At 37.6% G+C, this 71614-nt stretch overlaps 5 protein-coding genes, 1 long non-coding RNA gene, 1 other non-coding gene and 1 pseudogene across 11 annotated transcripts; 5 read left to right on the top strand and 3 right to left on the bottom strand.

Moving 5' to 3' along the window:
* Positions 1 to 13695: 13695 nt before the first annotated feature.
* LOC112720274 (transcription factor IIIA) lies at positions 13696 to 18467 on the top strand. Its single transcript, XM_025771152.3, has 7 exons — positions 13696 to 14221; positions 16021 to 16206; positions 16473 to 16610; positions 17120 to 17405; positions 17509 to 17744; positions 17855 to 17998; positions 18099 to 18467. Exons 2-7 carry the CDS (start codon positions 16063 to 16065, stop codon positions 18240 to 18242), a joined length of 1092 nt encoding a protein of 363 aa, XP_025626937.1. The 5' UTR covers positions 13696 to 14221; positions 16021 to 16062; the 3' UTR covers positions 18243 to 18467.
* A 5227-nt stretch (positions 18468 to 23694) lies between these two features.
* LOC112720275 (uncharacterized) lies at positions 23695 to 31909 on the bottom strand. 4 transcript variants are annotated; one of them, XM_025771157.3, is made up of 10 exons: positions 31612 to 31909; positions 31184 to 31316; positions 27924 to 27980; positions 27583 to 27635; positions 26236 to 26287; positions 26044 to 26109; positions 25906 to 25965; positions 25547 to 25589; positions 24504 to 24548; positions 23695 to 24253 (listed from the first exon to the last, which is right to left on the bottom strand). In XM_025771157.3, exons 2-10 carry the CDS (start codon positions 31293 to 31295, stop codon positions 24190 to 24192), a joined length of 552 nt encoding a protein of 183 aa, XP_025626942.1. In that variant the 5' UTR covers positions 31296 to 31316; positions 31612 to 31909; the 3' UTR covers positions 23695 to 24189. The 4 variants fall into 4 exon arrangements, with proteins under 4 accessions (XP_025626942.1, XP_025626939.1, XP_025626940.1 ...); XM_025771154.3 differs by having other exon boundaries at positions 31184 to 31407; positions 31612 to 31888; XM_025771155.3 differs by having other exon boundaries at positions 27924 to 28022; positions 31612 to 31888.
* A 521-nt stretch (positions 31910 to 32430) lies between these two features.
* On the top strand, positions 32431 to 33846 carry LOC112720273 (ATP synthase subunit gamma, chloroplastic). The gene has a single exon (XM_025771151.2). It carries the CDS (start codon positions 32519 to 32521, stop codon positions 33635 to 33637), a length of 1119 nt encoding a protein of 372 aa, XP_025626936.1. The 5' UTR covers positions 32431 to 32518; the 3' UTR covers positions 33638 to 33846.
* A 7612-nt stretch (positions 33847 to 41458) lies between these two features.
* On the top strand, positions 41459 to 43563 carry LOC140176029 (serine/threonine-protein phosphatase 7 long form homolog). The gene is made up of 5 exons (XM_072205874.1): positions 41459 to 41530; positions 41928 to 41992; positions 42082 to 42669; positions 42787 to 42874; positions 42964 to 43563. Exons 1-5 carry the CDS (start codon positions 41459 to 41461, stop codon positions 43561 to 43563), a joined length of 1413 nt encoding a protein of 470 aa, XP_072061975.1.
* Positions 43564 to 49048: 5485 nt separating this feature from the next.
* On the bottom strand, positions 49049 to 49156 carry LOC112726078 (small nucleolar RNA R71). Its single transcript, XR_003165146.1, has one exon. It is a non-coding gene; the product is annotated as a small nucleolar RNA R71 (small nucleolar RNA).
* Positions 49157 to 54637: 5481 nt separating this feature from the next.
* Positions 54638 to 55663, bottom strand: LOC140176028 (uncharacterized). Its single transcript, XM_072205873.1, has 2 exons — positions 55657 to 55663; positions 54638 to 55431 (listed from the first exon to the last, which is right to left on the bottom strand). The coding sequence occupies exons 1-2, from the start codon at positions 55661 to 55663 to the stop codon at positions 54638 to 54640; spliced, it is 801 nt and encodes a 266-aa protein (XP_072061974.1).
* A 2701-nt stretch (positions 55664 to 58364) lies between these two features.
* Positions 58365 to 58950, top strand: LOC114924649 (2-hydroxyisoflavanone synthase-like; annotated as a pseudogene).
* A 7714-nt stretch (positions 58951 to 66664) lies between these two features.
* On the top strand, positions 66665 to 70871 carry LOC112720272 (uncharacterized). 2 transcript variants are annotated; one of them, XR_003162100.3, is made up of 12 exons: positions 66665 to 66982; positions 67378 to 67460; positions 68103 to 68175; positions 68242 to 68325; positions 68730 to 68763; positions 69029 to 69147; positions 69238 to 69311; positions 69380 to 69436; positions 69664 to 69757; positions 70030 to 70158; positions 70277 to 70386; positions 70566 to 70871. It is a non-coding gene; the product is annotated as an uncharacterized lncRNA (long non-coding RNA). The 2 variants fall into 2 exon arrangements; XR_011867274.1 differs by having other exon boundaries at positions 66674 to 66982; positions 68103 to 68172.
* Positions 70872 to 71614: the final 743 nt, after the last annotated feature.

The raw sequence follows: 71614 nt of genomic DNA, 5'->3' as shown, positions 1-71614 counted from the left end.
CTGACGCGACCGCGTGGAAGAGCAGAACTCCAGATGACGCGGCCGCGTGACAGACGCCACGTGCAGAATCCGCAGAAAACGCTCCCAGCGATTTCTGGACCCTTTTTTGGCCCAATTCTGAATCCAGAAACACAGAATATAAGCCAGAGAATGGAGGAATCAAAGGGACAACGAATATATCATACATTCATAATTTTAGGATTAGATGTAGTTTTTAGAGAGAGATGTTCTCTCCTCTCTCTTAGGTTTTAGGATTAGGATTCCTCTTAAAGGATTTAGGATTTCAACTTCCTCTCAGGTTCAATATTCCTTTTATATTTTTATTTATTCTAATGCTTTTATTCGTATCTGACTCATGATTACCAATTTGGCTTATGAATTCTTCGTATTTAGATTTGAATGTTTTATTTAATATAATTTGAGGTATTTCAGATTTGACTTTGCTTTGCTTTATCTATATGAATGCTTTTAATTTAATTTAGATTTTTCCCTTTTGGCTTTGGTTGATTAATTGGTAACTCTTGAGTTATCAAACTCATCGTGATTGATAATTGTTATTTTTGCTAATTAAATTGAATTCCACTAACTCTAGTCCTTTCTTAGGAATTGACTAGGACTTGAGGATCAAACTAATTAGTCCACTTGACTTTCCTTTGCTTTAGTAAGGGTTAACTAAGTGGGATTAAAACTCAATTCTCATCACCATCGATAAGGATAACTAGGATAGGACTTCCAAATTTTCATACCTTGCCAAGAGTGTTATTAGATATTAATTTATTAATTTATGCAATTTATTTTCCTTGTTCAAACCCTTCAAAACCCAAAATTCTACCTTTTCCATAGCTAATAATAAGTCATACCTCCATGCAATTCCTTGAGAAGATGACCCGAGGTTTGAATACTTCGGTTTATAAATTTTATTGGGTTTGTTACTTGTGACAACCAAAACGTTTGTAAGAAAGGAATTCTTGTCGGTCTAGAAGCTATACTTACAACGCGAATTTATTTGCGAAAATTCTAGATCGCACGAGAGTTTCGCTCTTTTCAAAATGGCGCCGTTGCCGGAGAATTGCAAACGTGTGCCTTATTATTGGTTATTGTAAATATTTTTCTTTTGCTTGTTTATTTGTTTCTGTTTTCATTTTTAATTCTTATTAGCTACCATGAATTCTCACCCCTCTCGCTTTGAGTTTGGTTCTAATATTGTTGAAGGGAATGAAAGCTATAGCAGGAACATGCATCAAGGTCAGAGCAATCAAGGATGGATGGAGCCACGAGGACTTGATCAACCCTTTAGGCAACAACACCCTCCACAGTATCACAGACGACGACCATTCTATAATGCATGCAAAGGCAATAGATACGGTGGATTCCGTTGTAGTTACCAATAAGTTCCACCCTGTGCTTATGAACCACCCTCTCAACATAGCTTTGAACCACCACACTCACAAGTTCCTTTTCACCATTCACCACCATATGACCCTTATCCACCACAATTCCAATCCAATTGCTCCCAAGAACCACCACATTCTTATTATGAACCCTCTCTTCCAACCAATGAACCCTCATATCCACACCAATCTCCAATGGATGACAAACTTCGTGTTCTTCTTCAAGGGCAAGCGAAGATGCAAAGGGACGTACTGGAACTCACTACTGCCTTAACCGAGGTAGTAAATAAATTAGCTTCCCAACATCTGAGCACTCAAAGTACTCCCATGGCTACATGTGGAGAATCAAAAGAAGAGCGTAGCACGAAGGAGACACTAGAAACTTCGATGGACAATGAAGAGCATGGCTTTGTATTGGAACAAGTGGAGGAAGCCATAATAGTTGTAGAGGAAGAAGTGGTTGAAGATTTAGGAGATGCTGAACCTCCATGGGAATCGAGAACTGTAAAGGATTCCGCCGAGAAGTTCGAATTTGATGCCAAGGGGGATAGTGCACAACCTCCAAAGCATATACCTTGTGAAAAATTGGACGGAACAGACCAAGAAATTGATTCCTTAGGCAGTGATGATCATGAATCAACCTCTCCTAGTCATGAACTTGCATCTGCAACTGAACTCCTTGAGCCTGAAGAACCTTATCCAAGTGAATACGAAGATGATGTCGAAGTAGATTTCTCTCAACCTCCAACTTATGACTTGAGTGACGAGGAAGACATAAAAGGCTTTGATCAAGACACAGTTGCAGTTGAGGAATCTTGCGAAGAAGTGGAGGAATTCACAGAAGAATACAAGGGAGTAAAGCTTACAGAACCACTGGAAACACCTATCCCAAGGCCATTACCACCTAATACAAGCTTCAAGTGGGTACAATCCTTAACCTTTGTCTTTACTTTTTCACTTGAATATGGTTTTCTTGAAACGGATGGCCAGCTTAGAGCTCTCTGCGGCTTTAAGAGTAAGAAGGAAATGGCTCGTACTCAGAGCTGGTGTGCAAGATTCAATAAGGTTCCACGCTTCAATTCAAAGTGCACGGATTGGTATCAAGTTCAATTGAATGGGTCTCGGAAGATGCTTGGTCATCTTAGTGAGAATACAATTTCTAAACCGCCCGAATGGAAGAATATAGATCAAGACAAAGGCGGATTTAAAAGCAAAGTTTGGGATCCTGGAATCTATTTTGACATTCGTCACCCCGGGAGCCTGAGAATCTATTTGAAGCTGCTCAAAAGCTTTACATGCCTAGTTTGGGACCCCCGAGGCTGTTGGTATTCCAAACATTGGTGTAGATTTCTGGATGAATTTAAGCACAAGCCACCATAACAGGAAGCTCATCAAATGTCCAACTTAAGGACTTTAACTAAAAGTGCTAGGTAGGAGACAACCCACCATGGTATGATCGTTCCTTTTTCAATTTTATTTCGTGTTGTTTGTTCTTTATTTTATTTTATTTTCACTGAACCTGGAAGTATTCATAGCAGCTACATTAGCACTGCATATTGCATACTGCATAATTTCATATATATATATATAAAAAGATCACCCCACGTGAGCGCGCAGGCCACGCGTGGGCGTGAGAAGGAAATCAGCGTAAAGATCCAACGCCCAGAAAGTTGGGCTGGAATCGTGCGGCTGGTGTGTGTTTAGCACAAAACGGCCCACGCGTTCGCGTCCCTGACGCGAACGCGTCACTTGCAAAACACTCATCCCATGCAAAAGCGTGAGCGACGCGTCCGCGTCGCGTGGATATTATGGCCCCCTAAATGGAGACAGAGAGTTGTGCTGAAACGACGCTGGAAGTGTGCGTCTAGCACAATTTTCAGCGACGCGGTCGCATGCCTCACGCGTCCGCGTCACCCATCTTTTACCCAACCCACGCGATTGCGTCAATCACGCGACCGCGTCGAACCCATTTCACCCTAGTCACGCGATCGTGTGCTCCACGCGTTCGCGTGGATTCAAAAATACTAACCCCCTTACCCACGCAAAACCCTACCCGTCGCGCCCCCATACCCCCCTTCTTCTTCTCTTCTCTGCAACCCCTTCCCCTCCTCTGCAACCACCACCGCACTAGCTGCCCACCACCGCCGACCATCGCGCCAAGCCACCACCGCACCCCACCACCGAAACCCACCCTCTCTCCTTCTCTTCTTTCTCTTTTTCCTCCACCCCTCTCACCCACCGCCGCCCTCCTCTGCCACTGCCCCCCCCACCGCGGCCAACCTCAAACCGCCGTCTCCCACCACCACAGCCCCACAACCCTCGCCCCCTCCTTCCTTCCTCTCCCACCTCCTCCAACCCAAACCCCAACCTCCACCCCGCCCCTGCTCCACCACCGCGCCGCCGTGCTCCCTCCCAGCACCGCCGCGTCTTCACCACCATTTCTCTGCCCTCACCTCTGTTCATACACATACCAGGTTCCGCCGAACACCGATTTCTCTATCTTCCGTAGTTAGTTGCATATTTTTTAGATTCTATTCAAATTAGGATAGTTAGAGATGCATGTTTGTAGTAGATTCTAGGTGGTTAGGTAGCTAGGATGTGGTTAGTGGATTTAGGCCTGATAATTGCGCTGTTCTTGTTACTTGTTTTCCCTATTCTGCAATTTTGATCTGGCTGTGATGTTAATACTATTTATATGCTATTCCTTAATGTTTCATGCTAATATTAGACTGTTCTTTACTGTTCCTACTATTTATGACTCTTTGCAGCATTTCTTTTTATCTCATATGAACTGTTTTTCTTGCTGTTTATTACTCGGGAACATCCAATTTTAGCCGGAATACTGCCTAATTTTCTGCAAATTGTTTTCATGTATTGAGTTTGGAAACTTACTATTTTGCCTTACTTGGCTACAACCAAACCAATTCATGACTGCCCGGGCTAGCATTCTTATTCCTTTTGATCCCCTAGTTAATAACTTGCACTATTGATGATTTCATGTTAGTTTTGCTACTCTCGTATCTATCTGAATTATCATCATTAACCTGCTATCCTTGCTTGAATATGAGTTGATTGTTCTTTACAATTGTGAATCTCTTGTTACCTAGGAAACCGATTATCATGCCACTCACTTTAACTTTCTTTTACTAACTCACGACTCTCACTTTCTAACCCCCCTTTTTCACCTATTAACCACTTTTAACTTTCTAACTTCTCTTTTGCTTTTAACCTAACTACTTCACCTTTCTAACTCAGGGCATGATCATTGTTTTTCCTATTTAACTTGAATTCTGCTTTTCATATATTTTGGATTGCATTTTTTTTTTCAGACTTTTTCACTCGTATACAATCCAAATTGCACATATTTTTCAACTCATTTCATGCTTCTCTTGCTCTTTTGCCACTATGTGCTTATATTGCTATTATTCTATTTGCCTACTTGTTTTCCTGCTTTTGTTCTTCAATTATATCCTAGAATTTCTGCTTTTCAGGATGTCTGACCCTCAGCGCAAAGGAAAGGGCAAAGCAACCACTGGCAAAAGGAAAAGAGACGAATCCTCTATGACCATCCTGGACATTTTGCATGATGACTCCTGGCGGAAAAAGCACTTTACCCCGCAGGAAAAGGCTGACCAGCTCCTCACTGCCACAGATCCAATTAAATTTGCAAACAGAAACTGTGAGCTTAAGTATCCAGTGTTTGCCACTTCCAGGAACCTGTACCTGGAAAAAACTCTAAAAATCCAGAAGAACTATAGCAGTACACCTCCAAACAGATAAAACAGAGAGGCTGGTTCTTCTTGGAAAGAAACATGACAGAGGTCAATGCTTCCTGGGTCAGAGAATTTTACTGTAACTATTTCAAGACTTCCCTGGATGCAGTGCACCTTAGAGGAAAACAGATTTTGGTCACTGAGGAAGCTATTGAGGACATCCTCCACCTTCAGCCTAAGTCAGATCAGCCTGACGATTACCAAAAGGCTGAAGAGGATATGCGATTTATGAGATTTGACTGGGATGTTGTCAAGCAGAGAATAGACCTTGATCCTACTGTCCCATGGGTCATGGGAAAGAATACATCAATCTAAGGGAATCAAGCCGATTTACCTGAATGATGAGGCTCAGCTCTGGCACCAGATTCTGAGCAACTATGTGATGCCGAGCACTCATGAGACAGAGATGCCCGCTGCTATGATCACCCTCATCTGGTGTGTGATGGAGGGTAAGGACCTGTATCTTCCACGTTTCATCAGGCATTACATGGCAGGGTCCATGTCAGAGGCACTTTCCCTTTCCCTTATCTGATCACCCAGCTAGGCCGCCGAGCTGACGTGCCTTGGGAGCTGGCTGATGCGAAGCTGACTGTTGCAGACTGCAAGAAGATCATTTCTCACAGCAAAAAATTTCAGGCTTTAGGCTACAGACCACCATTCCTCACCGCTTCTGGTGAAGCAGCCACATCTTCAGCTGCCCCATTTGCCTCCACTGCTGCACCCGCCTCATCCACTGCACATCCACCTGCTCCTGAGCCCATTTATCATCTGGTGCATCGACTCTTTGTCCGCCTGGATCATATGGAGCGTCGCAACAAGCGGCGCTATGAGCACCTTAAGTTGATGATCCGATCCGGCAGTGACATCCCCTCCGAGCCTGACACCCCTTCTGATACATCTGAGGTGGAGGCAAGCGACCATGAGGCGGAGACACATGCCCAGGCTGAGCAGGCAGGACCAGAGTAGGCTGTGCCATAGCATGAGGAGCCACACCAGATCCAGGCCGTAGACCCAGAGATTCCTCTACAGTCAGAGCCTCCACTGCAGCAGACCGATCCTCCTACACTTATCCAGCCTGCAGATATTCAGCCTACCACAGAGACACCAGCAGCACATCATTCCGATGATGACGCTTCTTCACACCCAGTTTGAGTGAGCATCGAGGACGATGCTATATTTTAAGTGTGGGGAGGTCGCCATCCCTGGCTTATCTTTTTGGTGAACCACTACAGACTCTTCTATCTTATTTTGTTTATTTTTCTGTATTTTTATTTTTATTTTTATTTTTCAGTACTTACACATTGTTCTTTTGCTGTATTTTTACTTTATTTTTGCATTTTGCACTTTAGTTTATATCTTAGACATTTAGTTTAGTTTGCAATTCTAAACTTATTAGTTATAGAATATGTGGATTAATTAGTATAGTTTACCCTTTTTGCATATATTAGTTTGGTTTAATTGAAAATAAAAAGGAGTAAACTAGAAACTTTAGTAAATTAAAACAATCCACACACCTTGTATATATAGCATTACATGTTAGTTAGTTAACAACATTTCTTCAAGGAGGAACATTAAGATTTTAAGGGCCACCCTAAGATTTACATTGAGTTGAATGGAAACTCTTGATTTCCACTTGCATGACATGTATAACTGATATATGATTTTTGAGCTGGAGAACACACAGCCTGTGAGTTTTGAGCTTAATTGTATGGTTACATTCAAACCATAAATTTCATTCCTGTGTGTTTTGCCCTTCTTTTTTATTCTAGTGTTCTTTACTTTGTTTTAATCTATATGTCCAATATAGAATATAGATACATACCAAGAGATGATTGAGGCCATCATTTGAATTTTCCTCACTTATCCCAATTTAGCCTACCTTTTACATCACCCTTGTTAGCCCCCTTGAGCTTTTCAATCCCCTCTTGTTCTATAACCACATTACTAGCCTTGAGCAGAAAAACAAAATAAAAATCCCAAGTTGAATCCTTGGTTAGCTTAAGATAGATATTGTGTACAATTTAAGTGTGGGGAATTTTATGGGAACATGGGATGATAGAAACAAAGTAGAGATTTAAAAGGAATAAGTTATTTTAGAAATTTGGGGAGCATGCTCATGTGAAATCAAAATAACTAAATTACCATGTGCACTGAAAAAAAAAATATATATATATATATAAATAAAAATTTCATATTTTCAGTACTCAAATAAGGGGATACAAAAATTCCCCAAGTGCAAAATAAAAAAGGAATCAATGCACATGAGACAAAATTTTAAAATTAAATTTAATGCATGAGCTTGTAATACAAAGTGGAAAAATTTGGGTAAATAGGTAAAGGAACTTTAAATTATATAAAGTATGTATGTTAGGTGAGATCTTAGACTAATCAAGGATTCACTTTGTTAGCTCACTTAGCCTTATACATATACCCTTACCTTTACCTTGGCCCCATTACAACCTCGAGAAAGACCTCATGATTTTTGTATGTCTGTATTCCATATCTATTGATTGGTTAGATGAAGAACAAAGTTTTAGAAAGCAAGGATAGAAAGAAGAATAGAGTGATTAACCCAATAAACACTGAGTGACTAGAGAGTAAACACAAAATTCAGTGAGGGTTCAATAGCTCATCACCATATATCTCTGCTTAATTGTTAATTGTCTTGCAAGTTTGTGAAATACTTTTACCCATCTCAATTGTAAAAGTGCTTTAACATTATCTAGGGTTTGACTATGCATATATGATTCCTTGAGGATATGAATTGATTTAATTACATGTAAGCTTTATATACTAGTGGATAATAATTAGAATTGCATGATTCATTTAGGTAGTTGCATTTAGAATAGAATGCATTGCATGAGATTCCACCATTCTAACTTTACCCTTTCTCTTGGATTTAGCACGAGGACATGCTATTGTTTAAGTGTGGGGAGGTTGATAAACCCATATTTTATGATGTATTTTGTGCCCAATTCAAGTGATTTATTCAATCCCTCACCCACTTATTCATGTAAATTGCATGGTTTTACTTTCCCTTCCTTATTATGTGATATATGTGAAAAACATGTTTCCTATGCTTTAAAAATATTAATTTTAATTACCCTTTATTACCATTCGATGCCGTGATTTGTGTGTTAAGTATTTTTAGATCTCCTAAGGCAGGAATGGCTTAGAGGACAGAAAGGAAACATACAAAAATGGAAGAAAAGCACAAAAATGGAGTCTTGAAGAAAAAGGCAGCGACGCGAACGCGTGACTGACGCGGATGCGTGCCTTGAGCAGAATGCAAATGACGCGTACGCGTGACCGACGCGATCGCGTGGAAGAGTAGAACTCCAGATGACGCGGTTGCGTGACCTACGCGGACGCGTGACAGACGCCACGTGCAGAATCTGCAGGAAACGCCCCCAGCGATTTCTGGACCCTTTTTCGGCCCAATTCTGAATCCAGAAACACAGAATATAAGCCAGAGAATGGAGGAATCAAAGGGACAACGAATATATCATACATTCATAATTTTAGGATTAGATGTAGTTTTTAGAGAGAGAGGTTCTCTCCTCTCTCTTAGGTTTTAGGATTAGGATTCCTCTTAAAGGATTTAGGATTTCAACTTCCTCTCAGGTTCAATATTCCTTTTATATTTTTATTTATTCTAATGTTTTTATTTGTATCTGACTCATGATTACCAATTTGGCTTATGAATTCTTCGTATTTAGATTTGAATGTTTTATTTAATATAATTTGAGGTATTTCAAATTTGACTTTGCTTTGCTTTATCTATATGAATGCTTTTAATTTAATTTAGATTTTTTTTCTTTTGGCTTTGGTTGACTAATCTGTAACTCTTGAGTTATCAAACTCATCGTAATTGATAATTGTTATTTTTGCTAATTAAATTGAATTCCACTAACTCTAGTTCTTTCTTAGGAATTGACTAGGACTTGAGGATCAAACTAAATAGTCCACTTGACTTTTCTTTACTTTAGTAAGGGTTAACTAAGTGAGATTAAAACTCAATTCTCATCACCATCGATAAGGATAACTAGGATAGGACTTCCAAATTTTCATACCTTGCCAAGAGTGTTATTAGATATTAATTTATTAATTTATGCAATTTATTTTCCTTGTTCAAATCCTTCAAAACCCAAAATTCTACCTTTTCCATAGCTAATAATAAGTCATACCTCCCTGCAATTCCTTGAGAAGACGACCCGAGATTTGAATACTTCGGTTTATAAATTTTATTGGGTTTGTTACTTGTGACAACCAAAACGTTTGTAAGAAAGGAACTCTTGTCGGTCTAGAAGCTATACTTACAACGTGAATTTATTTGCGAAAATTCTAGATCGCACGAGAGTTTCGCTCTTTTCACGAAGCTTGCTATAAAATGCTACAATGGAGATGGAAATGAAACCCTAAGAGAGAAATTCTACACTACTCCTACTCCTACTCCTATGGAAGCTTCCTAATCTAATTCTACCTAATACTACCTAATAAAACCTAATGCCTTCATTTGTCTTCAATTCCCCTTGATATAGCACTTCCCCTTCAGCATTGAGCCTTCAAAAACTGGGCCAAAAGCCCCTAAAATCGCGGATCACGTGTTTTATTAATGAATTCATGTGCAGGGACCTGTGCGTACGCATGCAGACTTTGCTGTTTCGCCACTTGTGCGTACGCACAGAGGGTTGTGCGCACGCGCACTAGCCGATTCCTTCTTGTACGTACGCATAGGTGCTTGTGCGCACGCACACTTGACTGTGTGTACTTTTCCTTGTTTTCTTCATGTGTTCTCCCTTGTACATGCTTTCTTCCACTTTTGCCTAGCCAAACTTGCCTAAATGACCTGAAATCACTCACAAAACATATCACAACATCGAGTGGCATGAAAGTGGAATTAAAATCAATAATTTAGGCACAAAAACACATGTTTTCTCATTTAGGTTCAAATTGGGGAGATAACACAAAAGTATGCTATTTTGGTGCTTAAGTGTGAGTTTATGTGATGAAATCCCTTCAAATCAAGCTAAAATATATCGAAAAATATGGACTCATCAGGTTCCCTGGTGTTCAGCTGAAAATGATGATGTGGCAGGCTGCAAAGGCAACATATGTCCAGGAATGGGAGAGAAGGATGAAGGAGATTCAGCTGGTTGATCAAGGAGCTTATAATCTTCTCATGGAGATCCCTGCCAAGTATTGGAGCAAGTCCATATTTAATTATTTTTCTAGAGTTAATACACTTGTAAACAATATGTGTGAGTGTTTTAACTCTGTTATTGTAGAGGCTAGAGAGAAACCCATAGTGTCTATGTTAGAAGATATTAGGGTTTATCTAATGAATATGTGGGTTGACAATAGACACAGTATAGTTACATATGCTGGAGAAATTTTGCCAAAAATAAATAAGAACATTGAAACAGAGTTTGATAAGGGTGGGGAGTGGTTGGCCATCTATGCGGGTAGGGACAAGTATGAGGTGTCTAGCAATCAGGGTAATAGAGACAAATTTGTTGTGGACTTAAAGTTACATGAGTGCTCCTGTAGAAAGTTTCAACTAACAGGTTACCCTTGTGAGCATGCCATGAGTTGCATTAGGAAAATGGGTTTAGATGTTAAGGACTATGTGAACAAGTGCTATAAGAAAGAGACTTACGTGGACTGCTATCAACATGTAATCTACCCAGTGAATGGACCAAATCTCTGGGCCCGGACTGAGAATGATGATGTGCTGCCACCAGTGTTTAGGAAACCAATAGGGCGCCCAAAATTAAGTAGGAACAAGACTGGTGATGAGTCACGCAATAATGGACCACTGGCTAAATTATCCATGACTGGACAACAACAAAAATGCTCCTATTGTTTTGCACTTGGTCACAACAAAAGAACCTGCCCTCGAAGACGTAAGGTGGAGGCCTCGGCAAAAAAGGTAAATTTGTTGTTGTCAATTTGAACACAATTCCTTATATGTGATTGTTTGTTGTTACTGTCTGATGAACCCAATTTGTGGAACCCAATCCCCTGATGTCACTGTTTGTTGTATCTGTTTATAGCATAATGCAGCTCCACAAGCCAAGAAAAGTGCTGGCACAACTAGGACTCCAAACCCCAACAAGAACCCAGCAAAGACAACAACAAAACCAACAACAAAACTTCAACCAAAGAGGAAGAGCAATACACAAGTTGGAGAGACCCAAGAGTCACAAACCTCCTCCAAGAGAGCTAGATGCAGTAGCAGCGCCAGTCAACCCCAGCCATCGATAGCAACTGTTACTAGTCCATCAAGGAGGACCCTGAAGTTCATGGCAGAAACACCACCTAGGGCCTGGAAAGCATTGGGATGAATTTATAGTGGATTTTAGTGTTTACCTTCTGTTTTGTAATGAAAGTGGCAATGACCAAGGGCTGATATCCCTGTGATACTTTAGACAGCCTACTATAAGACTACTAGTTTCATGTTAATCTCTTTTGTGTTGTTATCTTTTCATGGTTATATTTAAGGCTTGTTTGGATATTGTAATGGTCAAGAGAAGCTACTTTAAGACTTCTCCATTATCTAATGATTTAAATAAATTTTCAGCAGCATAATTATGTGAATTGGCAACTTAAGCCTTCTATTTATTGGCAGGTCAAACTGAATTAAACTTTTACAGGGCCAAATAATGTATGTCAAAATACAGGAACTCATAACTTTTCATTTCACTCAAAAACATGATAATATTTACAGCACATGCCTTTACACATACAATTTCCAAAAGTTTCAATTAACACATCACTGTTATCATCCTAACTGTATGTCAATTTTTTCAATCCCCTAAACACTTGACATTCCCTCCAAAATAGGGACAACAACAACAAAGCAAACAAAGATAACTGCTAACCCCCTAAACCTCAATTAAATCGATCATATAACAGCAGCCCAACCGTTGTCCATCCAAGAATTCCAACAGCAAGTGCCAATGCAAATTTCCTTTTGGCTTTCTACAGTTCTTGTTTCAACACACTTGCTTTATTCTTTAGTCTTTGAATTTGTAGGTCTTGCCCTTCAGGCTCAACTCAAGCAAAATAATCGCATTCTTCTCCTATCTGTTCTCAACCAAACCAAAAGAAATACACCAAATAGTTCAGATCCTCCAAACATTAACACCCAACGCTATTTTGAAACAAAAGACAGAAAAGAGGAGACTCACCTTATAGTTGACGCATCCCCAAAATCTTCTTCCTGGATTCTCTGTTATAGATGATGTCCGCAACATTGGTCTCTCTCCACAAAAGCACGCCGTCCTTCTCCCACGACTCTTGGTGATGCTACGCGAACCTTGGGAAGACGACTGAGGAGCCATTCTCAGCAGACGAAGAACATCAATTTTGGGGATTAGGGTTTACTTATTGGACCGGATTTCCTTTTTCTTTTTTTATTTTTGTGCTTCCAACAGTTAACTACAGCCACTGTACCCAGTTTGCCACGTCGGACACGACGTTAAGTATTTCACTCCCACTTAACGACAGGATTTGATTGATGCAAATCAAAACTATTTTGGACGTAAATAGAACACTTTAAACTTTAGGATTAAAACAGAATTCACCCCAAATGTAGGGGACCAAATTAGTACTTTACCCTTAAAAAAATTAACTTACATATATTAGATGATGTAAAAATTCAATAATATGTTTTTCAGATTCAATGAGATTACGTGCTCTCATTTTTCCTCCTTCAAATTTTATCTTTCACAGTAAAAAACAATATTTTTTCTCTGAGTTAAACTAAGTCATGGTGAAGAAGGTGAAAGTGACAAAATGAATGTAAAAACTGAAATTCCTTTCACCATCTTTGGTTTTGTACTTTGTTAGAGTCACGGAAGAGATAGAGAGTACAACACTTGAAACTCCAGTCCGCCCACCTTACTAAAATGTATGTTCGACACGTGTCTGGAGAGCTGACAATTTTCCCCTTCCATATGACTAGGCCAAGGCGCTCCTTCTATTTTGTCAATGCTCTTACCAAAAGATCCTTAAACTCTATTTCTAGTTTTCATTGCAGCCCAAGTTTTTTTCCGCCAAAAAAAATATTGTTCCCTTTTTTAGGTTCGTTGTATAGGAGAAATTTTTTTTCCATAAATATAGAGTACACATATTGGGCCATTTAAAAAAAAAAACATCATCAATCCAATATTTAAAAAAAAAGTTCGCTATTACGCTGGTCAAACAAATTAAATTAATGTGGCCGAGGCATTGCACCAATGGTCAATATATTGACCTCATAGAAGTCACATTCTAGGTTCGAATCCCAGCTATGACTGAATAGTGATAGAACCTTTATTGTGTGAGTCAAGGTTTTAAAAACCGATTTGAACCGGCCAGTCCAACCGATTGAACCGTAAATCGGTATAAAAAACGAATTTATCATATATCAAAACCAAAAAATTTAAAAACCGTCGTTAGACCGTCGAACCGGTTGGTCGAACCGAACCAGGACCCGATCGGTTTTCTGAAATTTGCTCAAAACAGCGGTTAGAGGAACCCTAACCATTAACTAAAATGCGCAGCACCCTCTTGGCCTCTCCTCTCTCACAGCCTCACTCAGCCACTCTCCTCCTTCCTCTCATCGAGCTCCCTCACTCCCTCGCTTTCCTTTTTCTGGCCTCTGAACGAACACACTAAAGAAAGCAGAGAAGAGAACTCGAGCGCAGCTTGGAGGAAGCCCCGAAGCAGCCCTCTCTCGTCGTCGTTCCTCAAAGTCCAGCCACCGCCGCCATCCGCATTGCTATAGCTTCGGCGCAACGTCGCCCTTGTTCGCCGCGCGTCCGCCTCCTTTTTGGCCAAGCTTCTGCCTCTGTTTTTTGGCCAACCCTTGTTCTGCCCTTTTTGGCCAACCCTTGTTCGAGCTGCTTAGCCCTCTGTTCAGTCCTCTACGCCGCGTGTTCGAGCCTGTGTTCCGCCGCCTTTCAGCCACCGTTCAGCCATTGCTCAGCCTCCGTTCAACCATTTCCGTCGCGTTTTAAAGCTCCTCCCTCTGCCTGTACTGTTTGAATTTCAGAACTGCTCCATCCTAGGGTGATTTTTTTACCTTCTTCTTGTTCTTTCTTGTATTAATTATTCAGTTATTGTTTTATTTGATTGTTGTTTTCATGATTAGTATGTTTTCTAGTTCTTATTTTGTTGTTGGTTTGCTGTAGTTTAAAATTTTAATTGTTCTTGTTATTTTGATTTTCAGTTTTAATTGATCTTATTAACTTGTTAATTTGATAAATTATTGTTTTGGTGTTGTTCTTTACCTTTTGATTGTTATATTGTGTTTTGCTGTTGTTGATTTAATAAATTGTTCATTAAGTGGAAGATGAAAACCTGCCATGTTAAAACTGCTCCTGCCATGTTAAACCTACCATGTTAAAACTGCTCCTATTGGTTTAGTATGACTCAATCCCTGCTTCCAAAGAGATTCTACCACCATGCTTGGACATTCTCTCTGAGGTTGGCCCTGTGATGATTAAGGATGTAAATCTTGTGACCCACTTTAGGAATTAACTTTTTAGTTTCTTTTTTAAATTGGATTTTGAAATTTTGTTTGTTGATGTGTGGATATATTCTTTCATATTCCTCACAAAGTCGTAGTGATCTGAAAGCCTTTGATCCCATAGCCTTTGTATTGTTGCATATTGGTAGATAGAGGTGTCAAATTTTGTGACATATGGTAGTAACTAATAAGTAGAGTAGTTTATTCTTTTCTTTTTTATTATAGATATGTCGAATAGAACAATGTATATACTTTTGAAAACTAAATTGTTTCTTTTGAACCAAAATTCGGGTGATTACTCTTTTCTAAATATGCAAGCAATTCTATCTAGTTGGCCATGAAAGCTTTCATTTTCTTTCTAATTAGTGTGTGTTAGGTATTGTGATGTGATAGCCTATTAGCCTTTGCTTTTTTCTGCTTGCCTCTTCTGTGCTGAGATGAAAAATGGACATTTGAATTGAATTGAATTGAATCTGTTGTGAATTCTGGGATTTTTACAGTGAAAATATTCGCCTAAGTTCATAATTAGTTGGTAATTAGTGAAAATATATAATTTTATATTTATTTAATTATGACTGGGTCAGCCCAGCGATCGATTGGATTACTCTGACTCTTACTGGTTCAATTGCCGGCGGGATAACCGTTGGATCCTCTGCTTCGCTGTCTCCAGTCATATCTCCGCCGTACTGTCTCAGTGGCTGACCTTTTTGGTTCACCCCATTCTTCTTCTCTCTGCCGTCCAAACCGGGCATACCTCCGTCATCACCACCACCTGTAGCTGTGCGAACACCTATCACTGCCATAGTGGGTTTTCTTGAGATAAAACTGAGATCTGAAAGCTTTCTATATGTTTATTATAATAGTATGGAACCTTTGTTCCCGTGTACCCACAAATCCTCCTTTGTTATTCATTTGTCCCAGAATTCCAAGGTTTTATTTGGCCCTTCTTTGTCTGAACTTTTGAGAGGTTGAATCCTTGCTTTCCGCTCTCGCATGTTTGTTTTATTTAGTGATGGTTTGTGCTTGAAAAATTTGCAGTGCAATCTTACAAATCCTAAGGAACAAATGTAGCATTGCTTTTGTTTATTGTCTTTCTTTGATGATTAGTTGAATGCTCATGTTATTACCTATATGAATTCAATGTTGTGTTTTGGTTTAGTGGAACTTAAACATGTGGGATTCATGATCTCTGTACACTCCCCCCCCCCCCCCCAACCAAAAAAATCTGTTATGTAAATTATTGACTTCGCCCTTGGTTGCATTGTGATTTGGTTAGCTATATATAGAAAACCAGGCGAATTTGTTAATTCTGTGTCAAAACGGATTTGTATGGTTTCAGGTGGCGTGGAATTGTTGCAATCTCTGATAGTTGTCCTCATCAATGCCTGAAATACAGATGGATGAACCCATGGAAAGTGGTGAGAGGCCAGTCTTCAAAGATATTAGACGCTACTTCTGTGAATACTGTGGCATTTGCAGGTCTAAAAAGATCTTAATTACCTCCCACATCAATTCACAACACAAGGTACTTTGTTCTTTCTGTCTTTTGTTTCAGCATATTTGATACAACAACAATGATTATCCTTTTTTTAATAGTTATCTAATCTCTAATTGTCTTTGCTGTATTTCAAACCCAATGATTGGCATGGTTTGCAATGAAAAACCCTTTATATGCAGTTGTATATTCTACTAGTTATTGGTTGCTTTCTTACCTATCTATTTCAAAGTTAAAAATACGATAATATGCAATTACACTTGGTTATCTTATTTGATTTGAATTGATGTGTTTAGGACGAGTTGGAAAAAGCTAGAGCTGAAGGAAATAATGAAGCACATTGCGAAAAGCCCAACAACACTTGCCAACAATGTGGTGCTAGCTTCAAAAAACCTGCCTACTTGTTGCAGCACATGCAAAGCCATTCACTTGAGGTATTTGATTTATTAACAAAACACCCTTTTGTAACTAATTAACTGAAATATTACAATATAGGATAAACTTTTACATGTGGAAAATTTGTGACTATATGGAGAGCCAAGGAGTGTAAACTAATCCAGCAAGCTACTATACCTTTTTTAAAATGAGTACACTGGAAAAATCTTCTATAGGTTAATACTATATGATTTAAGATGTATCACTGAAGTACATATTTTTGCAGGAAATTAATTTATAATATACTATAACTATAATAATGTTATAGTGTGAAGCATTGGATCCCAGACAAAGAACTCCAAAATGCATGAGGCAGCATAATTGGACTTGATGGATTAGTATCAGGTAGGGAGACCTCCTGTGAAGCTCCATCAAGGATGCCTCAATCACGCTTTATTCAAGATGAGGTTGGCAATTCGTTCTTCCATGTCTTGTTCTTATTTAACCAATTGACACCCATTGCGTTTTTTTGGTTGGCATCTTTTGACATTTCTTTTAATGGCTCCAGAGGCCGTATGTGTGTACGGTTGATGATTGTCAGGCAAGTTACAGAAGAAAGGACCATTTGACTCGTCACCTTCTACAGCATGAAGGGAAAACTTTTAAATGTCCAATGGATAATTGCAACCTAATCTTCTCAATAAAAGGTAATATGGCAAGACATGTTAAAGAGATTCATGATGAAGGATCTACATCCACAAATGTAGAAAGTAAGCAGTTTGTGTGCCCAGAAACTGGCTGTGGAAAGGTTTTCAAGTTTGCATCAAAGCTTCGTAAACATGAAGATTCTCATGGCAAGTTTTCATCTAATTTGATTTTCTTTGTGAATAATCAAAGTTTCCATTTTATGTTTTGAAAATGTTGGGAAAAATTGTGAAGAGAACTTCTGTTCTGCAGTTAAGCTGCAGTCGGTAGATGTAGTGTGCTTGGAGCCTGGTTGCATGAAACATTTCACTAATAACCAGTGCCTTAAAGAACATATTGAATCCTGTCATCAATATGTAACCTGCGACACTTGTGGAAGTAGACAACTGAAAAAGAATATTAAAAGGCACCTTCGCACACATGAAGCTGACAAATCACTGGCAGAGTTTAAATGTGAATTTAAGGGCTGTAGCTGCAAATTCTCAAGCGTAAGAACCCTTAATCTTTAAGCCGCCGCATATTCGTTCTAAGTGAATCCACAACCATGGTTACATATTGAACATTGTGTTGATTGATTCTTTTGGTTATGCCTCAACAGAAATCCAATCTCGTTACACATAAGAAGGTCGTGCACTTTAAAGAAAAGCCCTTTGTGTGTGGTTTTCCTGATTGTGGCCTGAGATTTGCTTACAAACATGTCAGAGATAAACACGAAAAAACTGGGAAACATGTTTTTACCCATGTAAATTCTTTTCTGACTTCATATTCCAGTTCAATAATTTCCTTGCATTGCCTAGCCTTTGCATTAGCAGAAATGATCAATGAAGTTTTTCTTGATACAGGGGAATTTTGAAGAAGCTGATGAACAATTCAGGTCAAGGCCAAGGGGTGGGAGGAAGAGAGTGTGTCCTACAGTAGAAATGTTGGTCAGGAAAAGGGTTACACCACCTAGTCAATTGGAGAATTTGTTATTTATGCAGGAGTGACTGGATGAATTGACCTTTCTGTCCCTGACATTAAGTATATATGTAAGGTAGATAAGGTAGATTTAAGCATCTTGCCATGAGTGTGGTACATGAAGGATTAGTTTTAGCATAATGATTAGTGTTCACTACATCTTACATATGTTGTGTAAAAGTATGAAGAGTGGCATGTGCATTATAGTGTAATCAATGACAATATTGTGAATAGTATATCTTCATTATCCTAACGGTCATGTTTGTAAGTGTATCTTCCCAAAGTTTTAGTTGCCATCACCATGAGACATACACAAAGTACAACATTATAGCTAGTAAACAACTAAAAGAAGCAAAATGTTTATTGGGCTTCCGATTTCAAAAGAATGTTTGTAATCGTTTAAGTTTTTAGTATTTCTGAAGACTTGGGAAAACTACTGGTAAAAGTTTTTAGTATGTCTAAGGGAACATGTTAACAGTATAATAATAAAACTTTAAATGAATTGGAAACGTAAAAAAAAAAAAACTATATTTCAATGACTTTTAATAAAATATATTTCTACAGCATTCTTAGCATGTGTCTTTTTATTTTAAAACAGTTAGTAAAATGTATTAATATATTATATATTATGGTCGTGCTTATAGATTCTTCAGCAACCATTAAAGTATGAGCAACTAAAAGTGTCAAAAGTGATCTTGGAAATTAAAGTTTTAATAATTTTTTTGTGAAATATTTTTTTTTTTCATTTTATAATAGAAAAAAGTCTTACTATTTTTATTCCCTTTTTATTATTTGGGACGGTTATAATTGCATGCTCCCTGAGAGTCCCAATATTCTTCACCTATCTATCATCCTGAGAAGACACATTTTCCCCCTCTCCAATAGCCCAGGTTGTGTACCTTGAACTTTCACAATCTCTTTCCAAAGAGGTGAATCTGAACACTTGCTGATCAACATATCTATTTCTTGCTGATATCTCCCGTACAGTCCTTTATACACCTTAACCCAAAGTGAATCTTGCTCTGTCATAAAATTTCAAGCCAACTTCATAAGGAGTGCATTATTCTTCAGTGCCAACCTTTTAAATCCGAGTCCTCCTTGGTTTTTAGGTGCACAGAATGTGTCCGAATTCACATGGTAGATCTTCCTTTGTCCTTCACCATCCCCCCATATAAATTTCTTCTGAGCCTTTTCTTTCTCTGCGAGTCACATTTTTGGAGAAATAGATTGGAGTTTTTGCTGCACTCACTTTCAATCCCGAAGTGAGGTAGAATTCCTCCATTACATCGCAGATGTTGCCCATCTGCTCAGGACTAGCCTCAGAAAAAAGTAAAAGTAAGAGGTCATATGCAAATAAGAGGTGTAAGATAAATGGTCCAAGCCTTCCCACCACTAAAGGTTTCCGCAGCCCTTGCTTGACCTTTCACTTTATCAATTGCAATAGTTTATCCATCGCAATGACGAATAAGTATGGCGAAATTGGATCGTCCTACCTCAGGCCTCAAGATGGTTGGAAATCATCAGTCTTTCCTCCATTCCACAATACGTTGTAAGTTACAGTTGAAACACATTCCATAATTAAATTCACCATCTGGAGAGGAAACCCAAAGTCTGAGACAAACCTTCAAATAACTCCATCTAATTCAATCATAGGCTTTCATAAATCGGACTTTATGGCCATAAGTTTTTTCTTGCCTTTAGCCTTTTTCATCAAGTGAAACCATCTCCTTCGCAATTAGAATATTATCTTGAATCCTTCTACTTGGGACAAAGCTAGCTTGATAGGGAGATATTCGTTGGGGCAGCAAAGGTTTAAGTCTCCCCACCATATTTTTAGTTATACACTTGTAATTTACATTACAAAGTGTAATAGGACAAAACTACCAAATAAATTTTGGCACTTGAACTTTAGGGGTAAGGGATCATACCCCGGTTTTCCTTATAGAAAAGGACTGAGAAGCCATCATACCCCGCTACCTTCAGTGACCTAATATTAAATATGGCCTTTCAGATTTCCCTCCTGGTAGGTCTCTCACACAAAGCCTTCTTTTGAGTTTCTTCTACCATTGGATAGTAACACCCTTAATCAACTTCTTTTGGTTCTTGTTGATCCTCTTTGTAGAGGTCTTTGAAGAAATTCAGTGCTTGTATCTCTAGTTTTTTTTCTTATCATTATTTCTCAATTTAACCACTCTGTTCTTTCTCTCCTAATTATAGTTCTCGTATGAAAGTAATGTGTGTTTCGATCTCCCTCCACAAGCCAAGTATCTCTTGACTTTTGTGTCTATAGCACCTCCTCTCTATCCGAAATTGCTTCTAGTTCTTTGTTGAGTTGTTTATCTAAATTATCTAAGAAAGGATTATTCCAGTAGCTCACTGCTCTTTGTATTCCACCATTCTCCCCATTAGTTTTCTCTTTTTCTTTTGCACATTGTCAAATGTCTCCCTATTCCATTTTTTCAAATGGCTTGAGAGCTAGGTAAGAGAGTGACTAAGGTCAATGTGGTCTTTCCAACCTTGTTTGATGATATTTTCAAACTCTGGGTGCAGATTTCAAATTGCTTCATATCTGAAGGGTCTCTCCCTTTTTTGTTTCTGCATTAACTCCATATTGATTAAAAGGGGGTGGTGATCCGAGAAAGATCTTGCAAGCACGTCTACTCTTGCTTCTGCAAATCTAGCTCCAGTTCACATTAGCCAAAGCCCGATAGAGTCTTTTAAACATTTTATCCATGCCATCCTGTTTAGGTTCTTTTCCAAGTAAACTTAGACCCCACAAATCCCAAATCAATGAGGCTACACTTAGTTATCCAATCATAAAATTTTCTACAAGCATTCATATCTACTCTGGCACCTCCCTTCTTCTCTAAAGAGTTAGCTATTTCATTAAAGTCTCCAACCATAACTCACTCTTCAGTCACGCTACTCGCCATAGTAAACAGCTCCTCCCATAATCTTCTACAGTTATTTTCCTGAGGGCTGGCATATACTGCAGTGAGCATCCAACTTTTTTAGTTATTCACACTAATTTTTCTATGCATATACTGATGTTTGGATCTTATAACATAACCATTTACACCAAGATTATTTCACAATATCCAAATTCTCCCAATGAATCCATTTGCTTCCTCTAAGTGGTAGAAAGAGCAAGCCAAATCTTCTAATAAGTAATAACTTCTATTATCCTATTACCACTGATTCTAGTCTCCAAAAATAAAATAATACCTAATTTGTATTTTCCTTCAAGGTGCGGCAAAAATCTTTGTTTGCCACTCCTCTACAATTTCATGAGAATATTGTCATCATGAAAAAACAAAGAAAAAGTTACCTCAGGTTGAGGTTTATGACCTTCCCCATGCAGGCTTCTTCTTTTCCATTAACAAGTTACATTGATGTCCCGTCCTCAACAGACACCTTGCTTTTAGTGATTATGTCTCCATTATTATGGTTAAGGTCCTCCTCTAACTTCATGGCTACTTCAACCATTAATTCAATATCCACAGAATGCAGATCAGGTGGTGTGGGATCAAGATGTTCACCCATTTTCTCATCCATCTGAATTGTGTTCTATATGATAATATCTCCAACACTGGGTAAGGGTCTGGTCTTCTATCCAATTTTACTCGGGGTTTCAAATTGTGATTTTTTGGGTTTTGATTTATAGTCTGTTTTTTGTTTGCTATAGAGGGTCCATTGGTGCTCGCTACAGCCTTAGTTGTCACAGTCTAAGTAAGATTTTTATCACCTGCAATACTCTAGTTACCGTTATTCTTCACAATTGTTACCTCCATCATTATTCTCTTGTAATACTACAAACCTTGTACTAGAGGCAGTAACTTTTTCATTTGCACCATTTTCTACAGCCCGACTACCATTAGCCTCTCATTTTCCTCCTTTTCTGCCAGGTGCACTCTTGGATACCACCATCCATGGGTCGTACACTTCACCTTCTGATGTTATGACTTGTTTGCCCTTATCTTTTCTCAAATTTTCATCACTACCCTCCACCCTGTATCCTCTTTGCTCCTCCCTTCCTTGCACTTTCCTAGCTTCCATGGCTGCCTCCTTTGAGCATTGCTGATTTGGGGGCAGTTAGCTTTTTTGTGCCCCACTCTGCCACACCCAAAATAAATGCTATGAAGATTTTTATACTCCACTTTATACTTGACTTCATTAATGGAGTACTGAGCAATTAGAGTCTCTATTAGGTCCAATTCAATAGATAGTCTAGTAAATTTTTCTCTACTTTTTTATGTCGCATAGGTATCAACTTTAATAGTTTGTCGTACTATATTCCCTATCTTCCTTAGCATACTCTCTCCTCATAATATTCTATTGCTAACCCAGGAAGCCCCCAAGTTGCAATTCTATCAATCTATGGCTTCTGTGGGATTCAAATTCGGCTTCCAAAGGTGAACAGAAAGGTAGTGATAAAAAATTTTCCGAGGTCTGAGGGCAAAATCTAAATCTTCATTAGAAAAAAAATTTAATAATGGAGAAATCATTACCCATATCAATCACATTAATACTATCCATTTTTTCCCACATAGTTTCTAGCCTCCTTGTTAGAGTCATTAGGGATATTTTCCTTCCTTAACAACTTAACAAATAGGGTGTCCCACCATGGGTGTCATAACTTCTTCATAGTAGCCTCATTGATCTTGAAGTTATAGATTCCTTCAACTTTCTCCACTATAATACCTTGGGCTAGCTCCTCTTCTGTCTCCCTAGGTTGCTTCTCCTTTGAAGATGCTCTTTTTTCTTCATTTCTTTCAACTTCAGCTTTTATATTGACTCTGCCTTTCCCCACCATATCACTGAAGGATCTCCTTTATTCATCAGTTTATATTCTTTCTTCTTCAGCTCCTTGCATCTAGTCTTCCACTCTAGGTATTAACGTTGGGTCTTGTTCTCCTGTGAAAACTTGGCCATCATCTTCCATTCTTACTTTCTTGCCATGTCTAAAGTTTTGATCTTGTTTCCTTCTTGCAGCTGAGATTGGATTATGTGGTCTGGAGTGTCCTCCTCCGACAAAGCTGCCCTCATGAAACTATTTGGATCCTCTAAATTTTGAATTTTTATTTTAGAGGGTAAAGTGTGATCTTCTATCCTTGAATGATTTCTCTCTCATATTTATTCTTGGTCCCACCTATAAAATAAATGGTGAGAGATCACACTTTACTCTCTAAAATAAAATTTAAAATTTAGAGGATCTAAATCCCTCGTGAAGCTATTGGGGTGAGAAGAATGGTTGTGAATTGTGGCGAATGATGGTCCATATATCTGCTGAAAAGTGACTTCCTAAGACAAAAAAGTTACTTTTTACCCTTCTTTACTACCTTTCTCCATTTCAAAATTCTCTTCTAAGCCCATGAACATGAAGGACTAGTACCAATTTCGGCTGACATGACATTCTCATATTTAAGATATTTGCCCTTGAAGACATGGTTAAATAAGGAATGAGGCTGACTTACAATAAGATAACCAACAGATTGACACAATTTTATTGGGAAGCCTTGCAAAAAAATATAGAATCATCAACAAATAAGAGATAGCTAATAGTTGAACAGTTACAGTTGATAGAAGACCTTGAATCAATGTGTCCTGTTCTGTCTTAACGAATACCCTTATCTGATTTAAAGTAACCAAATGGTTGTCCTTTCACCATGACAGAATAATGGATGTCTAAAGGAAATACCCTTATCTGGTCCTTTGATTTTAGAGCTTACCGCATCATAAATCCATAGGTCACCATTGTTTTGGCTGTACCCTCATGTTGGGTTATTCTGGTGTTCATATTTGTTGAATTGATGTTTATGAATGAACAAGGAAATACTACAATTTTGTATGGGAAGAAATTTGTCAAAAAAGTTTTGGCAAGAAAATAAACCAAGCATGTAATTTCTAATAAACATAGCATGAGGCTAACACAAGAATGTTGATGTCAAAAAGGCCCCTCTTTGTTGTAACAAAAACTCAAGTTGGCGGTTGCCAGGTTCCTGGCCTAAAAGTTGCACCAGATCCTGTTGGCTCCGAGGACCTAAACAATAAATTAACAAGGAGCAAATAAGAAAGTTCAGAAATTATATATCATAAGCCAAAAGCTTGGGAAATGATTACTTTCAGAAATTCAACATGTTTGGAATAATTGTGTTATAGCATAGATTTGTCTCAATTAGCTGAGTTATGATTTTTATATAGATCTCCAAATGAAAATGTGATTTATAGAAATTTGGCTCATTTTAATGTTAATTGACTTGGAATATCCACTCATGTGGCTGTGAACTTACTCAGGTTCCACTTTTTCTTTCTCAGTTTTGTTCTCTTGAGTACTCCTGCAAAAAGAGTATGTAATTACTATATGTTGAATGATTACTTCTAAAGTATTTTTATATGAAAAAGTGAAAAATAAAAGCATTACTTAATGACAAATACAATCTGGAAATTGGAGAAAATAACCCAGGAAAGGGTTGCACCCAAAGGGTGTAATGTATGCAACGTAATTTGATAAAGTCATCTGTAGATTCTACGGCTTTAACTCGTGACCTTCAGGTCACACAAAATGAAGAACATCTAAAGAAAAATGAAGTACCTTTTATAGAAGATGAATTTCTATGTCAGAGTACTGGTAACCAAGGAATGACACTTAGTTTTCTATAGTACAGCATCAGAGATGCACTGGCTTTTTTTTTTTTTTTTTTCTTGGTAAACATCAGAGATGCACTCTAGCCTCTAGGTATGTATAGTAATTAATTTTACTCCTTGGAGAAGCTCAACCAAAATACACCCACTGGAACATGGGCTGGACCAGGTTTAGCTAAACCTAAACCCAGACCCAGTCCCAGGCCCGACCCCATTTCTTGGATGGGCTTTTTCCAGACCTAAGCTTCATCCCAGTTAAAAAAAAGACCTAAACTTCATCCAAAAATAATCCAAAAAGGACCAGGACAATGGGGTCGACCTAACACTTAATTTATATAATTTTGGACATTACACATAGTAAAGTAATGGAATATCAAAAGTTAGAGATAAAATTCAATAGATATTATACAATATTTATATCAAAATAAATTATTTCAATGGAAAAATAATATTATATAATATAAAAAATGTTAGTTGAAGTATATAAGGCTAACAATTTATCACTAATTTCACCCGAGAGTATGTTAACAGCCCAAAGCATGACTTGAACAGAGCCTAAAAGCAACACAAGTTGAAAAATCGAAAACAAGAACTCAGCAAAAAACAAGACTGCGACACATGACAAAGCATGTGCATGTTCAATTTCAAATAGATATTTGTCTATTGATCCATCAATTCCAAAAAGACTCACCTCAAGTTACCCCTTGCACCAGATGATTCTTCAACCTCACTACCTATAATGCAATTATGTCAAACTCAAACTGTATTAATAGGAGAGCTGGTTTACTAATGTATTGTAATTGTACGAAACCTCAATGCTGGATGGCAAAGCATAAAAATCAGTAAATCATCTGCATAGAATGATAAAAATTTAATGGCTTCTTTTGTGAAAAAAAAAATTGATGTATTATTCTGCTTTGAGGGTAGAAACGTTCAAGTACTTGAGATAAAAAGTCGAGCTTCATTACCCTTAATTTAAGCAAAACATTTTTATTTACCCCCCAAAAAGAATCAAATAATTTAAAAAGAAAAGCAATGTATGATGATGACCTTCTGAGCCAACTGGAATTTGCCGGATAAAACTTTTCAAGTCTGGACCAGCAACCTTTCCTGCATCAAAATTCAATTAATCGATAAATCAAGAAGTAGAACAAAATTTGGGATGTAACAAAATTTTAAGCATCTAACCAGTGCTGACACGTTTGCCTGTACTGCCTTCTTTAGCTCTCCTTTCCTCTTCTTCTTTCTTTAGAACTTAATGAAAAAGAAACACACAAACAAAAGAAGAAAGTGTTAGGGACTGTAGACCTAGACTTTTTACGAAAAAATTATCGTTTCATTGCACTTATCAGCTAACATGGAAATATAAGTTACACATACGAGCAACATTTTGTCTAACACGTTCACGCCTTGCTTCCAATTCCATCATTTCCTGAGAGGAATAAGAAAGTGTTATCAAGCACTACTGCAATAGTATAAGTTGTTCTGCCAAAAAGCCTCTTCATAAAAGTTTCACTTCTCAGTAAACAATGGAGGCCATTATTTAGTTTAAGATTTTGTTATTCCATTGCAAAAGTTACAAATAGGAGTAACCAACTAATGGATTAGTTTTGGTTGAAAATATTGATGAACAACTATCCCTTATTTATTCATCCCTTTATAATCCTAACCCCATTTAAACCTCAAACAAAAAACAACCCCCCTCACAAAAAAAGTAGAGCGCCTTGGCCAAGAAAAAACCACCGAAAAAAGAAGACAAAATAAACATATTTCCATTCCTTTAAACAATTGATTAGAACTATATTCATGTTAAAAGAATTAGAATATAACTCAAGTGGTTACCATGTAAGAATGAATTTTTATGACTTTGTTAATTATAAATTTAATCTACACACAATTTGATCTAACGGCTACAATCACATTCTCATATAAAAGTACCATTCTCACTTTGATATATATATATATATATATGTAGAAGTCAATGAATCACAGGGATCTCTGATTTCATTCTTTTATACATCCATCTAATAATACCCATTAGACTTGCATGATTCCAAAGTTGTCATGACACACCATCTTTGGAACTATTCATGGCCAAACACGCTAATTTATTTGCGGTAAATGATCTGTACAAATTAGTTTGGAACAATTGGTGCTATTCAATTATCAATTATAGTATTTAAAATAATATGATACACAATAGAGATGATATCAGCTTGCCTATATCTGTTGAAGAGACTATATTGACTGTGGGGGCATAAACAAGAACATAATGTTATAACTTTTAAGAGTGTTTACTAATCAGAGGATAAGGCTAACCTGTTGCATTTCTTGTTTTCTTAGTTTACTTATGTTCTATATTTTTTGTTCACAAAACTTGAGTATGCCTTATATTGCCCATAGGTACTTCTATGGTTCCTTTCAATGCTGCTCTTGTATTTATTAAAAAAAAAAAAAAGTAACAAAAACAAGAAGAGAAGACACAACAGTTTTACCAATGAGAGACTACAACAACATTCTATATTTATTCACCACAGATCAACACTCCCCCCTTCTTTCCTTCCACAATAGAAACCACAAATTAACCAGTGAATACAAACAACAATTCTATTGGAAAGCATTGCAAGTAATGTCATGTCATCTAGCCAAACCGTAACTGGAAAATATATAGACTTCAATAGCCTTGTCATTAGATGAATTTATGATATGATATGCATTTCAATTTACCTCTGGAGTTGGAGCTTTTTTGCGTTGCCCGTTCAGCCAACATATCCATTCAACTAAAGTAATTGGACAATAACTATTCATCAACAGTAGAAAAAAGGAATAAATAAACATAGACTGTTATCTGAATAACTTAAATATAATCGTGCCTTTCACACTGAAGCTGAAGGTGGTGAGAATAAGAAATATCTTTAGCAACAGAAGATTATGAAAATAATTTCATTAAAGAGATGTGAAAATTGGATGGAACAAATCCACAATCAACAGAACAAAAGAAGGCTCTAAATTCAAATAATTTAGCAACTTAGAGAAAGCTACTACAAATCAACAAGTCGAATATATACCTGGAATTGAGGTAGGGTCCTCCTCTCCCTTAAACACCACCCATCTTTTCTCTTTCACTAGTACACCAAAACAAGACAACAGAATTAGGTAGATACAGCCTACAAACATACAAAGCAAAATCACACAACAACGAAAATATAAGTAGCATTACAGTTTTTACACTCCAAACCCATGCTCACAGATCAAAATAACATTTTAAGTAACTGAACACAAATTTGTTGAGTTAATACTCAAAATGGCCCCCTGAAATTTGACTCTGATTCAATTTAGCCCCCAAATTTCCAATTGATTCAATTTGTACTTTAAAATTTTGAGTTGGGACTCAATTTGGCCCTTTCGTCCATTTCCGTCACCCGAGAGCTAACATGGCAATTTTAAGTGACACTTGGCACAGTCAACAGTTATATGATGTGGCAAAAATCTTATAAGCACCAATTTAGCCCCCAGGGATCTGAACATAAAAACGTAGATTGTGCCCCAAATCTCCCAAATTGAAGCCGTTTTTGGTGAGTTGGGGAGGATGCTGAGGAGCGGCAGCAAAGCTTCCCAAAGCTCAAGTAGATCGCGTTCACATGGCAGCTGGGAAGGTTCCGCAATGGTGTGGTTGTAGAAATGGTTAACATTTACACTTACTTCAGTCTATTTTAAATCAACAATCATGAACCTCCATTCAAAAACATAAACTATTAAGTCTTCCATTCATTCCAACTTCTCTTAAACAAGAAAACAAAAAAAACGCCAGCAACAAGCCTCATATTTATCTTTACTATCAAACAACATTGCTACTAATATCCATTTGCCCAATGCATCAGAGTCAGTTGATCTCAGTCACATACATAAAAAAATTAAACCCTAGCATACAAGAACCCTACCAGTACTAACAACCATAATCAACCCAAGTGCCTGAAAGATTCACTGATCAAATAGAGTAAAAAACAAAGAACAACAAACCTCAACCAATATATTCCAACAAAACAAAGCATTGCATGTTGGGAGTAATGATTCTGTTACTAACTTGTTTTTTTGAACAAATGGTGGTTCCTAGGTTCTTCATCTTCACTATAGGCCGACGAAACAAGTGCTAAAAGCTTCAAACTTCACCTACGGCGACAAGATTGATTTTCCGTTGCCACAACGTATACAAGAGGGGGAAGAAGAAGAAGGGTCAATTGAGGTTTAAGTAATGAAGTGTTTTACATTTGGGGTTTCGTTTAACTCCCTTCTCATGTCACATGGCATCGTTTTAATACATTTTGGGCGCCAACAACTACACGATGTCGTTTATGTAGCGCCAGGTGTCAATTAAAATTGCCACGTCAACTCTCCGGTGACGGAAATGGATGGAAGGGCCAAATTAAGTCACGACTCAAAATTTCAAGGTACAAATTGGGTCGATTGAAAAATTGGGAGCTAAATTGAGCCGGGGTCAAATTTCAAGGGTGAGTATTAATTCCCAATTTGTCCAACAAAAGGGAACATTGCCATACTTTCAAGGTTGTTAGGAGCGGACACTCTTACCAAAGAAACCACCCTAAAACATATACATAATTACACATACACATTATAGATTGTTACTTGTTTAGTTTTAGATGGATTTCTTATATCATTTGTATTCATTTGATTTAGATTTCTTACTTTGAATTACATCCCTCACAATGAAACCAGAGTATAAGAAACAGAATCTCCAAAATCAAGAAATCCATTAAACAAATATGGAAAAATAATATCCCTTTTGCCTACAAAAACTAGATAAGACCAGAAATCCTACAAGACAAGAAAGTAAAACCCAAAACACAGCAAAACACCCTTAAATAATAATAATAATAATAATAATAATAATAATAAAAATAGCACAGTCCAAGCAGGAGTGGCCAACACCATTGAAAAGATTATGAGAGACTCTCTTTGGTGTGGAACTATGGATACAAACCAGGATGATTTGCTGAACAAGGAAGGAGGCTTGAGTCTCGGCAATATTGTGTCTAAGAAGTAAGAACATTACACTGGTAGCTAAATGGCTTTGTCACTTTCCTTTAGAACCTCACTCTCTATGGCATCAACTAATCAAGAATAAGTATGGTTTGGACAAGACCGGTTAGGATGCTAATGCTGCTGCCCATACTACTCATTCTAGCCCTTGGAAGTTCATTTCTCAAGGTTATACTATTTTTAAACCACATCTTTCTTTGAATGTAGGTGATAGTTCTTGTTTTAACTTATGGGAAGACAACTGAATAGAAGATACCTCTCTTAAGAGTTTCTGCATCTCTATTGACTATCTTCCTTGAATAACACCCCTATCCAGGCCTTCTACCCTAGACGGGGTTCTTTCTTCACATGGGACTTCCAATTCTTCCATAACCTAAATGATAAGGAATCCTCTGAACTTATGATACTCTTAAGTCTCCTTGATCATTTTTCTTTATATTCCAACCCCGACAAAAGGTCATGGTCTCTTTATTCCTTTGGTAGTTTTAGTTGTAAATCATTCATCTCTAATGCATTCCCAAAATACAATCTCTTCCCGTATTGACAAAACCTATTTGGAAGTCCAAAGCTCCCTCAAATATTCAGTATGGATAGATATGCTTAACAGAATTAACACCAATGGCATGTTTAGGGTTTAGGTTCAAAGGCCACATAGGTTGTCTCCCCTAATGTGTTATTTTTCGGAAAACTCAGAATCAAGTTCACATCTGCTTTTGCATTTTCGCATGTGATTTTGTGGAACAATTTGTTTGCCATCTTTGATGAATATTGGGTGGTCCCTGCAACCTTAGATGAATTCCTCTTAACTAGGTTTTTATTGGTTTCAGAAGTAGAAAAAGAGGCAAAATCATTGTGGCACTGTGCAATATACACTACTATTTGGAGTATTTGGTTGGAGCACAATGCACACACCTACAATGACAAATTTTCTAACAAGCTAGTTTTTTGGCATAGATGTTTGGCATCTATTTGGTGTAACTCTTTAAGGAGGACTTTCCGTCCTAGACATATTGAGAGATTGAAACTTATTCTTTATAGATAACTCTTTCGTTGTTTTGATCTGGTATAGAGGACCTCTTATCCTCTAAATTGTATTCTTCTTCTCTCCACCTTAATGAAATTCTTCTTTTACCACAAAATAAATAAATAAATAATAGCACAGTCCAGTATTATCACCCATATAATCTATAAAAATAAATAATAACATAATTCAATATTAAAACCAGAATAACTGCAGCATATGCATAAGGAGAAAGAGAGAAACACTTACTGATACCATCAATCTCTTCCATTTTGGTGAAGTATTTGTTTCCAGTTTTATCCACTCCAACCATATTTCGATTGCTCAGTAACCCAGAAATCTTCCCCAGAACCCTCCGCATTTTATTTAGTTTTGCCGTTTCCTTTTCAAAGAATAACAGTTGAAACATGTTACAGGGTTGGATTGGAGATTGCAAACTTCAAAAACTTTACAAGATGATACTCCATTACTCCCTTCATTCCACAATATTAAGCTTTTAAGTTTATACACTATGATAAACAAAATAAAACGATTGAATGTTCTAAATATCCAAAAAGAAAAGGTGTACGTGACTAAAATACTAAGTGGAAAGATGAATTCACATATCATATTAAATTCCAGAAAAAAAAATCAATCTAACTGCAGAACTACAATAGAACAGTTGAAAATACACTAACCACAGAGGGCGGAGATGTGGAATCGGGGGTTGAGATCAATGATGAGATGAGCAGGCAACCACTGTTGTGTGGCGGTGGTTATGGGTTGTGGATGTGGAGTGGCTGCCGCTGTTGGCTGGTGTTGTCGCCACTATAGTGTTGAAATCGCCACCGTCGTTGGGATGTCGCCAGCGGGTACAGTTAGAGGAGATGGTGGGTGGGTGCTATGGTGGGTTAGATTGTTCGAATTTCGGCAATTGGTGAGGAAAGCTAAAATGTAATGAATCAATTAAAAATTAAGAGAAATACAGAGACAGATGCTTTTTATCAACAAAAATCAATATTTTATTTTTATATTATTAAAATTTAAAATATAAAATTCATTTTTGGTATTTAAAATTGTTTAAATATTAACCAAAAATTATAATTTTTATTAATCATGTAGACAATATTTTTAAATAGGCTAAAGATTAATTTACAGTGAATTCAAGTTCTATTTAAAAATTTATTCATTAATTAATGAATTATTAGAGATACAAAATAAAATTTTTAAAATAATAAATTAATAAAAACGCAAATGCATATATATTTATATAAAATTAATAATAAAAAGTTATTAAATAATTTAATAAATTTAATTAAATTATAATCTAATAACTCACTAAAATAATAATTTATAAGAAGAAAATTCTACATAATAAATTTGATTAGAAACATAATTTAAATTATTTATTTCGGTAATTATTATAATTAATTTATTTATTTAAATAAAAAATCTAATTTTCTTTGGTTTTAATTTTTGAACAAATATAAATACTAAAAATAAATTGAAACGGGCTGAAACGGGTTGGAATAGCGCCAGCCCTACCACCACCACTATCCCCACTCCCCCCGAAATCCAACCCAAAGCTTCTTCATTCCACCGCTCATGTTTTCCCCATCACTCTCAACTTCCCTTCCTCCAAAACCTTACCTCTCTCACCCACTCTCCCCCTCACTCCCACTACCCACCAGACTCCACCAACCACCGTTCCCTCACTCTCGCCCTCCGTTTCCTCCTTCCATTCGCTGCGGCATTAGGGAACTCCGAGAAAGAATCGACATCGTTAAGAACACTCACAAGATCACTGAAGCAATGAAGCTCGTCGCGGCCGCCAGGGTCCGACGGGCCCAAGAAGCTGTCCTAAACGGCAGACCCTTCGCCGAAACGCTCGTTGAAGTCTTGCACGACATCAACTGCCGTCTCCGAGACGACGACGTCATCGTCCCCCTAACGGACGTCAGGCCCGTCAACTCCGTCGCCCTCGTTGTCGTCACCGGAGACCGCGGCCTCTGTGGCGGTTTCAATAACACCGTCTTGAAGAAAGCCGAAGTTCGGATCCAACAGCTACACAAGCTTGGCTTGAATTGCGTTGTGATTAGCGTTGGGAAGAAGGGGAACGCGTTTTTCAGCCGCAAGGGAAGTGTTAGGGTTGATAGGTTCGTTGAATGTGGGAGCTTCCCCACTGTGAAAGAAGCTCAAATCATTGCTGATGATGTGTATTCACTGTTTGTTACAGAGGAGGTTGACAAGGTTGAGATTGTTTACACCAAGTTTGTGTCATTGGTGAAGTTTGATCCTGTGATTCAAACTCTGTTGCCGTTAACGGCTAAAGGCGAGGTTCGCGATGTGAATGGAAACTGCATTGATGCCATTGATGACGAATACTTTAGGTTGACTACAAAGGAAGGGAAGTTGGCAGTGGAGAGGGATGTTGCTGTCAGGGAATTTGCTACGCCGCCAATTATGGAGTTCGAGCAAGATCCGGCTCAGATTCTTGATGCTATGTTGCCTCTGTATTTGAACAGCCAGATCTTGAGGGGTTTGCAGGAATCACTAGCGAGTGAGCTTGCTGCTAGGATGGCTGCAATGTCTAATGCAACCGATAATGCTATCGAATTGAAGAAGAATCTTTCGGTTGCTTATAATCGTGAACGGCAGGCAAAGATCACAGGGGAGATATTGGAGATTGTGGCCGGAGCTGAGGCACTAATACCAGTTGATTGACAAGTTGCAACTTTTCTTGTCATAAATTTTGCCTTGAAATAACAAAATCTGTTAATTGTTATATAGAACATGGGATTATGAAGTTTGCCAACATTGTTAACTGCAAGTAGAACTAGATTAAGGAATGAGAACTATAGTGGCTAATTTTGACCTGTAATACTTTTATGTGTTGTTGTATCAAAGTGAAAATATATTTATGCTTTCCTTGATATTTCGTACTTATTCAGATTGCTTATGTTTTGCTAGTTTTCTAACCAAATGTATGAGTTCACTTCAGAAAATTTGGCGAGTCTCAACGTTTTAAACTGTACCAAGTTTGGCAGATAATAAAGGTTGGTTTATTACTTATCTTTCCCTTCCTTATTTTCTTGTATGCCTGTTGCTTGTTTTCTGATTCTGGTTTTACATGTATGTTGATGATCTAGTTTTGGCAGGAAGTGATTGGGCTGAGATTGTAAAATTACTTGATGACAGGTTTAGGATCAGGGTCTACTTGAATTCAAAATTTCTTGGTCTAGAAATGGCTAGAAGTCAACAGGGTATTGCAATGTATCGATGCAAGTATACTTTGCACTTGCTTGATGAGTTCGGGCTGACGAATGCCAAATCGGCCACCACCCCAATGGATTACACCACACTAAGTCTCCAAGAATTTAGGAACCCCTTTGGATGATGTCACACCCTATTGGAGGTTGATTGGGCGTCTAATTTATTTAGCCAATACCAATAAATGTCATGATATATGCTTCACCGTGAATAAGCTTAGTCAATTTCTTGGTTATGCCACTGCTAAGCACTTCCAAGCTGCGCTCCTTGTTCTTCGCTACCTCAAGGTCAAGGGTGCTCCAGCTAAGGGAGTGCTCTTTTCCACCTCTGATGAATTCACGCTTACTACTGTTTCTGACTTATACTAGAGTGCTTGCCTTGGTACTCGCCGTTTTGTATATATCTGGATTCTGTTTCTTTCTTGGGAGATCATTGATGTTTTGTATATATCTGGATTCTGTTTCTTTCTTGGGAGATCATTGATATTTTGGCGCAGCAAGAAGCAGCACACAATAGCACGTTCCTCAGCTGAAGTTGAGGACAAAGCAATGGCACTTGTCAGTTGTAACAACCAATCGGCTCTTCACATTGTAGCTAATCCAGTTTTTCATGATGTTTACTAAATATATAGAGATGGATTGTCACATTGTCTAAGATAAAGTACAAGAAAGAGTAGTGAGCTCCCAGTATCTTCGGCAAATCAGGTGCTGATATCCTCACCAAGTCACTACCACCTAATACATTCTTATCATGTAAAAGCAACCCAGGGCTGACCAATTTTCATGCCTTCCAGCTTGAGGGGGGATGTAATTGAAGATGTAAATTAGTAGTAAGGATATTGTATTAGTATTTAGTAATAAGTTGAACCAGCATATTAAATTTGCTGACATTAGCAATTAGTCAGAAAATGTGATATTCATCACTCAAACTACTTTTGCTACTCATTTTTTAGTCTCAATTTCATATGGTGCGACTTGTGAGCTTCATCTTCTCACCGCCGCACGCTGCAAGTAGAATAGAGTTTCATCAGCAAAATTATATTTTTCAAAGTATTTTATATTTGTGAAATATATATTATAAGAACTATTTATAAATTACAAATAAAATTACATATTAAAAATTTAATTGACATAATTGATAAATTGAATAATCATTAATTATACATGCTCCTTTTGTTTAACAGTAGTTTTATCTATATATAATAATTTTAAATATTAGTAAGATTTATTTTAAACTATTATTTTTATCCGTAATATTATTACGGGAATATAAATTTTTTAAAATTACGGGACAGTATAGATTATATATGGCATAAAAGATTTATAAAATCAAATTATTTTTACAAAAAAAAGTCGTATGTTGATAAAAGTCCCTGGCTAAGAAGACCAAAATATTTGTAGATAAAAAATCAAATAATAAGATTTTTAGTTATTATTTTATATAAAAAATCTAATTTTTTATTAATAATTAATTTTAACATTCATTATCTAAAATTCAAAACAATTTAACGTGTATACTTTTACATTTAATTAGGTGTTAATTGTACAAATAGAAATAATTAATTTTTATACTTGCTATTTAAAAATAATATTTTTTCTCTATGTATATAAAAATATAATTAGATATTAATATAAAAAAATTATACTGATAGTTATAAAATTAACTCAAAATTAATTTTTTTTAAACAATTGAATCTTGATTCTAATTTTTAATTATAACATTAGTATTCTCTCCAAATTATATGTAATAAATATTTGAAAGAAGAGAAATGAAAATATAAATTAGAAAAATAAGCGGTGAAAATTTAAAACTAAATAGAAAACTAAAAAATTATGTATATAATAACAATAATAATATTTTTTATTTAAATAATATTATTTTGTTAATTTTGTTTTCTGTAAAGGAGAAAGATAGAAAAAATAGGGAATGAGAGAAAAGAGGGAGAAAGATAAAGATAAAGAATGAGAGTGAGAGTGAGAGTTTGTTAATTTTGGAAGAAAAAAATTTATTTTAATTGTAAAAAAATATCGAATGACATATTTTGATTTATCAAATTAATAACTTAAAATATAAATTATATATAGAGTAAAAATAGTAGAGAGAAATAGAAAAATAGAAAGAGGTAGATGAGAGAATTTAGGAAGGGAGTTTATTAATTTTGAAAAAAAAATATTTTCTCTCAATTTTAATAAGTGAGTATCATGTGACACATTTGATTATTAAATTAGATAGTAATATATGATATATAATATAGGTATATTTCAATTTTAATTTTAATATTTCAATTTTAATTTTAATGCAATTAAAAAATGGCATGTTGCACATTTTGATGGTCAAATTAGTAAGTAGTCATTGAGATTGATAATCATATATAAAATAAATAGAATGGTTGAAGGAATGAGAGAAAGAGAAAGAAAGAGGGAGGAGGAGAGAACATTTTAATTTTGGAGGAAAAGATTTGATTTCAATTGCAATAAGGAAGTGACATGTGGCACATTTTAGTTGTAAAATTAGTAAAGAGGAAGGAATAATTCTTTAATTTTAGAGGTGATTCGGGTGAGTTTTGCGAAAAATAGATTAAGTAAAAAATAATGGTTAAGATGAGAGATTCAGGGTAAGTATACTTGTGAGGAAAACACTTTTATTAATGGCGAATAAGCAATACAAGAATTAATGATGAGAAATAGAGGTGGAGAACAAGTGTTGAGACCTCCACTAATGTCACAAGAGGATGAATGAGCTTTGTTTAAAGTGGACAGGGGTTGGTTAATAGTTGTCGAGTGTTCTGGTGGAATATCTGAATGCCAGTTTTTACTCGTGAAGGTGATGAATGGAAATAATGAACAATGAGAGAAAATTTGGAGAGAGAAAAAGATGGATTTTTTAGCTTCTCAGCTTCAACAGTGAAAAGAATGTAAAGATGTCTTAAAGAGGTGATTTGAGATTTTTTTTTTTTATAGTATAAAACTATTTAGAAGAGGAGATCTATTGTCCAATAGTTTTTAGTCTGATACTCCTTTTATCCCAAATATCTTTAGATATTCGTGTCACCTCAAGTCTTTTTAATTGAAAAAGTAAGAAGTTGATTTCCACAAGTTAAATTAAAGTTCATGACATTTGACATTAGTGAAGGGACATCTAGTTTGGTTTTCTTTTAACTAGATGAAACTTTTACACTCCAAATCCAACCAATTCACTTCCACTAATATAGTTTTCACTTAAGAGAAATTCAACTCCTTAAGGTGCTCTTTTGGGTTCCATCCTTTTACCCAATATATTTAGGAGGAATTTGACTCTTTTTTGACCATATTTTTAGGTCATTATAAAAATTATTTATGTACAAAAAATGTTTATATGTTTAGTACACAATTAAGAGGAAAAGATTTAATTTCAATTACAATGAGAGAGTGACATGTAACACATTTTGGTTGTAAAATTAATAAGGAGGAGAGAAGAATTCTTTAATTTTAGAGAAAAAGATTTGATTCTAATTACAATAAAAAAGTGACATATACCACATTTTAATTATAAAATTAGAGATATATAATAGATAATATATATTTTTTTTTTTACTTTTTGGATAAATATTTTAGAATAAAGATATTAAACTATATTATAAATGTGCATACTTCATTTTTCTTTTATTATCAGCAAATTTTCTTTTTTCGTTTCTGTGATATTGTCCACTCATTTCTTTCTTTCGCTAATATATGTGTGTTTTTTTTTGTTTTGGACAATTATTTCAAAATGAAAAGAAATTATATATTATTTGCGTAATATATACTCCATTTGTATCTCTCACTCTGATTCTTTTAGGTTCATCCTTAAACGCTCCTTACTAAGTATAGAGTGTTGTATACTTTATTAATTCGTTAAATCTGAATTAATCAGGTTAACCATTTTTTTATAAATTTTAAATTTTTCTATAAGTTTCAGATATTGGGCTAAAGTCCAAAAAAAAAAAAATAGTATATAAATATTAAAGGCAACATATCTGTACAACAAAAAAAGTTATTGGACTTTAAAATTAAAATAAATAATACATAAAAAATAAGTTAAAAATCCATGTACTAAATTCAGAAAAAAAGATATATTAGAATCTTAAAAAAATAATATTAAATATATATTATGTATATAATATTAAAATTTAAATAAATTTTGTTTTGTGTAAAATAAAATTATAATATTAAATATAAATACAATAATAAAAAAATTTGTGTTATATAAATTTAATTAATACATATATATACAATTTTATTTTGTGTGAAACAAAATTATAACATTAAATATGAAGTGAATGATAAAAAATTTTGTATTATATAAATTTAATTTAAAATATATATATAACGTAAGAAATAAACAAACATATAATAATTTTATTTTATGCGAAACAAAAATTCATATAAAAATATTTATATAATTTTTTTATTAACAATCTTTTTTATAGAAATATGTTACTTTACTATATTTAAAATTTATTATTTTATATTAAAAATATTATTAAAAATATATTATTAGTTTTTCTTAAAATAACATTTTCTTTTATTTTTGTTCAAATACTATGACAAAAAAATTTTACGCGACTATTCAATAAATATTATATAAGTTAATAAAAGAAAGAAGTATTCATTTTTTTTTTTACCAAAAATAGGAAGAATTAAATCCACGATCTTTTAGGTGAGTATGAAAAGAGTATGTCATTTGAATTATAACTCGTTGGCAAAGAAATCAATACTCTTAATTATATATTAAATAGAATAATTATTTATTAAGCTTATTTTTATACAAATAAAAGTTTCTTTTAATTTTATATCTGTAATATTTTATACCAATTAGTTTAAAGTTTAATTATTTTTTGAATAAATTAATAAAAAATTAATACAAATAATTATTTAAATATAATTATATTTTAATTTTTCATTCTATTACGTACACGTTGAAGATAATTTGAAATAAAAGATAATGGACTTATTGTAACTGTATTTTGTGCTTTGACTGCGTCGTCATCTGAGAATTAAGGCGCCTTCATGGAGACCGAGGTTCTTCTACAGAATCGGTTTTGTATTTGGAGTTAGCCAACCAGCAGCGGCAACAGATGGATGGCTATAATTAAATCTAATCAACGGTCCAGAAATATCTATCCTACTACAATTCTCTAAATGTTTCTAGATTATTCCATACCACTCTTTATACTTCTATATACATCTACACTCTTCTAGAATACTCTATAACCTTCCAGAGTCTTCTAGAACCTTCTAGGGTATTCCGAGACCTTCTAGGACATTCTAGAACGTTCCGGAACCATCTAGAGTATTCTCAAACACTCCAGAAAACTATACAAACACTGTTAAATCTAACCTTCTAAAATTTATCGTGACATTTTGTCACGGCCTTGGACACACTCCAATGCTATCGTGCCGGCACTCGGACTTACTCAACCTCTTGAGCTAAGACCAAGTCAGCCTGACCCTCAATACTTAGCAAGAAAGCTAAGAATACAAGAGAACACAAGAGAAAGGAAGTTTTGGTGGAAGAACACTTTATTGCTCAAGTGTGATTACTTCTTTCTCTTCTATGGCAGCGATTTTTCAGGCTTTGAAGGTTATTCATGACAGAAGTGGAAAGGAGTGGGTTCAAGAGCGTCAAAATTTGTGACTAGCCAGAAGGACAGTAAAAGTACCGCCAGCAAACAAAACAATGAAGATGCTTGAAGACATCGCATCGACAATAACAGGGTAATGAAAGAATTCGATCAAATTTTCATGAGTACTTTTTGTGGTGTAAAGGTCTGTGTTAAAAGAGAAAATTAGTTTTTTTTTGTCAGTGTTAATTTGTTTATTCAGCCCATGAAAAAAAAAGAAAACAATAATAATAATAATAAATAAATTTAATTTACCTGATAACTTTTGATAGTAGGTTAACTTTTAAAGAGTGTTGCACTCTCTACTTTACCTGGAGTGCACTAGCTTTTGCCATTCTTTTATGAATTTGGATACTCTAAATTTTGAATTTTTTCTTTAGAGAATAAAGTGTGATCTCTCACCCTTAAATGATTTCTCTCTCATATTTTCTCTTGGTCCCACTTATAAAATAAACAGTGAGAGATCACACTTTACTCTCTAAAGTAAAATTCAAAATTTAGAGGATCCAAATCCTTCTTTTATACAATATATGTAATTGAAATATGAACTATATTATTAATCATTAATAAATCCATTTAGAATTACTTAAATACTTTCTTTTTTCATTTTCAATTAAAGTTTATTTAATTATATTTTTTAGGACTTAATACTCAAATTGGCCTCTAAAATTTGCCTCAAATTTTAAATTAGCCTTTGAAATTTCAATTACTTCAATTGAATATTAACTCTATTTTTTAGACTATTTTTTATTTTCAGGTTTTCAAATAAACCTACATTTAGTCGAAGTAATAGACAAAAAAAGAACAAGTATAATATATTTTTTAAAATTGAAAAAGGTAGGACTTTTATATATTCTTAATTAAAAGATAATTTAGTTCATGTTATTATAACGATTTATTTTTTAATTTTTATATACTTTTTTGTATTGTAAATTAGAATAAGTGGCTTTAAATGTGTTCAAAATAAATGTTAAAAAAGCTAAAAGAGTGGTTGACAATTTCTCTCAATCCAAAAACTTACCACCTATCTTTTTATCTTATATTTGAATAAATTCAAGCAAAAAACAAAAGAAAATTGGTCATTTTTTTAGCTTTGTTTTGTGGAACCAAAATAGATATAATTAATTCAAATTTGTTGACGAAATCATTAATTCATGTAAATATTGTTATGGCAATACATGCAAAACACTATAATAAGTCAAGGAGAACGAAATTTTACACAAATCAATCAAATGGAATACTATTTTATGAATCCACCAATGCACATAACTATGTAGTTCGAATCAGTATGTATCGAACTAGAATCACATGTAATTAGAAACAAAGTGATTCGAATTACTATAATTCGAAGTAAGCTGATTCGAATTAGACATAGCTTAATTCGAATCAGGCTGATTCGATTTACGTTTGTGCACGAAACCTCAAGTAGTTTGAATCTGGCTGATTCAAATTACTCCCATTTTGCCTCTAGTAGTAATTCGAATTGGGCTGTTTTCGAATTACACTGGATTTGGCTATAAAAGGAGTTCAAACCCACCTCATTCGAATCACTTCTCCACTCTCATACCCCACCAAATCCCAGAGTAAATGACCTAGATTCGCTCCGACAAAGGCTCGAGTAGAATACTTAGCTGATGGGGGACGATCCAGTTAGACTATATCGTTTGGATGGAGTGGCTCATATAGCCGGGGTCATTAACGACGAGGTTAGTAGTTACGATTTTTTTAGTGGTTTATTTTTGTGGTTTTGCAAGTGGTTTATGTTGGTGGTATTGCATGTGATTTATTTTAGTGGTTTTGTTTGCAGTTTTCTTTGTGGTTTATGTTAGTGGTTTACGTTAGTGGTTCTGCAAGTGGTTTTGTTAGTGGTTTTACATGTGGTTTATGTTAGTGGTTTTGTTAGTGGTTTATTTTAGTAATTTTGTTTGTGGTTTTGTTGCTGGTTTATATTAGCGGTTTTGTTAGTGGTTTTGTATGCGGTTTTTGTTACTGGTTTATGTTAGTATTATCTGCTAGTAGTTTTTGTTAGTGATTTATGTTGTTAGTCATTTCTTTTAGTGGTTTTGTAAGTGGTTTTAAATATGCGGTCCATCGTATGTGTAGCCCCAGCGATGCATCGCGAGCATGCGGCGGCAGCAGGGCATGCGACTCGATGAGAAGTATGTTCCGTACTTGCAGATGTCCAGATTATACCATCTTGCGAGACTGAACGATAGATGGTTCAGATTGGATGAGCCCCTTGTCAGTGCTTTCGTAGAGCGGTGGCATCCAGAGACGCACACATTCTACATGCCGTTTGGAGAGTGCACGATCACACTACAGGATGTGACATACCAATTGGGGTTGCCGGTCGACAGACGTTATGTCAGTGGTTGCTTGACGGATTTCCAGATATACATACAGGTGGCTGCCCAGCTTGGGTGTGGTTCCAGGAGTTGCTAGGTGTGTTACCTCTTGCGAACCAAATTCAGAAGTTTGCAGTGAACTGCACATGGTTCCAGGAGGCTTTTGGAGAGTGCCCCGAGGGAGCCGACGAGGAGACAGTCAGGCGCTATGCTTGTGCGTATATCATGATGCTGTTGGGCACTCAGCTGTTTGCCGACAAGTCCGGCAACCATATTCACATTAGGTGGCTACCCTACGTAGCTAGGCTTGAGGAGATGGGTTCCTATAACTGGGGGTCGGCAGCACTAGCGTGGTTGTACAGGTGCATGTGCCGAGTTGCAAACACACATGTGGTCAAGTTGGCTGGCCCGTTACAGTTGCTTCAGTCTTGGATCTTTTGGCGCTTTCCGGGGTTTAGAGCTGCTGGGTATGATACGTTCAGCTGGCCCTTGGCCTCGAGGTACTGTTGTTGGACTTCTCTATTTCGACTTAATTTATTTTAAAACAATCTCTGCTTATAATGTTATACTATTTTGTCATACATTTCTTTTGTTATAACAACCGATCTGAGTTGCAGATGGGCAGGTCACAATCCTTCTGCTAGCGAGAAGGGACCTCGAGTGCAGATGTGGAGGCTGAGGATAGACCTGTTACAGGCTAGGGATGTGAGTATACTAACCGCTTACTTTTAATTAAGTAACCTTTCATGCTTCGCATCACGATATGGTCAAACGTTGTTGATATGTATTTGCAGTTTATTTGGATGCCGTATAACTCTCCCGACATCCTTCAGGTTTTGCATCCGGAGGTGTTGGAGTCACGTCACACGGCATTGATATATTTCGCCGTCATAGAGTGGCATCAGATTGATCGGGTTCTACCCCAGTTCGGCAGAGTACAGCCCCGCCCCCAACCCGCCCTAAACATCGACTTCTTGATGTCGAAAGACGGCAGAGGCAGAGATCGTTGGTTTCCATACAATTTGCAGTTCTGGCATCTTTATTGGGATAGCCGTGCGAACCATGTTCTCCGGTTTGATGTTGTCGCAGACCCAGGTCCCTCACATGACTTCTTGGAGTGGTGGGGTCAGCATGGTAAGAGATTCCTGTCACCAGAGATGTACCTTGGGGATCCCAGAGCCGTGCCTATTCCTGTCGAGGCAACGCAGAGGGGTGCTGGACGAGTGCCTGACATAGACCTTGTTGACGATGTTCTGGATAGGCGTCGGGTAGAGCGGAGAGCGCGTGTGGGGACACGACGGAGCCAGCGTGAGTGGAGGTGGCTCGACCAAGCCATGGAGGAGGATGACGCGGTGGTTAGGGATGGAGGCCGACGACGAGGGCGTGGAGGCTGACGCAGGGGGCGTGCTAGAGTGGACGACCACGGTGGTCATGGTGACGATGACGACGGTGGTGATCAGGGCGGGCTTGGTGGGAGAGATCCTGGAGGCCATCTTGGTGGAGGGTTTGGGGGGGGTCCCTGCTGGGATAGGGGGTGTGAGTCCTCGTCATGGAGGTCATGATAGAGAGTGGTATGGCTCCGGTGTGGGAGATGGTTCGGCCCAGGGTGATGGTGGACTTGGATCAGGGCCGCTTGGCGATTACTTCGTTGGTGTCCCCGCTGACGACCACACACTTCATGAGAGTCAGCCATGGGTTAGCCCGGGGACGCTATTTTCAGACTTGCTGGCTAGTGATGATCTTGATGCGAACTTCGGCAGTAGCCACTTCCTGGATGAGATCAGTGCCATTATGCAGGGGATGATACGGCATGTCGGCGGGGTCAGATGACGCGGACACAGGCACCCTTAGGTGTCAATCTGAACGAGCCTCCTTCCGTGCCTGCTCATGACTATTTTGCACTGGGTGGTACCCCTCCTTCTGCTTATGCTTGTGGGTCACCTTCAGTTGCCGGACCGTCCAGGGCACCCATCCGCGGAGAGTTAGCTCCTTCAGGGTCTTCCTCACATCCTTTACCAGTCTAGCCTAGGCCACCTCCACAGGCAGACCCGGATGATGACGACGATGACATCGAGGACAAGGAGCCCCTCGTCAGGAGAGGCCACAGGACATGGGTGCCCCATCGTTGCTTCACCGGTTCACATCTATTTGGATGATCTGTTTCTGTGTATGATGTATGTTTATGATCAGTGTTATATGTTAGATTACTTTGTTTACTTAAGTTATGTATGTGTAGGATCTGAGTTGTATTTTCTTATGTATGTTACGTACCGTATTTCTAGATCGTGTATCAGTTACTTTGCAATTTGGTGTGCCTTGTTTATTTATGTTATTTTTCTATTTTGCTTATCGTTTATCGGTAACTTTGAGAGTTGCAATAGTTTCTTCTTTATTTAAGTTATTTTGCATTCTTGCCTTGTTTAATTAAGTTATTATGATATTTTGCTAAAGAAATGGTTAACATAAATTAATTAATAACGCACGTCAAATAGACCACATTAACTTAAACCAAGTTTTTCCCGTAACAATTTCAATTAACAATCGTAAAATAGTGGACTCTAAATGTCAAAAGTCTTAACAACGTAATAATAAAGCTAACAATACACCTACTCATCTTCCCCCCGCTTGACTTGGTCCTCCGACCTGTGGACAACTCCGACGTGTGTATCCTGGTTGCCGACACAGCCCACATCTCTTGGGCCTGTTCAGATCCGCCTCGTCCATAGTAGTCTGTATCCTCGTGCACCTAGGACGTCCCTCACTCACACGCCTCTTGTTGGGGTCTGGTATCACTGTGGACCCATCATACGGTGGCCAAAAACCCTCAGGAATGGGCGGTGTGAACCCCATCCAGTACACACTGAACACGGAGCTAAGACGATACACGTGGTGGACATACGGTTCCCAAGTAAGCCGTGAATAGGTGATGAGCGGATAATTTATACGCTTTTTGCCATTGTTTTTACATAGTTTTCAGTATAATTTAATTAGTTTTTAGTATATTTTTATTAGTTTTTAATTAAAATTCACATTTCTGGACTTTACTATGAGTTTGTGTGTTTTTTTGTGATTTTAGGTATTTTCTGGCTGAAATTGAGAGACTTGAGCAAAAATCAGATTCAGAGGTTGAAGAAGGACTGCAGATGCTGTTGGAATCTGACCTCCCTGCACTCAAAGTGGATTTTCTGGAGCTACAGAACTTCAAATGGCACGCTCTTAATTGCGTTGAAAAGTAGACATCTAGGACTTTCCAGCAATATATAATAGTCCATACTTTGCTCGAGTTTAGACGACGCAAACTGGCGTTCAACGCCAGTTCCATGCTGTATTCTGGAGTTAAACGCTAGAAACAGGTTACAAACTGGCGTTCAACTCCAAGAGAAGCCTCTACACGTGTAAAGCTCAATGCTCAGCCCAAGAACACACCAAGTGGGTCTCGGAAGTGGATTTCTGCATTATTTACTTATCTCTGTAAACCCTAGTAACTAGTTTAGTATAAATAGGACTTTTTACTATTGTATTTACATCTTTAGATCACGTTTAGGGGGCTGGCCATTCGGCCATGCCTGGACCTTATCACTCATTTATTCTCAACAGTAGAGTTTCTACTGTTTTTCTATTCAATTCAAGCTTATTCCTTCTCTAAGATATCCATTCGCACCCAAGAACATGATGAATGTGATGATTATGTGACGCTCATCATCATTCTCACCTAAGAACGCGTGCCTGGCAAACACTTCCGTTCTACATGCAAACAAGCTAGAATGTGTATCTCTTAGATATCTAATACAGAGGACCGAGTCCGAGATATTAGAATCTTCGTGGTATAAGTTAGAACCCATGGACGGCCATTCTTGAGATCTGGAAAGTCTAAACCTTGTCTGTGGTATTTCGAGCAGGATCTGGGAAGGGATGGCTGTGATGAGCTTCAAACTCGCGAGTGCTGGGCATAGTGATAGACGCAAAAGGATAGTAAATCCTATTCCAGTATGATCGAGAACCGACAGATGATTAGCCATACAGTGACAGCGCATTGGACTATTTTCACAGAGAGGATGGAATGTAGCCATTGACAACGGTGATGCCCTACATAAAGCTTGCCATGGAAAGGAGTAGGAATGATTGGATGAAGACAGCAGGAAAGCAGAGGTTTAGGAGGAACGAAAGCATCTCTATACGCTTATCTGAAAGTCTCACCAATGAATTACATTAGTATCTCTATCCCAGTTTATATTTTATTTATGTTTTTATTATCAATTCACCATAACCATTTGAATCCGCCTGACTGAGATTTACAAGGTGACCATAGCTTGCTTCAGGCCGACAATCTCCGTGGGATCGACCTTACTCACGTAAGGTTTATTACTTGGACGACCCAGTGCACTTGCTGGTTAGTTGTGCGAAGTTGTGATAAAGAGTTGAGATTACAATTGTGCGTACCAAGTTGTTGGCGCCATTGATGATTACAATTTCGTGCACCAAGTTTTTGGCGCCGTTGCCGGGGATTGTTCGAGTTTGGACAACTGACGGTTCATCTTGTTGCTCAGATTAGGTAACTTTATTTTAATTTTAACCTTTTTGTTTTTATTATTCTTATTTTCGAAAAAATAAAAAAAATATATTTTTATTCAAAAAATTTTAAGAATGAATTCTAGTGTTTCATGAAGCACGTTGAAGCCTGGCTGGCTGTAAAGCCATGTCTAATTTATTTGGACCGAGGCTTCCATTTATCAGCATATGAAGTTGGATGAAGTATCAGCTGTTGTATGTCTGATTTGTATCTGCTGAAGCTTGGCTGGCCATTGGCCATGTCTAGTGTTTTGGACCGGAGCTTTCACTGAAAGCTTGGCTGGCTAGTAAGCCATGTCTAATTCCTGGACTGGAGCTTTAGACTAACATTGCAAGATTCCTAGAATTCCTATTAAAAATTTTGAAATCCTTATTTTCCTTTTCAAAAGAATTTTCGAAAAATCCAAAAAAATCTTTAAAATCATAAAATCAAAAATAATTTTATGTTTCTTGTTTGAGTCTTGTGTCAAGTTTTAAGTTTGGTGTCAATTGCATGTTTATCTCTTTCTTGCATGTTTCGAAAACTCATGCATATGTTCTTCATGATCTTCAAGTTGTTCTTGGTAAGTCTTCTTGTTTGATCTTTAAATTTTAATGTTTTGTGTCTTTTCTTGTTTTTCATATGCATTCTTGAATTATTAGTGTCTAAAGTTTGAAAATTTCTAAGTTTGGTGTCTTGCATGTTTTTCTTCTCTTAAAAAATTTTCAAAAATAAGTTCTTGATGTTCATCTTGATCTTCAAAGTATTCTTGGTATTCATCTTGACATTCATAGTGTTCTTACATGCATCATTGGTTTTGATCCAAAATCTTAATATTTTGGGTCATATTTGTGTTTTTCTCTCTCATCATTAAAAATTCAAAAATAAAAAAATATATCTTTTCCTTATGTTACTCAAAATTTTCGAAAATTTTAGTTGACTTTTTCAAAACTTTTTAAAATTTAGTTGTTTCTTATGAGTCAAATCAAATTTTCAATTTTAAAAATTCTATCTTTTTCAAATCTTTTTCAAAAATCAAATCCTTTTTTTATTTTTCCTTCATATTTTCGAAAACTTTATGATTGATTTTCAAAATCTTTTTCTTATTTTTATTTCATATTTTCGAAATTAATGCTAACAATTAATATGATTGATTCAAAAACTTTTTAGTTTGTTACTTGCCTAGTAAGAAAGATTCAACCTTTAAACTCTAGAATCATATCTTTTTAGTTTCTTGTTAGTCAGGTAATCAACTTTGATTTCAAAATCAAATCTTTTTAAATTTCTTTTTCAAATCTTTTTCAAATTAAGTTTCAATCATATCTTTTTCAAAATTAATTTCAAAATTTTTTCTAACTTCTTATCTTTTCAAAATTAATTTTCAAATCCTTTTTTTTGTAATCCTATCTTTTTGTTTTAACCATATCTTTTTCAAAACTACCTAACTAACTCTCTCTAATTTGCGAAAATCCCTTCCTCTTTTTCAAAAATTCCTTTTTAATTAATTAATTGTTTTAAATTTAATTTAATTTCATCTTTCTTTTTAATTTTTGAATTTTAATTCTAATTTTAATTAAAAACAAAAATATTTTTATTTTCTTTTTATTTAATTTTTGAAATTCTCTCCCCCTCATCTCTTTCTAATTATTTTATTTAGTTACTAACACTTCTCTTCATCTAAAAATTCGAACCCTCTCTTCCTCCTGGTGTTCGAATTTCTTTTCTTCTACTCACATAAAGGAATCTCTATATTGTGACATAGAAGATTTCATATTTTCTTTGTTATTTCCTTCTTTGTCATATGAGCAGGAACAAGGATAAGAATATTCTTGTTGAGGCTGATCCTGAACCTGAAAGGACTCTGAAGAGGAAGCTAAGGGAAGCTAAAGCACAACTCTGGAGAAAATCTGACAGAAATTTTCGAAAAAGAAGGAGACATGGCCGAAAATAATAACAATGCAAGGAAGATGCTTGGTGACTTTACTGCACCTAATTCCAATTTACATGGAAGAAGCATCTCAATTCCTGCCATTGGAGCAAACAACTTTGAGCTTAAACCTCAATTAGTTTCTCTAATGCAACAGAACTGCAAGTTCCATGGACTTCCATCAGAAGATCCTTTTCAGTTCTTAACTGAATTCTTGTAAATCTGTGATACTGTTAAGACCAATGGGGTTGATCCCAAGGTCTACAGGCTTATGCTTTTCCCATTTGCTGTAAGAGACAGAGCTAGAGTATGGTTGGACTCTCAACCTAAAGATAGCCTGAACTCTTGGGATAAGCTGGTCACGGCTTTCTTAGCCAAGTTCTTTCCTCCTCAAAAGCTTAGCAAGCTTAGACTGGATGTTCAAACCTTCAAACAAAAGGAAGGTGAGTCCCTCTATGAAGCTTAGGAGAGATACAAGGAACTGACCAAAAAATGTCCTTCTGACATGCTTTCAGAATGGACCATCCTGTATATATTCTATGATGGTCTGTCTGAGCTATCAAAGATGTCATTGGACCACTCTGCAGGTGGATCCATTCACCTTAAGAAAATGCCTGCAGAAGCTCAAGAACTCATTGACATGGTTGCAAATAACCAGTTCATGTACACTTCTGAAAGGAATCCTGTGAGTAATGGGATGCCTATGAGGAAGGGAGTTCTTGAAATTGATACTCTGAATGCCATATTGGCTCAGAACAAAATATTGACTCAGCAAGTCAATATGATCTCTCAGAGTCTGAACGGATTGAAGGAATCATCCAACAGTACTATAGAGGCATCTTCTGAAGGAGAAGCTTATGATCCTGAGAACCCTACAATAGCAGAGGTAAATTACATGGGTGAACCCTATGGAAACACCTATAATCCCTCATGGAGAAATCATCTAAATTTCTCATGGAAGGATCAACAAAAGCCTCAACAAGGCTTTAAGAATGGTGGAAGAAACAGGTTTAGCAATAGCAAGCCTTTTCCATCATCCACTCAGCAACAGACAGAGAGTTCTGAGCAGAATCCATCTAGCTTAGCAAATATAGTCTCTGATCTATCTAAGGCCACTGTAAGTTTCATGAATGAAACACGGTCCTCTATTAGGAATTTGGAGGTACAAGTGGGCCAGCTGAGTAAAAGAGTCACTGAAATTCCTCCTAGTACTCTCCCAAGCAATACAGAAGAAAATCCAAAGAGAGAGCGCAAGGCCATTGATTTAACCATCATGGCCGAACCTACAAGGGAGGAGGAGAACGTGAATCCTAGTGAGGAAGACCTCCTGGGACGTCCAGTGACCAATAAGAAGTTTCCCTTTGAGGAACCAAAGGAATCTGAGGCTCAATTAGAGACCATAGAGATTCCATTGAACCTCCTTCTACCCTTTATGAGCGCTGATGAGTATTCTTCTTCTGAAGAGAATGAGGATGTTACTGAAGAGCAAGTTGCCAAGTACCTTGGTGCAATCATGAAGCTGAATGTTAAGTTATTTGGTAATGAGACTTGGGAAGATGAACCTCCCTTGCTCATCAATGAACTGAGTGATCTGGATTAACTGACATTGCCTCAGAAGAAACAGGATCCTGGAAAGTTCTTAATACCTTGTACCATAGGCACCATGACTTTTGAGAAGGCTCTATGTGACCTTGGGTCAGGGATAAACCTCATGCCACTCTCTGTAATGGAGAAACTGGGAATCTTTGAGGTGCAAGCTGCCAGAATCTCATTAGAGATGGCTGACAACTCAAGAAAATATGCTTATGGACTAGTAGAGGACGTGCTAGTAAAGGTTGAAGGCCTTTACATCCCTACTGATTTCATAATCCTAGACACCGGGAAGGAAGAGGATGAATCCATCATCCTTGGAAGACCCTTCCTAGCCATAGTAAGAGATGTAATTGATGTGGACAGAGGAGAGTTGGTCCTTCAACTGAATGAGGACAACCTTGTGTTTGAAACTCAAGGATCTCCTTCTGTAACCATGGAGAGGAAGCATGAAAAGCTTATCTCACTGTAGAGTCAACCAAAACCCCCACAGTCAAACTCTAAGTTTGGTGTTGGGAGGCCACAACCAAACTCTAAGTTTGGTGTTGAACCTCCACATTCAAACTTTAAGTTTGGTGTTGGGAGATTCCAACCTTGCTCTGATTATTTGTGAGGCTCCATGAGAGCTCACTGTCAAGCTATTGACATTAAAGAAGCGCTTATTGGGAGGCAACCCAATGTTATTTAATCATATCTATTTTATTTTCTCTTTATTGTTCCGTGTTTTATTAGGTTGATGATCATGTGAAGTCACAAAAACTATTGAAAAATAAAAAACAGAATGAAAAACAGCATTGAAAACAGCACACCCTGGAGGAGAGCAGTCTGGCGTTTAAACGCCAGAAACAAGCATCTGTCTGGCGTTTAACGCCAGAAACAGGCACCAAGCTGGCGTTTAACGCCAGAAACAAGCTACATTTGGGCGTTTAACGCCAGAAACAAGCAGCAGTCTGGCGTTAAATGCCAGGATTGCACAGCAAGGGTGTTTTACACGCCTAATTGGAGCAGGGATGTTAAGTCCTTGGCCCCACAGGATTCCTACCACTTCTTTTTTCATCTTCACACATTTTCATAACATTCTTCCTCAATTAACCTCCACCAATACCTCCATTAATCCTTCCTTTTCACACATCATAACCACCTAAACCCCCTTGACCGAACCATTCACACACCTCCATCTCCTTCATTTTCTTCTTCTTCTACTCACTTCTTTCTTCTTTTGCTCGAGGACGAGTAAACCTTCTAAGTTTGGTGTGGTAAAAGCATTTTTTTTGTTTTTTCATAACCATCTAGGGCACCTAAGGCCAGAGACATTCTCATTGAAAAGGACAAGCCCATCACTAAGAAAAGGATGGAGCAAACAAGAGATCATGGACCTCAGCAAGAGTATGAGGAAATTCCTCACCATGAAATCCCTGAGATGCCTCAGGGGATGCACTTTCCTCCATAAAACTATTGGGAGCAAATCAACACCTCCCTAGGAGAATTAAGTTCCAATATGGGACAACTAAGGGTGGAGCACCAAGAGCATTCCATCATCCTCCATGAAATTAGAGAAGATCAAAGAGCTATGAGGGAGGAGCAACAAAGACAAGGAAGAGACATAGAGGAGCTCAAAAGCACCATTGGTTCTTCAAGAAGAGGAAGACGCCACCCTCACAAAGGTGGACTCATTCCTTAATCTCCTTTTCTATTTATTTTCTGTTTTCGGTTTCCATGCTTCATGTTTAATTATGTTTGTGTCTTTACTATATGATCATTAGTGTCTAAGTGTCTATGCCTTAAAGTTATGAATATGAATCCATCACCTCTCTTAAATGAAAACTATTCTAAAAATAAAAGAACAAGAAGTACATGATTTCGAATTCATCCTTGAAACTAGTTTAATTATTTTGATGTGGTGGCAATACTTTTTGTTTTCTGAATGAATGCTTGAACAGTGCATATGTCTTTTGAAGTTGTTGTTTATGAATGTTAAATATGTTGGCTCTTGAAAGAATGATGAAAAAAGAGAAATGTTATTTGATAATCTGAAAAATCATAAAAATGATTCTTGAAGCAAGAAAAAGCAGTGAATACAAAAGTTTGCAGAAAAAAAAAGGCAAAAAAAAAAACGAAAAAGCAAAAAAAAAAAAAAGCCAAAAGCTCTTAAAACCAAAAGGCAAGAGCAAAAAGCCAATAGCCCTTAAAACCAAAAGGCAAGGGTAATAAAAAGGATCCAAGGCTTTGAGCATCAATGGATAGGAGGGCCTAAAGGAATAAAATCCTGGCCTAAGTGGCTAAACCAAGCTGTCCCTAACCATGTGCTTGTGGCGTGAAGGTGTCAAGTGAAAGCTTGAGACTGAGTGGTTAAAGTCAAGGTCCAAAGCAAAAAAAGAGTGTGCTTAAGAACCCTGGACACCTCTAATTGGGGACTTTAGCAAAGCTGAGTCACAATCTGAAAAAGGTTCACCCAGTTATGTGTCTGTGGCATTTATGTATCCGGTGGTAATACTGGAAAACAAAGTGCTTAGGGCCACGGCCAAGACTCATAAAGTAGCTGTGTTCAAGAATCAACATACTGAACTGGGAGAATCAATAACACTATCTAAATTCTAAGTTCCTATAGATGCCAATCATTCTGAACTTCAATGGATAAAGTGAGATGCCAAAACTATTCAAGAGGCAAAAAGCTACAAGTCCCGCTCATCTGATTGGAGCTAAGTTTCATTGATATTTTGGAATTTATAGTATATTCTCTTTTTTTTTTATCCTATTTGATTTTTAGTTGCTTGGGGACAAGCAACAATTTAAGTTTGGTGTTGTAATGAGCGGATAATTTATACGCTTTTTGGCATTATTTTTACATAGTTTTCAGTATAATTTAATTAGTTTTTAGTATATTTTTATTATTTTTTAATTAAAATTCAAATTTCTGGACTTTTCTATGAGTTCGTATGTTTTTCTGTGATTACAGGTATTTTCTGGCTGAAATTGAGGGACTTGAGCAAAAATCAGATTCAGAGGTTGAAGAAGGACTGCAGATGCTGTTGGAATCTGACCTCCCTGCACTCAAAGTGGATTTTCTGGAGTTGAAGAACTCCAAATGGCGCGCTTTTAATTGCGTTGGAAAGTAGACATCCAGGGCTTTCCAGCAATATATAATAGTCTATACTTTGCCCGAGTTTAGATGGCGCAAACTGGCGTTCAACGCCAGTTCCATGCTGCATTCTGGAGTTAAACGCCAGAAACAGGTTACAAACTGGCATTCAACTCCAAGAGAAGCCTCTACACGTGTAAAGCTCAATGCTCAGCCCAAGCACACACCAAGTGGGCCCCGGAAGTGGATTTCTGCATCATTTACTTATCTCTGTAAACCCTAGTAACTAATTTAGTATAAATAGGACTTTTTACTATTGTATTTACATCTTTAGTTTTATCTTTAGATCACGTTTAGGGGGCTGGCCATTCGGCCATGCCTGGACCTTATCACTCATGTATTCTCAACGGTAGAGTTTCTACACTCCATAGATTAAGGTGTGGAGCTCTGCTGTTCCTCATGAATTAATACAAAGTACTACTATTTTTCTATTCAATTCAAGCTTATTCCTTCTCTAAGATATCCATTCGGACCCAAGAACATGCTGAATGTGATGATTATGTGACGCTCATCATCATTCTCACCTATGAACGCGTGCCTGGCAAACACTTCCGTTCTACATGCAAACAAGCTAGAATGAGTATCTCTTAGATATCTAATACAGAGGACCGAGTCTGAGATATTAGAATCTTCGTGGTATAACTTAGAACCCATGGACTGCCATTCTTGAGATCTGAAAAGTCTAAACCTTGTCTGTGGTATTTCGAGTAGGATCTGGGAAGGGATGGCTGTGACGAGCTTCAAACTCGCGAGTGCTGGGCGTAGTGACAGACGCAAAAGGATAGTAAATCCTATTCCAGTATGATCGAGAACCGACAGATGATTAGCCATGCAGTGACAGCGCATTGGACCATTTTCACAGAGAGGATGGGATGTAGCCATTGACAACGGTGATGCCCTACATAAAGCTTGCCATGGAAAGGAGTAGGAATGATTGGATGAAGACAGCAGGAAAGCAGAGGTTTAGGAGGAACGAAAGCATCTCTATACGCTTATCTGAAATTGTCACCAATGAATTACATTAGTATCTCTATCCCAGTTTATATTTTATTTATGTTTTTATTATCAATTCACCATAACCATTTGAATCCGCCTGACTGAGATTTACAAGGTGACCAGCCGACAATCTCCGTGGGATCGACCCTTACTCACGTAAGGTTTATTACTTGGACGACCCAGTGCACTTGCTGGTTAGTTGTGCAAAGTTGTGATAAAGAGTTGAGATTATAATTATGCGTACCAAGTTGTTGGCGCCATTGATGATCACAATTTCGTGCACCAATAGGCACAGCATGCCAGGGCGTGAGGACACGGGAAATGAAGTGCCTGAAAGTATCCGCAGTCACAAGTCTGAGACCCGAGTGAGACCCTATAGCTACCTAGCGAGAAAGAACCAATAGGAGTCGTCTCTGAGACGGTGAACTCCGAGTTATCTCTGTCATACAAAGTCACGGTGAAGCACCTCTTCAGATTGGCCTCTATACACTTCACCAGATGTTGACTGAAGTGTTGTCCGGTTCCCAGCTGGGCCTCAGCCTCTCTCCCCTTCCGAACGAATAGTTTTGCCAACCTCCCGTAAGTTGCCTTCACCAGCGAGCACATAGGGAGATTCCTGACCCCCTTTAGGATTGAGTTAACACACTCGGATATATTTGTCGTCATGTGACCAAATCTACGACCCTCATCCCGATGCTGAGTCCACAATGGATACTCGATCCGGTTCGCCCACTTACACATGGCAGGGTCTTTAGACCGTAATATATCAAACCAGTAGTCAAATTCCACCTCAGTCTTAGCATAGGCTGCATTCACAAGAAGCCTCCTAGCGTCCTTGCCCTTGAAGGTCATGGCAAAATTTGCTGCCACATGTCGAATACAGAATGCACGGTAGGCAGCTGGAGGTAGCCATCCTCCGTCTGGAGCCTCAAGCGCAGCCTTTATGTCGTTATGCCTATCTGATATAACCAGTAAACCTTGTTGCGGGGTCACGTGCTGACAGAGATAGGACAGAAAGAAGGACCAAGACTCAGCATTCTCACTTTCAACCAGTGCAAATGCTACAGGCAGAATGTTGGAGTTACCGTCCTATGCTATTGCGACGAGCAACGTACCCCCCTACTTGCCATAAAGATGGGTGCCGTCAATACTCACCAAGGGCTTGCAATGACGGAATGCCTCAATACACGGTGAAAACGTCCAGAACAGTCAGTGAAAATAAGCTTGTGAGTCGTCCACCTCGCCCTCAACTCAGACTGGGCTCGTCTTAAGGACTGCAACAGTACCAGGCATCGTCAGCTGAACTCCTAACACACACCTAGGGAGCTTGTTGTACGACTCATCCTAATCACCATAGATATGGGCAACAGCCTTCTGCTTCGCCAACCAAACTCTCCTGTACGTCGGCCAGAACCCAAAGTATGCTGTCGTCGCATTCAGAAGCACCTTGATGTTGACGGATGCATCGGCTCTAACCATTGGCATGATGAATGCCGAGATCACATGATAATCCAGACTCCTGTGGTCACTGAAGATGGACGTCGCGAGACACGTATGTGGTCCATTGTACCGTTTGACCTCCCAAGTGCCCTTGCACTGTCGGAGACTAAGCCTAATCAACCATGTGCACCCATTCCCAAACTCAGAACACTTCCCAACATACTAGCGATAGTTAGACTCCACCACCTTGTACAGTACCCCGCGTCGGATGCTGTACGTCTTTACACTTAACACATCCTCATCTTTATCCTGAAATGCTGGCCAACCTGAAACTCTGTCAGACCTGAAGACCCTTCGGCATCTCTAGCACCAAAGCCAGCAGGCTCCCCAGGAACCCTCTCTTGTCTCATGGCATCCAAGTCTAAAGCTGAAAAGTGCGGAGGGTACTGCTGTGTGTCAGAGCTAGAACCAGCTCCCGCCCCAGCTGGCTCACTCGCTCCAATATCATCGCCACTGTCATCAGCAATGATATCCGGCTCCACATCATCATCGTCTACATCGGCCAACAATGCATCGCCCAGAGCAGCCGGTGCAGCACTGTAAAGAGGTCGGCACAATATCCCCTATTCCAACCTCCCCGCCTCCACTACAGTTGAGATCAACAGCGAACGAAGGGGAGGCGACAAGCTCGACCGAAGGTTCATACACAGGGGTGGACGAACATGCACCAATAGGTCTGGAGCTAGAACCGGCTACCGTGCCTACGGTGTGGGTATTCCGGTTCGAACCCCTGAGCTGGATACAACATCAACCAACTTCGCCAACAGTTCAGGTGTCCTAACTTCGGAAAACTGCCGACGACAATGAAACAGGACCTGCAAGTCCTCATCACTCCCGATCGTGAAACAATCATACTTCACGATTTCCTGTAGCACCGAGATTGGAATCCGATAGAAAAACTTCTTAACCCGTTTGACGCCTTCCAAACCAAGTTTCTGCAACACAGAATTAACCAGGTCACCATAGCTCGTCGTAGGCCTCATAAATATACTAAGAGGATCCTTATCAGTGAACTTCACACTGGATCATGTTTTCCTCTTAATCGATCCTCTGTGATGAACCAGTACTACAAAACTCTTATCACTAGCCATTTTTTCACTCTACTGAGATCAATTACATTCACAACATATTTATAAATGTCTGGCCCTTTATAATTCGAACCGGCCTAATTCGAACTATACATTGTGTAGTTCGAATCAACCAGTTTCGATTTACTTGGGATTGCGTGCTGGGAAGTAATTCGAATCAGGTGGATTCGAATTACATGGGTGTGTGCATGTGTACATAGTTTGAATGACTATGATTCGAATTATATAAATTTTGAGTTCGAATTGACCTGGTTCGAACTACATAGAGACGTGCATTGGTGGATTCTTGAGCTAGATTTTGATTTGGCGGATTTGTGTAAAATTTTGTTCTCCTTGACTTATTATGGTGATTTTCCCTATATATTAATTATAATCATAAGTTAAACTATTTCATAATAAATGACTTATATAACGGTGATCTCAATTTTTATTATTATTATTATTATTAAATTAAATAAGTCATCATTACTTTTGATTTAGAATTAGTGACTTCAGGTTTTGGTCCCAATACATCTAAAATTGCCTTTGTCACTCTTTTTCAGTTACAATTCAGTCATTTTTGTGAATACAAATATGCTTTTATACTATGATATATATTTTTGGTGATTTAATATAGATGATTTGAATTATAAAATAATTTATTCTAACAAATGATATTAGAATTATCTATAATTTAATCATAAAAAATATTTAATTTTATTATTATTTTGGATCAAAATATGTATATGTATGCGTTGTTTATCTCGAGTATTGTTGCACAGCAAAATTGTGTATTATGAATAGTATTATGTGATTTTGTTCATTGTTGTTACACATATAATATGATTAACTATTACGGATCCGACCCACGGATCCTACGCCCAGAATGGTCCCCGAACCCGGTTACCTGGGTCCGACCCGCTTTGCCCTTCTAGAAGGCCCGGAACCGGCCCTCTAGAGCTCCTAACCAACTTTCGAATTCAAACATTCCTCTTATCTTAGCCAAACAAGATAAGATAAGATAGCTACCATCACCTATAAATAGAAGACTCAGGTCCCTCCAGGTATTCATTCATTCCTCACACCTTATACCTCTTAGATCCATTCTGACTTGAGCGTCGAAATGTCTTTGCAGGTACCCACCCTCATTGCTCCAGTCATATAATCCGGCATCCGCCTCGACCCGCAAGTTCCCGACCATCTCTCAACCCGTACCGGAGACATCCAGTACATTGGCGCCGTCTGTGGGAACTTTGCAACGTTGTGGTGGCATGGCGGATAACCCAGAAGAGCAATCCTCAAACTCACTCACTTGATTTTTTGCTTGTAACTGAGAGCAAAAATGAATAATGTTTTTTTAACTTGCATCACCTTTGCAGTGATAACACACCTTCGCCCTACTCCAACGGCGAAATTCCAAAGGAACAATGTTTCTTTGACTTGCAATCACCTTTTTAGTGATAACACTCTTTATGCACCTTTGCCCTACTCCAACGGTGAAATTTCAAATCCTCCGAGCCCAAAGTCTCGCCTCCCTTTAGTGGGACACCTCCACCTCTTGGACCCTCTCATTCACCACTCCCTCATCCGTCTCTCCAAGCGCCATGGCCCCATCTTCTCTCTCTACTTTGGCTCCATGCCCACCGAGGTTGCTTCTTCTTTTGAACTCTTCAAGCTCTTCCTCCAAACCCACGAGGTCACCTCCTTCAACACTAGGTTCCAAACCTCTGCCATCCGCCGCCTCACCTATGACAACTCTGTCGCCATGATCCCCCTTCGGACCTTATTGAAAATTCATAAGGAAGCTCATCATGAACGACCTCCTTAAATGCTACCACCGTGGCCAAGCTCAGACCTCTCAGGAGCCAATAGATCAAGAAAGTTCTCAAGGTTCTTGCACAGATGCGGGGGACATCCAAATCGTGGCGGCATGACGGAGAACCTCGAGGAGCAATCCTCCACCCAACACCCCAATTCAAACCCACAAAGCCCAACTCCCGAACTCCAAGCTAACACTCTTCCCACCCACGGGAAGATAATAAGCGCGGCACATCGCCAGCCAACCCCAACCCAGCAACAACCAAGAGAGGACAACCGTCCTCCCACTGAAGCCTGGCCACCCGACGGCCTGGGAGAGAAGGCGGTCCAGATAATCCAAGAGTTGTGCCTCAGGGTGCAAAACCTCAAAGGCCAAGTTACACCCAAAGAACGGTACCACCCGGAGCATACAAGCCAAGCGACCTCCAGGACCTGATCTCATCGCGATACCAGGAACACCAGGCCCCCTGAGCAACGACACTGCAGACAACACGATCGCAGCGTTTCCCTAGACCCGAAACACCGACGCGGAGAAGACGACCGACGACACCATCTGGAGGCCAAACGAGCAGGAAACATGCACATGATAATGGAAGCCATCCCGTTCACAGAAAAATTCTTGAGAGCCAAACTCCTGAAGGACTTCAACAAGCCCACTGACATGAAATACGACGGGACCAACGATCTCCAGGAACACCTAACATCCTTCGAGGTCAGAATGAACCTGGAAGGAGCAGCCGACATGATCCGGTGTAAGGCCTTCTCGATAACCTTAGCCGGCCCTACGATCAAATGGTTCAACGCCCTCCCAAACGGGTCCATAGCCAGCTTCCACAATATCACCAGAAAGTTCATGGCCCAGTTCACCACCAAAATCACCAAAGCTAAACACCTTATGAGCTTGCTCGGAATCACCCAAAGACAAGATGAATCTATGGGAAAATACCTGGACAGATTCAATGACGAATGCCTGACGGTCGACGGACTCACAGACTCAGTCGCGAGCTTCTACCTGACCAATGGGCTTATGAATGAGGACTTCTGAAAGTATCTCACCACGAAGCCAGTCTGGACTATGCACGAGATTCAGAGCGTCGCTAAGGATTACATAAACGATGAGGAGGTGAGCCAAGTCATGGCGGCCAATAAACGGCAGAACGGCAGTACGACACCTCGCCAAAACCCCCCACCAAGAGAAAACCAAAAGGAACATTCCAAATCGACAAATGCTCAAATTACACCCTCTTGTTAGCTCCCATCACCGAGATCTACCACTAAATAGCTAACCGAGGCGTCCTTCCGAAGGCCCGGCCACTTAAAGAAAGAACGGGCGGCAACAAGAGTTTATATTGCGACTACCACCGAGGATACGGGCATAGAACACAACACTGCATCGACTTAAAAGACGCTCTGGAGCAAGCCATACGAGACGGCAAGCTCTCCGAGTTCACCAAGATCATTAGGGAGTCGAAGCGCACAGAAAGAGACAGATCACCAGAGAGGGAAGGACGCAATCCAAGGACACAAAGACAAGCCCCCCCGGGAAAGTCCGGAAACAGACCCAACCATAGTCGTCAACGTCATAACAAGCAAGGATAAGCCAGAAAAGTCGAAATCGGCACTAAAAAAGGACCTCAAGGTCCTGGCAGTCAGAAACCAAACCTCGAAAATCATCACCAATAATGCAATAACATTCTCCCCCGAGGACTGCCAATACGGCACCTCGGCAAAAGATGCCCCCTTCGTTATCTCCGCAAAGATAGGAACCGGGCTGGTCAAAAGATTACTGCTTGACACAGGAGCAGATTCCAACATCCTCTTCAAGGGAGCCTTCGACAAACTCGGGCTCCGAAATGAAAACCTACAAACCCACCATAATGGGGTAACCGGGCTCGGGGATAACTTCCTTCAACCAGACGGCACCATCACACTTCCCCTCACCATCGGAGCCGGGAACCAAAGAAAGACCATCCTCTCCGAATTTGTCATCCTCAATAACTCCACCACCTACAAACATCATCCTCGGGAGAAAGATCATTAACAACCTCTTGGCGGTCATCTTCACCAAATTCTTACTCATGAAGTTCTAAGCCGACGACAGCACTATCAGCACAATACACGGAGTCCGGGAAGTCGCGATAGAGTGTGAGAAGACCAGCTCGACCCTCCGCAAGAGATCCTGAGATGCGGCAGGCTTCTTCCTCGCCAACCTCGATGCACGCCAAGACCAAAGTCCGCGCAGAACCGTGCGAGAAAACGACAAAGAAGCAGAGTGGGACCTTGCAGACAAAATCAGGAGCATAACACACCTACGGGAGCTAGCCCTAAAACAAAGAATAAGTCTAAGGTACAACGGCAGCACGGTACAATGAGACTTTAGACCAGGAGACCTCGTCTTATGACAAAACGATATCGGTCCACCCACTCCGGGAGAAGGGATGCTCACGCCCAACTGGGAGGGTCCCTACCAAATCAAGACGGTAATCGAAAAAAGAGCCTACAGGCTCGAAGACTAGACGGGACCAAGCTTCCAAGATCCTGAAATTCCACCAACTTACGGTGCTACTATATGTAGAAACATCCTTCCAAAGCAACAAGATCGAGGTCGTGTAAGACTATCTCTTTACCCTTTATATTTTGCCTTCTTTACTTGCATTTATTGCTTAAGTCGTTTAATCGTATATTTTCTTACTGGGCACTCTTTCCTACCCAAATTGGGAGGTTTTAACGAGGCCCAAACCATAAATGGAATTCATTTTTTCAAAAGCATTGCCCCGTCCGACGGCATGAACCAAACGCGGCTACCCGCGAATCGATCACCTTGAAGCTAATAAAACGGATATCCAAATAAGTAAACGACTACACAGGAATCGATCACCTCGAGGCCAACAAAACGGATATCCAAATAAGTAAACGGCTACACGAGAATCGATTACCCTGAGGCTAACAAAACGGATATCCAAATAATAAAACGGATATCCAAATAAGTGAAAAGGCTACCTGGGAATCGATCACCCAGAAGCCAATAGAACGGATATCCGAATAACAAAACGTATATCCAAATAAGTAAACGGCTACACGGGAATCGATTACCCCGAGGCCAACAAAACGGATATCTAAATAAGTAAACAGCTACACGGGAATCGATTACCCCGAGGCCAACAAAACGGATACCCAAATAATAAAACGGATATCCAAATAAGTGAACGGCTACCCGGGAATCGATCACCCAGAAGCCAATAGAACGGATATCCGAATAACAAAACGGATATCCAAATAAGTAAACGGCTATACGGGAATCGATTACCCCGAGGCCAACAAAACGGATATCCAAATAATAAAATGGATATCCAATTAAGTGAACGGCTACTCGGGAATCGATCACCCCGAAGCCAATAAAACGGATATTCAAATAATAAAACGGATATCCAAATAACAAAAATAGTGACTCGTGAATCGATCACCCGCAAAGCCAACAAAACGGAAATCCAAATAAGCTAAATAAACAAAGTCTTGAAATCAGCCCACCAAGAGGCCTAAAATAAGTTCACAATAACAGTCCAAAAAAGGCCACACAAAACAAGCATGAGCTGACGATCTTCCAACTTGCAGAAGGCCAGACTGACCAACATCCTACCAATAAATGTAGGATGGTGTCACGCCCTTTCTAGGTCCCTCACAGTCTCCCAAACTACAGAGAATCGGACTCCCCAACGACTTAGCATTGAGACCAAGAAAGCATACTCTCATGCTCCAGGGCAACTGTTCCAGACCCGATCTCCGGGCCCTTCTTCAGAACGGTCATCAAACCCGGCATGTGATGAGACGCCCAAACAACGTGCTCCTCGCCTGACCATGAAATGGCCAGGAACTCCCCAAATCCTCGACCTCGACCGGAAAAACCAAATAACGATCTCCTTGCCAAACCACAAACGGCGAGGAAAAGGTTCCTCCAGCGATGAGACCGAGCACCCTCACTCTCTCGCTCCGGGGGCAACTGTTACGGATCCGACCCACGGATCCTACGCCCGGAATGGTCTTCGAACCCGGTTACCCGGGTCCAACCCGCTTCGCCCTTCTAGAAGGCCCGGAACCGGCCCTCTAGAGCTCCTAACCAACTTTCGAATTCAAATGGCTCCCTTATCTTAGCCAAACAAGATAAGATAAGATAGCTACCATCACCTATAAATAGAGGACTCAGGTCCCTCTAGGTATTCATTCATTCCTCACACCTTATACCTCTTAGATTCATTCTGACTCGAGTGTCGGAGTGTCTTTGCAGGTACCCACCCTCATTGCTCCAGTCAGATAATCCGATATCCGCTTCGACCCGTAAATTTTCGATCCATCTATATATATATATATATGTGTGTGTGTGTGTGTGCGCGTGTCATATATAACTAGTATTGTTGCACGAACATAAAGTTTAATCCTCTTAATACTAATGCAGTGGATTGCAATTCTTTATATGTATCTGTATTATCATCTATGAATATTTATATATACATTGTCGTGCACTTATAATGCATACAGCATATTCTTTTTAATCAAATCATTGCACTTATATATTATCATTATTTGGTTATATATTAAGGTATATGTACACAGTACATATATTATATGAGACAGTCTTCCTTTTATTTAGTTTGGTAAAATTGTTTTTGATATAGTAAATAATAAATTGATTTATTCTAAAATATTAATGGAGTATTGCTAAAATTTGATTGTCTCGAATTTAATTGTATGTTCTATTAATTTGGTGTAAAATTATTTAATTATTTTTTTAGATATAAAGATTATTGTATAGGTTATAGATGCAAATATTAATCTATCTCAAAAAAAATTTATATTTGACCAAGTTATATGTACACATTAATAATATTTGAATAATAAAAAATTAGGAATAAATTGATATTCATTATTTATGCGAACAATAATCGACCCAAAGAAAATTTTTTGTTTGACCAAATAATAAACGGTACACACTTTTATTTATTTATTTTTATTAATTATGCAATTAATAATAGGCTCAAATGAAGGTTGTTGTTTTGGCCAATTAATGAAAAACATATACGATAATAAATAGGTTGCAAAGTTTAAGTTTTTATGTGCATATTTAGTCGGTAGAAAAAAATGCTTAATGTTCGACAAGAATTTTTAACAATATTTGATTATTGTAATGAGAGTATTACTTATAGTTAATTTTTCTATCCAAAAATTAAAAATTAATATTGTTCTAGATATCTTAATATGGATTTTTTCCCATTATTTAACTAATGTTTATTGCATATTTTTTTATTCTAATCTAGTTACTATAACTTCAGTTACCAATATTTCTGCACAAGTTAGCAGTATTCCTATGCTAAATGGTACAAATTTTAAGGTTTGGAAGGATACCGTGGAAATTATCCTCAGTTGTATGGATCTGGATATAACTCTTCAAGAAGAGAAATCCGCTTCCACTCTAGAAAATCCCAATGAGGTTAAAATAGAGAAGTGAGAGAGATCTAATCGAATGAGCATTATGATTATGAAACGCTCAATTCCTGAAGCGTTTTGGGACTCAATTACCAAAAGATGCCAAAATGTTCTTGAAAAATGTTGAAAATTTTTTGCTAAAAATAAAAAGACATTGGCAAATAACCTTTTGAGCAAACTTGTCTCCATGACGTATAAAGGCAAAAGGAACATAAGGAAGTATATTATGGAAATGTCTTATCTTGCTTCTGAATTGAAAACACTAAAGTTAGAATTGTCTGAAAATTTATTCGTGCATTTTATTTTGATTTCTTTTCCTGCACAATTTAGGCAATTCAAAGTGAGTTATAACACTTTAAAGGATACTTGATCTCTAAATGAGCTTATATCTCACTGTGTGCAAGAAGAAGAGAGGTTACAGCGAGATAACACTGAAAGTGCTCATATGATTTCATTTTATTGTATAAAAGAAAGTGTGATACTACTGCGGATGCACCTTCTCAGCAGGAAAAGGCTAAGAAACAGGATCAAGTTTCAACCTGTTTCTTCTGTAAGAAGGTGGGACAGATGAAAAAGGATTGTATTAAATATGCCACTTAGCGTGCATAGAAGGGTATGATTCTTACTTTTGTTTGTTCTGAAACTAATTTAAGGTATGTACCTGTTGATATTTGGTGGATAGATTCTGCTGTTACTCATGTAAGTATTACTATGTAGGGTTGCTTGTGGAGCCGACCGCCAAGTGATGCTGAAAGATACATCTGTGTGGCAGACGGCATTATAATTTCAGTCGAAACTATAAGAACTTTTAGATTATATTCCACGAGTAGATTTTACTTGGATTTGTTTGAGACATTTTATGTACCATTGTTTAGACGGAATTTTAGTTTCTGTTTCTTGTTTGGATAAATCATATTACTTTTTGTTCGTTCGAAAACAATAATGTCAGTCTCTTTTATAATTCGAATAATATTTGCTCTAATCATTTGACGGATAATCTATATAGACTTGATTTGAATTTCTATAATAATGAAATACTGCAAACAAGTGCAAAATGAAAACTAAATGAAAATTTGGTATTATTATGGCACAAACGCTTAGATCATATCTCTAAACAGAGAATTCAGAGGCTCGTGTTAGATGAAATTCTTGGACCCCTAAATTTGGCAGATTTTGAAGTCTGCATTGAATGCATGAAGAAAAAGAAAAGAGAAACGAAAGGAAATTATGTGCCGAGAGAGCTAAAAATGTCTTAAAACTGATACATACTAATATATGTGGCCCATTTCTTACTGTCTCTTGGAACGGACAACGGTATTTTATTACGTTCATAGATGATTATTCTCGTTATAGGTATTTATATTTAATTCATGAAAAGTCACAAGTCTTGGATGCTTTCAAGTCTTTCAAAGTTGAAGTTGAACTTCAACTTGGAAAGAAAATTAAAGCTGTCAAATCTGATCGTGGTGGTGAATACTACGAATGATATGATGATTCAGGTGAATAACGTCTTAGGCCTTTTTCACTTTTTCCAGAAGAATGCAGTATTATTCCGCAATACACCATGCCAGAAAAACCTAGTATGAATGGTGTTGCAGAGCAAAAAAACTGAATTCTTAAGGACATGATGAAAAGTATGATTAGTCATTCTTTCTTAACAGAATCACTCTAGAGAGAAGCCTTAAAGACCACAGTGTACATCCTTAATAGGGTGCTATGCAAAGTAGTTAACAAAATCCCTTATGAAATTTGGACTAGGAAAAGACTTAGTATAAAGCATTTACACATTTAGAGATGTCTAGCTGAGGCACGACCTTATAGGCCACATGAAAAAAAAATTGGACTCAAGAACAATTAGTTGCTACTTTGTTGGTTATGCTGAGCGTTCATAAGGGTACAAGTTTTACAATCCTGCATCAAGGTCTATTTTTGAAATGGGAAATGCGAGATTTCTTGAGGAGGTTGAGTTTGGAGGAAGAAAATATTAGGAATGTTGCTTTTGATAAGGATTCTGTAACTAATAATGATCAGATTTTTATACCTATTATTGTCCAAAATACAGTTACATTATAAGAGAACAATGAGAATCTTACTGTAGATCCAGTTACAATACAAGAAAACAATGATAATATTGTTATTGCTCAAGATACTGCTACAGTACAGGATAATAACGAGAATCCTCCTCAACCCCAACCCATACAACAAGCTCAACAACCTCAATAAGTGCTATTAAAAAGATCCAACAGATAAAAGAAAAGTGCAATTTCGGATAAATATATTGTAGTCTATCTTCAAGAACATGAAGATGACATTGGTTTAGCAGAAAATGATCCAATCAATTTTTACCAAGCCATTCACACTACGCCAAATAGACTATATAGCCACACTTATTTTATGACACTTATTTTAAGTGTCTCCATTTAATAATACTGTGACACTTATGCAACTAATTTTTTAGCCATCAGTAAAAATCTCTCTCCTCCTTCGTTTATGTTTTATTTTTTCCAAAGTCATTTGAAGATGAGAAGCGAACGAAGCAAAGCGAAGAGAAGAGAAAGTAGCGTCACAGCCTTCACTAGTTCGTATTCACCGTTCGCCCACCGTTCGCCGATCGCCATTACCGCCATTCGCCGGTCACTGTTCGCTGTTTTCTGTCCCCTGGCCGTCCCTTCCCCTCCCCTCTTTCATGAGTGCGAACCCTAATTCCCCTTCCAGCGACTTTTTCTTCTCTTTAAACTCAACACCGATAGTGAGTATTTGAATGTTCTTCTACTTTTTCCCTCTGCAATTTCTTTGTTTTTGCTTATTAGCGTTTGTTGTGCTGAAGTTGTTGCAATTGTTTATTCTTGGTGCTCTATTTTGCTGCAATTTATCATAATGATTATATGCTCATTGATATTTGCAGTTTTTATTTTGAAATCTCTTATTTCCTTTTAATTTTACTAACACTCAACATGTTCGATGAAATGCTTCAACTAGATTTCTTTGAATGCTCTGATTCTTATTTCTTCTTTTAATAATTATTGTAAAATTGTAAAAGCTTAAATCAATACAATGGTAGTATGGTTGAAGTAAATGCCTATTTCCTAATATATAGGTGAGTGATGCTATGGGACAATGATGTTGCTGTTGTTATCATTTTAGGTACCGGAAACAATGCTTGCTATGTTGAGCAAATTGATGGCATTCCTAAGTTACAAGGTGGTGTCTCCTCTTCTAGAAAAATGGTTAGTAAGAGTAGCATTCTTTCTTCATTACTTTAAGTTATATTTGGATTAACATATTTTAAGTTAAACGTAGGTTATAATAGAAGCTTCCTAGACGTCTCTAGAAATAAATTAAAACAGAAAATCATGCTCTTACTTGTGCTTCTTCAAGTAGGCAATTACATTTCTCTTTAACGTTAATTAAGCAAAACTAAAAGGAAGACAAATCTGTTGTGGCAATAACAGTGCAGTGTGTGTTCGATGATGTGGTTGTTTGGTTAAAAGTTGTTTACTTTTCAATTAATTTACTTTTGTGCTAACGTGATTTACTTTTGATCCTGATGCTCAGTTATTACTTTCATTTCATACATGTTCTTCATAATTCTTTGGCAATAATGCACAAAGCTCAATAATGTATAAGATTAGATATCTTAATTCTCAATCTACTTGTTAGTGTTAACGTGTTATCAGTAAATTTCTAATGTGAAAATTCACCTTTCTATTCCTTTTTGGTTTGATGTTTGTCATTTTCCTTTCCACTAGAACAAAGGACGCTGAAATTTTTGTAGTGATAAGGATGCAGATGTACAATTCTATCAATTGCTAATAGCCTAATAGACTTTATTAATAACCTACTAAAGCTTCTATCAATTGGTGACATAGGGCACCGATAATGGGAGGCTCGGATTGGAGACTGACAAAGACCAATCCTTGAAGACAAGAGACTTCTTAAGTGGTAGTGCTCAATTTTTTATTCACTATCTTATACTTTCTAATTTCTGAAGCATTCAGAGTTGTGCAGGTACCCTAAAATTTGGACAGGTATTTCTCTAAACCCTTATGAATGAGCTTTACTATCTAAATTCCGGAGGCACAATTTGGACAGGTATTTCTCTAAAACTTGGGTTTTAGACATTAGCTAATTAAGCCAAGTTTATTTTTCATTTAAACTTTTCAGACTTTACATGATTAGGCTTCCTGTTTTTTTTATACTTCATAGCATTTAGTATTTGTCTGATTACAAAGTTTTATTTTGATAATAAATCAATGTTATCATGATTTATACAACGAATATAACTTATATTACCTGTTTCTATCTTTGGTGACCTTGTCTTTTTACTTTTAATAAGTTCATCCCTAATTTATTATAGTACTCTATTTTCCTTCCTCCTCGTTTTAGTTTGAAATAATTCGTGAATAATATTTGTGTAAACTAATAAGCTATGCTAAAGTGTTTCTTACTGCATCTAACCTTACCTTCCGTGTTTTTTTATCTATTAATGCTTTCAGTTTTCAAGATGTGGGCATTCACAACTTCCCTGAGGTAAAAGTTTTTCTCTCTTTTTTAGTGGAATTCTTATTCTCCTTCTCTGAATGCTGTGCTACTTTCCCTTATGTGCATTCATGAAGTTGTTACTACTTTCTCTTTCTTTCCTCTTCAACTTTGATCGAGTTTGCACTGTTTCTTATTCCTTATTAATATGTATATTTGTTGACTAATTAGAATAATAATAATAAAGAAAGATGATTACTTTGACAAGAAAGACTATTGATTCAAGATAGTTTCCCTTTTGTTATTGACTCTGTAGGATATCTTGAGAGGCAGTAGAAGTGAAGCATGAATTGATTGAATTGCAAAAGCATATTGCTTTTCTTCTTGCTTGCTATGACTACAATAACGAAGAATTTCAGAGTATTTGTAAGATTGGTGAGTGATCGGATGTTGTTAAGTAACTGTTGAGTTCTTTTGTTTCTTAAAATTAATTGTCTTATATTTTGAAATTTTTACTCTGAGTAGGAACGGGATTTACTGAAGACGTGCTCGAACCGCGTTCTAAAAGTCTTGGTTCTCAAGTGATTCCAGAGCCAAAGGTACTTCCATTTCTTGTTCCTCTTTGAACCTGGTTTGAATCCTGCCTAATATTACTAGTGATTTTCAGTTATACTATCGATATGGAGATACAATGAAGCCTGATGTCTGGCTTGAAGCTAGTGAGGTAAGAGTGTTGTATGCCCTTGGTAATTTTGTTCTTGTTCTTTAGTTCTGTCAATGAGTTGTCGTTTGCCTCTTGATTATTGGAATATATGAGGTCATTTTCTGTTAGTGTACTATATGTCATTGATAAGTAGTACTTAAACTATATTTCCTTAAGTATAGTGTTATATCGCAATTTAACTTGTAGGGAATACTTCTGATCATGTATTATCTTATTTATTTATTCAGGTGTAGGAGGTGAAAGCTGCAGATTTGACCATTAGCCCAGTTCACTATTCCAGTTGCAAGCTCAGTTCTTGATCCCATCCCCATTCTCAAAATGGTATCTATTTCTTGGTCTTTTCTCATCTTGCTCGAGTCAATTCCAAGTCTTGGTGTGAGATGAAGTTTTTGATATTGGCGGCTGTGGTTTTTCTTTGTTGCATAGAAAACAGAATTTGGAATCTTTCCTTTTTTTTTTGAAAGAAAAAAATTATAAACTCTTCTGTGAATGCCTTTTGTTTTAGTTGCTTAATTATGCATAAATTTATTTAGAGGGGCAAATGAATCCTACTATGATTAGTTAAGCAAAGTTGGACACTTTCTGCACTGTAGGTTGCTGCTACCACTCCTATAGTTGGGTCCCATGCTTGGGTTGAGGATTCTGAAGTAGCATGGATAGATAGTGAAGTCTTGGAGGTTAATGGAGAAGAAGTTAAAGTCTCTTGCACTTCAGGGAAGACGGTGAGGGTCCTCTGATTTTAGCTTAATGAAACTATTGTTCTTGTATTGCAATGTGCCCATGCTTTAATTTCCCTTGAAATTCAAATTATTATTAAAGTGTCCTGTATTTATCATAAAGACACTGAAGTTCTGCCAAGTGGAGTAGACGATATGACAAAGCTTGCATACCTACACGAACCTGGTGTACTAGAAAATCTGAGATCAAGATATGATATCAATGAAATTTACGTACGTATTTTCATATTTTGATGATGTTGTATGGTTGGAAATGTGGAATATTATGCTAATTTAATATTTGGTAATGAACTAGCATAGAGTTTGGCAGCAAAGCCATCAGTTGAGGTTGATCCATTAGTTTCAACTGACTGACCTGAGTGGTTTACTTGCTCTTATGTATCACATTGCAGGGGATAGTTGAGGAGAGAATGGAGGTGGTGCAAGCGCGTAAACAACGAATGATTTCTGGTGCCCTGATTGATCAAGAGGTTCGAACTGCACGGATAGAGGAGCTGAAGATGCATTGTTAGGTTTACAAGTTTGGATTAAGTTGGAATTTTTTAAATTTACATATGGATTATGACTATGTAATTAAAACTTGTAGAATTCAGTTTTTGAAATACATTGTTGCTATTTTTGTAAAACTTGCGGGATTGAATTTGGATTTGTTGAAAAACAATGTCATTTATGGAGAATTCAACTTTTGATAATAGAAATTTTGATGTTGGAGAGATTATGACAGTTTAAAACGGTCACTAATCTGTCACAGGAATAAATAACTTAGTAGCGGTTTTAAATCGAAAAACTATCCCTAAAAATATTGTGACGGTTTAAATAGTCACTAAATATGCCTAAAAATTGTCATAAAAACTACTAACTTAGTGATGGTTTAAATAGTCACTAAATATGCCTAAAAACTGTCACAAGATTTAGTAATTTAACGACAGTTTTAAAACGTCGCGAAATATAGTATAAAAAACACCTTTACAAGTGTTACAAATTAGTGACGATTTTATACTTTAAAAACCGTCACAAACAATTTAGCGACACTCCTTACCAACGGTGGTCCAAAACCGTCACTATGCCAACTGGCGACGCTCAAATCTGTGACGCTTTTTTTAGTCGTCGCAAAACCATTTAGTGACAATTAAAACCGTCACCAAGCATTAAAAAAAACCGTCGTCAAAATGCTGTTTTGTTGTAGTGTCAAAGTTCTAATTATGAAAAGTGGATCGATACCATGGAAGAAGAGATAAAATCTATAAAAAACAATGGTGTTTGAGATTTTGTAGAATTACCTAAAGGTGTGAAACCAATTAATTGTAAATGGATATTTGTTTGGTATATAAAGTTTGTTTAATCGCTAAAGATTTAATTGGTATATATTGATAACTCAAATAGATTACTAGATAAATGATGTAACTACGTAATGCAAATATAAAAAATACTTTAAAAATTT

The sequence above is a fragment of the Arachis hypogaea genome, chromosome 11 (assembly GCF_003086295.3).
Source record: "Arachis hypogaea cultivar Tifrunner chromosome 11, arahy.Tifrunner.gnm2.J5K5, whole genome shotgun sequence".
In the NCBI taxonomy this organism is placed as follows: domain Eukaryota; kingdom Viridiplantae; phylum Streptophyta; class Magnoliopsida; order Fabales; family Fabaceae; genus Arachis; species Arachis hypogaea.
This window is presented reverse-complemented; position numbering and strand designations above follow the sequence as displayed.

Bases quoted from the DNA above. Each gene is read 5' to 3' on its own strand.
- LOC112720274 (XM_025771152.3), top strand. From the start codon at position 16,063: ATGCCTGAAATACAGATGGATGAACCCATGGAAAGTGGTGAGAGGCCA. The intron at 17,745-17,854 runs GTAAGAACCCTT...ATGCCTCAACAG, and splicing joins GTAGCTGCAAATTCTCAAGC to AAATCCAATCTCGTTACACA. The intron at 17,999-18,098 runs GTAAATTCTTTT...TTCTTGATACAG, and splicing joins GGAAACATGTTTTTACCCAT to GGGAATTTTGAAGAAGCTGA.
- LOC112720275 (XM_025771153.3), bottom strand. From the start codon at position 31,343: ATGTTTCAACTGTTATTCTTTGAAAAGGAAACGGCAAAACTAAATAAA. The intron at 28,023-31,183 runs GTAAGTGTTTCT...GTATGTTTGTAG, and splicing joins GGAAGAGATTGATGGTATCA to GCTGTATCTACCTAATTCTG. The intron at 25,966-26,043 runs GTTAGATGCTTA...ATTTTGATGCAG, and splicing joins AGGCAAACGTGTCAGCACTG to GAAAGGTTGCTGGTCCAGAC.
- LOC112720273 (XM_025771151.2), top strand. From the start codon at position 32,519: ATGTTTTCCCCATCACTCTCAACTTCCCTTCCTCCAAAACCTTACCTC.
- LOC140176029 (XM_072205874.1), top strand. From the start codon at position 41,459: ATGGGGGACGATCCAGTTAGACTATATCGTTTGGATGGAGTGGCTCAT. The intron at 41,993-42,081 runs GTACTTGCAGAT...GTGCTTTCGTAG, and splicing joins CTCGATGAGAAGTATGTTCC to AGCGGTGGCATCCAGAGACG. The intron at 42,670-42,786 runs GTACTGTTGTTG...TCTGAGTTGCAG, and splicing joins AGCTGGCCCTTGGCCTCGAG to ATGGGCAGGTCACAATCCTT.